The sequence below is a fragment of the Leptinotarsa decemlineata genome, unplaced genomic scaffold (assembly GCF_025532065.1).
Source record: "Leptinotarsa decemlineata unplaced genomic scaffold, Ldec_3_MD MMD2_tig00002159_RagTag_RagTag, whole genome shotgun sequence".
NCBI lineage: Eukaryota > Metazoa > Arthropoda > Insecta > Coleoptera > Chrysomelidae > Leptinotarsa > Leptinotarsa decemlineata.
The window spans coordinates 8,307,139-8,360,122 of NW_027412574.1; the positions used below are offsets into that span (position 1 = coordinate 8,307,139).

Here is a 52,984-nt window from a genome sequence, read left to right on the forward strand (position 1 = left end):
AAAATAAATTATTCCTACAATATAATCTAAACATTTTTATAGATTTCATTGGAAGCAACAGAAACCAACCGACATTATATTTTTAAGATACTTGAATCAAATACTGTTTGAATTTCATGAGTTGATAAAATACTCTTTTTCGAATTTTCACGGGTTGTTTTGTTTTCAGTCTCGAAAACCATTTTGTAGTTGATGAATAAAATATAATTTGAATAAATAAATAGGTTCATTGTATTCAGGGGGTCTCTGTCACAGTTATTACGAACAAGTTAAGATGGGTATAGGCCGAATAAAAGTCTCTAATACTTGTAGTTCTTTATCTACTTGACATTTGACTCGTTTCAGACATATTTACAGCAAATTAGATAGGTCTTGGGCAGGCTCCACGAAACCTTATTTTCACATCTGCAAATAAAAAGATATGATGAGAAAAATTGACTCACATCACCTCTACAATTATGGTAAAATTTCAACTACAACTTTCGTGAAACGATTGTACTCTTTTTCATAAATAAATCTGTTAAAAAGAGCGAATTTGAAACTAAAATGACCTAAAATTAAACCATGTCATATATTTATATGTCTTAATAACTGATTTGTTCTTATAGATAAAAATATGACAGACAACAGCTCTGCTGAATTTCCATTGTACTAGTCAAAAGAGGAACTTTCTGAAGTCTGGTAAATAGCACAAATACACAAAGTCTTCAACAGAAGCCTCGTGCAGTTGTACTCATGGTTTACGAGGTCATGAAAGTACCTAAAGCTGTCCCTATGACGCCGATAGTCATGTCTCAAATACAAGACAATTCTACGGAAACCGCATTTGTGAAGCTAGTTTCTGTTTATGCATGGTTTGTCAATAACGGATACCATCATTTTGAAAGGTACATTTTCTGCATTCAATGAAATATAAGTAATGTTTCAACCGTCAACTTCTTTTGGTTGTTTTCACCCAAATGAAAGCCATATTCTCTGTAAGATTATTCGAGTGGACACAAGTAGGTATGCTAAAAAAATATATGCTACTTTTTTAGGTTGATATTTATCTTAAAAATATTACAATAAACCTCTTCAACTTCGAAGCTCTGTATGTTCACCAAAGCCATCAGTGAATATATCAAAGTTACTATATTCCGTGAATATATTATGAACGAGACAACACATTTATGTAAAACTGAGGATTTCACAATTTGCCTTCATTTTGTTGCTGATAAAATGTGGAAATAAATAATTTTTCACATATTGTTCTTTCGAATACGCGTTGTATTGTTAACTTGACACTAAGTTAGCGATTTAACTTTTTATTATTTAGTTTTCCTGAACATTGACTAGACAATTAGTTTGCTCTGATTATTCGCTAATTAGTTGTGGGGAAAAATCTTTCCTTTATTTTGCTTTGAAAAATACATTGTGTCTTGCCAACTTGATGTCAAGCGATACAACTTTGTTTATTATTTAATTTCTTCCAGAACGTTAGTTTGCTCTAATTGTTCGCTAATTAGTTGAACCTTGAATTCTCACTATATTTCCCTCTCCGTACTTGAAAAAAATGTATAAAGAATTATTTTTGCTTCTGCTGCGTGTGCTTGAATTAGGTACCCATTCATTCAATTAAAAAGAGGAGCAAATCATTGTACAATAGTGTAATGAAGGAACCCAAAATAAACATGAATTCATTGATAATTAAAAGTTTTCCGAAGGAAAGTATTTCAATTTGTTTCTGTCAGCGCGCAGCGTAACGGTAAAGCTAGCAGAACCTACGGATTTAAAAAACCAAGTCACAAATCGGAGAAAAGTGGAAAATGGGGCGTAAAATAAATGTAAAATTCTCAGTACCTATATCCCATATTATAAAAATATTTCCATATTTGTTTGAAGGTGGTTGACAATGTTTCGTGGTGCATTTCATTAGCCCGGACTTCCGTTGTTTAATATGATATAAATTGATTTGAAATCCCTGCAAGAATCTGTAAAAATTGTTTAGATTATCTGAAAAATAACAATTATATTAATCAAAAAAACTGAAATTACAATGAAATAAAATACAGGCAATAATAAAAAAAATGGAACTATTAACACGAGATGAAAATTAAAAAAAAATATTAACAAGAAATGAAAATCAAAAATTTAAAGATTTCGAAACAAGTTACTTCACGACGTTTCGATGATTGTTAGTATCCACAATCCTCTTTGGGTGATAACTGAACTTATTCCTACGAGATATGACTATTTATAGGTTATTCGAGTGTTTTCACCAATTCCCTCTTCCCTATCTCCGCTTCATCGGTTTTAGCGGAAGCTGACCGTTTGGCGGGAGTTGATCGTGTTCCACTTGATTGGAGGTTTCCATATGTTGCGTATCTCTACGATAGCTTGGCTAAATGCGTTGTTGGACTACATATATGCGGCTTCTTTGAATTTTATCCTAAACCAGTTTTCCTCTATGTAGATGATTACAGCTTGAGCCCACTTGAAGATGATGAGTCCAAACATGCTCTGACATTCCTTATTTGCTGGTTTTTCCTCGCTGTGTGTGTTCCTTATGCTCGACAATGCGAACTTTCAATGGCTTCTTAGTTTCACCGATGTATTCTTCTCCGCACTCGCAAGGTATCCGGTAAATGCAATTCTTGGAATCGCAGTCCGCGTTTGGTGACCTGGTTTTCGTGAGGCTGCTATGGATAGTAGATCTCTTGCCGTCTTCTAGCTAAAGCCTGTTCCACCATGACTTTGGAGTAACCATTCCGTTCCTTTTTGAGACCCTCCTTTGTATTACACTGCCCGAAAGCATGGTCTAGTAGAGTCTTGATGATTCCCCTCAATTCCTCTCAATTGATGGTGGTTGGATTCCTGGTTCAGATACTGTCCTATGTGAGTGGGTTTTCGATATACACATGTTTCCCTTTTAGTGTCGGTGCTCTTCACCAATACATCTGAGGATGGCATTTCGTTGTGGACTTCCTTCTCCGTGAAATTGATGGAAGGACTTACGTTGTTGGTGTGCTTCAGGTAGGTGTCTAGTTCTGCATTTCCATTATGACGATGTCGTCCACGTACCTCAACCAGAAGCGGAGAGAGTAAAGAGGGGATAGGTGAAAGATGACCTTTGAATAGCTCAGAGGAATGAGTCCAGTTATCACCCGAAGACGATTGTGGATACTAACAATCGAATCGTCGTGGTGGTTTCGAATCTTTCAATTTTTAATTATCATTTCTTGTTAATATTTTTTTAATTTTCATCTCGAGTTAATAATTCATTTTTTTTTAATTTCTTGATTGTTGCCTGTATTTTATTTTATTGTAATTTCAGTTTTTTCCTTGGTATAATTGTTATTTTTCAGATAATTTTTTTTAATTTTTTACTGATTCTTGCAGGGATTTCAAATCAATTTATGATGAATGAATGAAATGCAATATTTCCATAGCTGAGGTAATGATCTAAATATTCAACTCAAAAGGGGAGTAAAAAGTTGGTCAGGGCCACAGAATAACTTTTGAACTTTATTACGTGACAGGGTAATGACGAAACCTAAAGTTATTATAAATTTAAAGTTTACATACTGAAAAATTTTGATTAGGACCGACAGTTCAATTAAGGTGAAGCTAGCAGAACAAACTGACCTAAAATATATATGTTCATAGGGATATGATGAAGACTAAAATTACCTAAGTTCCACATTTCCAATATGTGTCATTACCTAGATCAATGATAACATCTAACTTAAAATTTATGCACACACTTGTACTCTCATTATTTTATTTGTGTACGTAGTATTTTCTAAAATGAAATACAACTTTCACTGAATACTCTGTAATTCACATCAAAATAATATTATTGTTTCATGACTCTATTAACAAGAACTCAAAAATATCTGCTGCATTTACATGTTACATTTACATGTTATTTCTGAACTTGTAAGTTAACTAATTTTTTAAGCCATTTTTCTGCATTCTCTGTCAGAGGCAACGAATTTAGTTGTATAGTGTTTTGATGCGAGGTATACCAAGTAGACAATTATACCCTGAATGATGAAACCAGCAGATAGATATTTTTTCGAATTTAATGTTCAACAACACCCCATCTATACATCATATACTTCGAATTATGAACATCTAGGTACATCTAAGGAATCGGACGACATTATATGACATAACTTTTGAGCAAGATATGAAGTTTTCATTTCTACAAAAATTAATATTATCACCCCGGTTCAGGAATTGATACTCATAAAATGGAAGTATCTCAAGAAATAACATCAATGTTAATGACACTACTCAAGGAGGACTTTGTATATATTTTACTCATGGAATCCACTAATATAATAATATGCAATTGAAAAAATCAACAAAAAATAAATTATTTAATTGTGAGAGGATTTTTGTCCAAATCCATTACGAATGTATAGTGTCTTTCATTAAGCGTGTAAGATGTAGGTAATCGAAATTTTTTATTCGTTTGAAAGATTTGTCAATGCTATTTTGTGTGAAATATAACATCGTTCCAATGTCCGCCACGGCTCCTCTGGGTGGAGCGCATCGAAAACGTTAAATTTTCCATGACTCGGGCGCATAAATCAGGATGAATTTGACCGATGGCATAGGTTGTTTTGGTTTTGAGGACCGCTGTGGTTTGTGGCTTATTCGCATTTACCTGCGGCTCAAGAAAACCCCAATAGAAAAATTCTAACGGGGTCAAGTCGCACGATCTCGCTGGCCAGTTCATATCACCTCAACGTGAGAAGACCATGCCCTCGAATCGCTCGTTTAGAATATCCATAGTGGCATGAGATGTGTGGCACGAAGCGCCGTAGCACTGTTGAAACCACATGTCGTTGGTGCCCAGATCATCCAATTCAGGCAGAAAGAAGTTGGTTATCACCGACCTATAGTGCTCGCCGATGACAGTGATGGCCTGGCCAACGTCTTTCTCAAAGAAATATGGACCGATTAGGCCGCCAGCCAAAAATCCACACCAAACAGTGACTTTTTCGGGATGCATTGGACGCTCTTGGATCTCGTGTGGGTTGATATCGTCCCAAATTCGACAATTTAGTTTGTTCACGTGCCCATTCATCCAGAAATAAGCCTCTTCGCTGAAGATGCCAGTTGCCAACTGCTTCAGAGCACTTTCAGCGAACACACGTCGTTGTCTATAGTCGTTTACCTTCAGTTCCTGGGTCAGTTGAATTTTGTACGGTTGCAAAAGGTCGAGTTCGTGTGAGCAACGTGAAATCATTTACTGAACCAATGGAATCAAATTTATCAACCACATTGCCAATAGTCCTCTCGGTAGGACGATTATGAACACCATAAATAGGCGAAGCGCGTACGTTGCCCGAACAGAACACCCATTTTAATAAAACAATTTTATTATTTGCATATATATGGTGTTTCATAGGTTAGAAATGGTTTAAAATGCTACTATGCGTCCAACCCCGATACTCCCACCCTAAATCTTTCCAGGTAAGTTCAATGTCCCATTTTTAAATTCCCCATTTCCGACTTTTCATACGTGAATCGATACTGGTCCCGAAATAATTGTATATCTATAGTAGAATAACAAATTGACTCCAAAACAAGAACTGCTCCCAAACACCAGAAATGCAACACTCTTCTTTTGAGATGAGATAAAAAAAATTGATTCATTTCTGATGTTTGGGAACAATACTGGTTCTATATTCATTCTACGCCAGAGGTTTCAGATCTACGTTTCAACAAATTGGCTACTTTAAATTTTCCAATTTTTGATGCTAATCTCTAACTGGAAATGAATTAATACTCACTTCTACCGCATCTTACTGCACATTTATACCATTGAAAATTTGTGTACGTTACTCCGTTATTTCCACATACTGGATCGAATTGGTTAGTAGCTTGACAAGCATCTTCACACGGCGTCCTGGTTGTTGCCATTCCTGGTATGGCTACTGTCGAAGTTATTGGCCTAACTGTAGTGGGGGGCGAGTTTGAGAAAATGGAATCGTCCTCCAAATTTTCGAATATAACCGACCTGATTGCCGTCTTTGGTGTCATCGATTGAGAGGTAAAATGATCAACAATCCAACCCGTCCCTAAAAAAAAGAAGTAACGTAAAGGAATATTTCTTAGGAGCCAATAATTTTTTGGAGTTTTCACTTCTCCATCATTAAATGGAAAACTCCCGAAGAAAAGATGTTAATTACTTTCTTCCTTTCTCGGAAAGGAAGTGTTTCCCAGTGGTCTGGGAGCTCAACCATTGGCAATGTGAATATCAACCGTTTTATTTTTCTTGGGAAAATAAAACGCAATGTGTAGAGGAAGGAAACACGTGTAACCAACATCTGATCATATCCAAATACACACTCAAGGCTTGTTTGTTGATCTATCTTGGTTCTGTAATTTGAATAAACCGATTCCTCAACTACCGATTCTGAGATCTTAGTAATACCCAGGATGTGAGCGAGAAGAGCCTCTCCTACGGTTCGAATTTAAGAGGAGTAGATAGAAAATTGCAGACAAGCACCAAAGAAACAAACCAAGAAAAACTTACAGTTGAATTATGCCTGAAAACAATAACGAAAGTACAAGTTCTACCCAGAGAAATTTTCCGCACCTTATTGTCGGACATTTTCTTAGATAACAGTGATGAAAATGTCTTGACAAGTCAATGATGTAGTCATTGTTGATGTCCACGAAGTTAGTGGTTCATGTGTTCCCGAAAAAAATGACAAGTAGGTACGAGTTGCGGTTAAAAAAAACTAAGAATGGTGTCTTTACGAAGTAAATCTCCTAACTTTGCGTCTTAGATATACAATAAAACTCATGAAGAAGTTACATTTTTTTCTATGGACAAAATAGTTAATGTGTAATTTCACCACTAGTTGTACTTCTGTTTGACAATGTCAATTTTGTTCGGATTGTAACATGATGAATGTAACAAAGTCTTTTTCGTACAAGTTATTCACTAACTACAATGAATTTTTGTTAAACTGATGTTCATACTCGTATTTACTAATAGAAAATAAAAATATTTCAATGTATTTTTCGTGAATTTTTGAGGTATCCTACAACTTAAAAAGTTCTTTGCCCATATTGAGAAACTAATATTAAGTAGAGTAGAGCCTTGAAGATGATAGCACAGCAAGCTATTGAAAGCGCTCGCATATAATAAATATAAGTTATAAAGCTTCAAAACCTTTTTGTGACATATGTTAAATTTAAAATATTAATAATTATAATCTATTGATTTCGAATGGTCTAAAACCGTAGACATCTTCACTCACTTATTCCGAAAGGATATTTGAATTTTTTGTTGAATGGTGGATTATTTCGATTCAGCCATCTGTCTTCATCTCTCCATAATATGTTATTTTGGTTATCCCATTCACTCCACCATCTGATTGGTCCGTGTGGGTATTCTTCATCTTGAATGAACTCCTGAGTACTACCTTCATTGAAAAGAGTGAAACCTAAAATTGTAGGATGCTGAACAATAAATGAAGTGTTTTTTACAACTTTTCGTAAGCAATTTTTCGTATGAAATAACGTCTTATAGACATATCCAAAATGTTTTCAGAATCGATGATTGATTCCGAAGATATATAAACGGACCAATTTTTCAATATATATATATATATATATATATATATATATATATATATATATATATATATATATATATATATATATATATGTTCAGTCATCAAGACTTTGTGGGTTAGTTTAACAAAATGAAGTGTACACTTTTTCGAGTGATATGGATTCTTTAAAGTTGGTGTTGAAGGGGTTGAATTTTTGAATATGATATTCAAGGTTTTTTAAACGTCATTCAAGAAAATATATCCGCTTCATACATGATTATCAAAACGTGCTAGTTGTTCTATAATATAATCATTCTATAAATGGTTCAACATCGATCGACAATGTCACACTTGCTTCCTATAACCACACATTAAAAACGACTTACATGAAATAAAGTACACAATCATTATTTGGATACAGTACGACTGGAGCACTTTCACACACATCGTAGGCACTCTAGAAAATGAAAACAATCTTAACAAGTATTTATATATAATATCGTTTCTTCACGAGTGGAGCTTAATTTTAATGTAATTTACAGACATTAGGGGATATTGAGGATTATGGCTTAAAATATTTCCTATAGATTGATGAAATCACAAATTGAAGTTTAAAGTATAAAAGTAGGTTAGTGAAAAAAAATGAGCACAAGCTAATAAAACGAAATTAGACCTTGAAAAATGCTATTATTATTATTATTATACATAAAACTTTTAAGAATCATAAAAACAATAATTAATAAGGGCATATTTTTGGTATACTATAATAATTTTCAATTGAAGGTGATTCATTAGCAACGTTGCACTTGAAGTGACCAACGGATTATCCTCTGACCATCTCTGCAGAGGCGTACCAAAATAATATTCTTATTTATTTAAACACATAGGTAATTACGCAAAAATTGTTATAGTAGGTGGCGCTACATGGTGTCAATGATGGAACTGATTACATTTTCTTATTATGCCTAATACAGTACTTCAAAAAAACAGAAAAATTTACAAAATAATTTTTATGTTCCTTTTATATATAAAGAGAACTACAAAGCAAAGAAATGATTACCATGTTATGCTCATGAAGTTTCAGAATCCATTGACTCTCTTCTTCCTTAATCACATGGGCTACAGCATTAACCCAATCTTCTTTCCGTACCCGTTCCATTGCGAGTTCTAATAAACGTCGGACATCAGAAATTTTATATGTCACGTTTTCACGAGCTACGTTACCCTTAATTTGAGCCCAGATTAATTATATTGAGTTTAACTCGCAATGGTGAGGAGGAAGTCTCAAAACGGTGATGCCTTCAGTACGAGCTATTGTATTTACCACATGATGGCGATATCTGTCACAATGCTGTTTAATGACACCCATAAGCTCGGCCTTTACCATGTCTGCTTTTCTGGTGGTCATAGTTGGCAGCTGTTCTACTAATCGACTGTGATAAAAAGGGTTATCCATTACTATTACCGAATTTGACCATCCTTCAAAGCGTTGGGCGTCCATGTCTTCGTGATAATCTCCCGTTTTTTTGGCTAACAAAATTAGTGCACTTTCGTCTTAAAAGCCACTCTCGCTACCTATATGGGCGACAATAAGTCGTTGCCCTTTACCCGTTGGTCCGCGTAACCCTGTTGATAAACCGTCCACAAATGCTTGACGATAACTAGTTACAGTGGTATCTTGCCAGATCTTACATACTGTGTGACCAGTATTTACCCACGTTTCGTCCAGATAATAAATATTTTTGTGAGCAGAACGCATTTCTCTAATAGAGCGAAGATATCTCCGTCGCCATGAGACTATATCTTCTCTTTCTATTAAGACAGATTTACGAGATCATTTGGCATATTTAAATTTTAAATCTTCTTTTATTATTTTCCTTAACTTCTCTTTGCTCATTTTTGGAATGAGATCATTATCCGTTACCTTTGTCCTAATGGATTCGAGGGTAGGCGCTTTATTCTCAAAAAAGAAAGAATGAATGGTATAGCGTACAAAATTTTTCTGGTACTCGTCAATTTTTCAATCAATTTTTTTTTCTACCACGACAATGTACTTTTCGAGCTTGCACAATCCAAGTCACCTTTTTTTCACGTACAATGCGTTCAATTGTCGACACGGATATTTCCGTTAAAAATGAACACTGGGCTACAGCTTCCACTGTACGGAGTGTATTTTTTAAATTTTCGTACACTCTACAGACAATCTGTTTTTCTTCTAACGACATAAACTTCCGCGTTCTTTGACCATTACTTGGACCTGCTAACGGCATCCATCTTAATACTATAAAAATAATAAAATTCAATCATATTATTCAGCTATTTGTCAGTTGTTTACTTACCTCAAAAACTATTTTAAAGTTGATGTATTTTGAAAAACACTTTATTGTGAGATTTTCACTAGAAATGATTAACAAATCGGCAACACGTGTTTCGCTGCACAGTAGCTTTTTCAAGCGTGTTCACTAACAAACTGAATTCTACATACATTGTGATTCATATATACTTTTTGAAATATTACTATCTACCTAGAAACTAATAATATTCTAGGAATTAATTAATGACAGTTATACCTGAGTTTAACGAACATTTATACCTGAGTTTAATGACTAGGTCAACTAATTATCTTATAATAAAATGTGAATGTGATGTAAATCTATGATGATGTATTTTGAAAAACAAGTATCGGCCAACTCTTTCGTATATTTTAAAGTTAATAAATATAACAGTATATTTAATAAATATAATAAAATATATTTAATAAATACAAACCTTCACAAGAAACAGAACAAACTGTCAATAATGACGCTTGATATTGAAGAAACCGAATGACTAGTTATGGCTTTTTAAGGACGCAAACATATTAGACCTGCGAAGTGTTGATCAGTTTACCGATGTTTCAAAGTATTTAACATCATATCGATATGCAGAAACTATTTAATGGCATCATCTTACTTTTCAATTATTTACAATGGCGATGCATAGACAATAAAAATGACCCCGGTAAAAATTTAGTTCTAACATTTAACATTGTTGCCGTTAGCTCTCAGTTCAATTTGTATATGAGTTACCTTCAATTGAAAATTGTTATACTATAGAGATTAGTTTTTGAGAAATGAAGGTATTAGCTTTCAATTTCTCCATATTTTTTTGTATAGAGACAGAGAAGCCTGAAAAATTAACCAGGTATTTGGCAATGTTAATGAACGCAGTGCTCGACGTTGGTTTGCGAAATTTCGTTCCGGAAATTTGAGCCCCGAAGATGAGCGCCGAAGTGGTCTACCTACAGTAATTCAGGGCGAGGATTTGAGGACCCTGGTAGAGACCGACACATTACAAATGGTGCGTGGGATGACGGAAGAACTGGGAGTCAGCTCCAATGCAGTTTTTGACGTATTTGCAAGGTCAAGAAGCTCGAAAAGTGGGTACACCACAATTTGAACAATCGACAGAAATTGTTATGTTTCGAGGCCTGTTTTTTGCTTTGGCGCAACCAAAACGATCCTTTTTTGGATCGGATCGTCACGTGTAATGAAAAGTGGATCCTCTACGACAACAGGAGACGTTCAGGAAAGTGGTTGGACACCGATGATCTACCCAGGAACTTTGAAGACGAAAATCCACCAAAAATGAGCATGGCTACTGTATGGTGGTCAGCGGCTGTTGGTCAATAGAAGAGGTCCCATTCTGCTTCACGACAACGCCCGTCCGTACATTTCTCAATTCACCTACCGAAAATTAAATGGATTGAGCGTTGAAGTTTTGTCTCATCCACCATACTCCCTAGACCTCTCGCCAATAGACTTCCATCTTTTCAAGCACTTCGATAACTTTCTCACCGGTAGAACTTCAGCCAATCAGGGTCAGGCAAAAACGTCCTTCGTCGTGCTCGATTCCCGAGCACCCAATTTTTATGATGACAGAATTAATCGACTTGTGTTACATTACCAAAAGGGCACTGATTCAAGTGGTGTTCATTTCGATTAAGTTAAATAAGTATTCACTGACATGTTTGAAGATGGTTGACAATGTTTCGTGGTGGATTTCATCAGTTCGGACTTCCATTGTCTAAAATGATATTAATTAATAATAATAATAAATATACTTTATTGTCTGAAGATACAATAATCTTATCGACAAAGTGTAGACATTCATAAAACTTGATATATCATGGTTCACATGATATTGTCAATAAAATATAGGACTATCAATTAATTTAATTTTCAATTGGTTGTAACTAGTATTAAGATAAATAAATTAAATAACACATATAACATACTGAGCTGATGTTAGACGTCAGTGAACACTGTCTCAAAAAATTCCGTAATACTATATAAAGCCAGATCCAGAAGAGAAGTTTTCAATTTTTTTCTGAACACAGCATATGTTTCAGAATGTTTTATTTCTGTTGGCAGATGATTGAATATTTTGGCAGCGTTATATATGCATGAATTTTTATATGAAATTTGTTTTTGGGATTGGAAGTTTTATGTCATTTCTCTGGCGGGTGATTCCATCAGCGAACTTGTAAAGTGTTTTGTTTTTATATACTAGACAGGCAGTTTCGAGAATGAACAATGAGGGCAGAGTTAACAACTTACGAGTTTTGAATAGTTCTTTACAAGATACCCTGGGAGCCGCCTTACAAAGATAGCGAATTGCACGTTTTTGAAGAACAAAGATTGAGTTAAAATGTACTTGATTACAGACTCCCCAGAAAGCGATTCCATATCGAATGTGCGATTCGATCAAGGCATGATAAACCTGCAATGCTGTCGCTGTACCTAGTTCATTTACAACGATGCGTAGTGCATAACCACCCGAGGCGATCCTTGAACCTAGCTGTCTAACAGGATGCTGGAAGTTTAGTTCCCCATCCATGTGCACCCCTAGAAACTTATTACATGCATTATTTCTTATTGCACCATCACCCAGAGGGATATCCGGCAAAGCACAGTGGAATGATACGCAGTTAGTTTTTTTAATATTGAAGGAGAGTAAATTAGCATCGCACCACTCCTTGATCTTTGTAATCCCCAAAACTATTTTTGAGTGCCAGTTATCAGCATCTTTATCGTACCATAGAATGGTAGTGTCATCAGCAAAGATTGTGAAAGAACCGTCGGTTGTAATATTTATTACGTCGTTAAAATACAGTAAGAACAAAATTGGTCCCAGCACTGAGCCCTGAGGAACCCCACACTCGACGGAACCTCCATCTGAGAGTCTATGTGTTCTCACAATCTGAGTTCTCTGTTTAAGGTACGATTCTATCCAATCATAACTCTGTTTTCTGAAACCATACTGGTTTAGTTTACGCAGTAGAATTTTATGGTTTACACAGTCAAATGCTTTTGACAGGTCGCAAAACACCGCCGCACATGCGTCTCCACGGTTTAGTGTAGTGTACAGTTCATTAAGGAAGACAAACATGGCATCTCCAGTTCCTTTCCTAGCCTGAAAGCCAAATTGCTGCCTATTTAGAATTTTATTTCTTTCCACAAACTCCATTATTCTTACCTTTACTAGTTTCTCAATGATTTTACCAAGAATTGGTATAAGCGATATTGGCCTATAATTGCAAGGGTCATTAATATCACCACCTTTATAGATTGGAATTACTATAGTGGTTTTTAGGAAGTCCGGATATGTTCCCGTCACAAACGAGTTGTTAATAAGTTGGACTAGTAATTCTAAAACGAAAATAGGCATGTTTTCAATGATACTAACTGAGATACTGTCATACCCACAACACTTTTTGTTTTTTTATGCTACTAATAGTAGCCATAAGTTCTTGTAAATTGGTGTTGTATAATATCAAGTTTTCGGATATTTTGATACTATTCATATAGATCAAGGGATCAGGGGAATCTGGAATGCTTATGGATAGTTTTTTTGCTATAGTGCAGTAAAATTCATTGAGTAAATTTGGATCAAGGGTAACGGTATCAGTTCTTGGCTTGTTTCTTCCACTCAAATCATTTACAATCTGCCATGCCTCTTTGATAGCGTTCTTGCTATTAGACATTCTGTTATGATAATAGCTCCTCTTCGCTAATTTAATGACATTTTTATATACTCTATTATACCTGTTGTAGTATTCATGAAAGAATATGTTATTTATATACTTTCTTATATTATATAACGATCTAAGATTTTTTGAGGATGTTTTTATCCCTTGTGTTAACCACGGTTTTTTGTTTTTTCGTTTTATTTTGATTTTTTGCATTGGAAATGAATAATTAAAGGAATTAGTCAGGAGGTTGTAAAAAGACAAGAATGGGTCGATAGTTTCTAAACAAGCATTCCAATCGTTATGTAAACAATTTTCATAGAATTTGTCGTAGTTTCGTTTACTGAAAAGCCTTCCATATTTATATTTTTTTATATCAATAACACTGTCTAAATCTATTACACAATGGACAGCCTCATGATCAGAAATGTTCGCTGATTTTACGTTGCAGCATACATTGTTGTTCAGGTTACTACAGATATAATCGATAGTGCTTTGAGAATATGGAGATATCCTTGTAGGACTATTGGTGTGCACTGATATATCAAAAGATAGAAATAAATTCTTCATATGTTGGGTGAGGAGAGAGTTCTCGTCGTCATAGTCATTGTTGAAATCACCCGCCAAAATAACATTTGCTTTATTTGGTAGACTACTAAGTAGCTGTTCCAGCTTTTCCAAAAAACTATAGCCATTTGTACTAGGAGATCTGTATAAACATATTATATACATATTAAATGTCGCCGAAAAAACCTTTGATAATTCAAATTGTTTTTCATTTTCAAAGTCTTTAAATTTGTCATCCTTAACGAATTTATAATTGTTCAATGCTGTCTCACTTACTAGAATTAACGTTCCCCCACCTTTGAATTCTCTTCTACAGAAACTTGATATCACTGAATAATTTGGTATATATATAGGTTCTTCTTTTTTGAGCCAGTGTTCAGTAAATAAAACTATTTCTGGAAAATTTACACTTTCTAAAAATACATATAAATCATCAAGTTTAGTACGAATAGATTGTACATTAAGAGTTAAAACTGAAACTTTTTTTGTATTTTCATTAATATGCATAAAATTGTTACCTAAGTGTTTATTGATCGAGTCTGTTGATTGACTAAAAAATGCTCAGTTGAAATACTATTTGACTGTGATACAGACTCGTCAATAATCGTTACAGTTTTTAGGACTGTGTTACACTTAGGGCTTTGCTGAAGGTGTGTTATTACATTATCAAGAATAGATCGTTTACTTCCTATGTGGTTATTGTCCACAAACATTTTTATAGAAGTGCCAATATTGCGTTTCATAAATATGTTTATCTGTCTTCTCAGTTTGTTTATGATAATTTGATCAATTTGTTTATTTCGCTCAAAAATCATGACTAGATTGGTGAATTTACAAACAGGTAAAGTTAGCCTCAGCGATGAAATTAAGCTATTGTTGTTACTAATGTTATTTGTGTTACACATAACAATGACACAATCATCAGATCCATAGCTCATTGTGTCTTTAAAAATGTTTTTCGTCAGGTCGCTAATCTCAATTTGTGGCTTTACAATTTCATTTATGTTATATATTTCATTGTCACAGTTTTTTTTAGAGCGCAAGAGAAATTTTTTGAATACTCATCACCAATTATCAGTACTTTTTTTATTTGGTTTGGATAGGTATATGTATTTGCAGGATTAGTTACATCATTTTCAATACTACTGACTGATTCATTTTCTAGTTGTAGCGCTTCCTCCTTTCCTTTGCAGGATACAGTTTCTTTATTTATTCTCTCCTCATTAGTATTGTTCATGTGCATTAATATTGTCGGCTGTGGATTCCTTCTCTACGCCACTGAACATATTTTCATCTATGGTTGTCCCTATTGTTTTTTGTATTTGTATATTCGTTTGAGTAGCCATACTTTCCGTAGTTTTTGTCTCTTGGTTCACTTTTTGCTGTTCCAGTTCGTCTATGTGTTTTTGCATCTTTGTGATTATTTTTTTATGGTGGTTCAACTCTTCATTAAATTCTGATTCCAACTGTAATGCATCATTCATCAGGGTTACTTTATCATTTTTCAGTTTATCCATATGATTATCTTTCAACTGGCACTCTAAGGAAAGTTCACTAATGGTTTGTTCTAAGATGTTAATTTCATCAAACCTGTTTTCTTCTTCCCCGCAACATAGGATTAGGTTATCATTTAAAAATTTCACTTTATCCTTGAAACTTTTTTGTAGACAACTTCTATGATAAACACTGTAACATTTTGTACATACATAGTGAATAAGAGGTCTTGATTTACAACATTTGAACAACATTATATTGGAACACATTCACTCACACACACTGCACTGCAATCGTGTGATCTGACTTCCCTGAAATCCCTTTGAAATCCCTGAAAGAATCTGTAAAAAATTAAAAAAAACTGAAATTACAATGAAATAACATACACGCAACAACCAAAAAAAATTAAACTGTTAACACGAGCTGAAAAAATTTAAAAATTATTTGTTACCGTGTTAGGAATCACACGTTAAAAGGTAAGACCTCGTTAGTAATTAGCTCGCACAAGTTTCTCAACTTCTGAGAGTTGTCGTTCGTATGGGAGCGACAGCTGATTAACGGAAAAATGATTTTAAACAGATTTTTTGAAAGAAAAGATTCCAAACTAAGTTACTTCACAACGTTTCGATTTGTTACTATCCACAATCGTCTTCGGGTGATAACTGGACTTATTTCTTTGAGATCTGACTATTTATTGGTCATTCGACTGCTTTCACCTATCCCCTATTCCGTCTTCCGCTTCATTGGTTTTTAGCGGGAGCTGACCGTTTGGCGGGAGTTGGTCGTGTTCCTCTTGATTAGAGGTTTCCATATGTAACGTATCTCTACGCAAGCTTGGCTGAATGCGTTGTTGGACAACATCTATGCGGCTTCTTTGAATTTTCTCCTAAACCAGTGTTTCTCCTTGTGAATGATTTCAGCTTGAGCCCACTTGATGTTTTGTGGATCTGTCTGTTTAAAATTTGTTTTTCCGTTATTCAGCTGTCGCCCCCATATCTGTTCTGTTCTGTTTTTCCCCCATACGAACGACAACTCTCAGAAGTTGAGAAACTTGTGCGACCTAAGGACTAACGAGGTCTTATCTTTTAACGTGTGATTCCTAACATATGAACAACTTTCAGAAGTCGAGAAACTTGTGCGAGCTAAGGACTAAAGAGGTTTTACCTTTTAACGTGTGATTCCTAACACGGTTGCAGAATCATCCCAGCTCCAACCAGATAAATTCTCTCGAGAAAAATATCTGGTCGAGGCGGGAATCGAACCCACGGCCTTCCAATCGTGAGTCGGGCACACTACCACCGCGGCCAATTCCACAATATGAGTCGAAACATGCTCTGCTATTCCGGTTTTGCTGGTTTCTTCTCGCTGTGTGTGTTTTGTATGCTCGGCAATGCGAACTTTCAAATGCCTCTTAGTTTCACCGATGTATGATTCTCTGCACTCGCAGGATATTCGGTAAATGCAATTCTTGGAATCGCAGTCCGCGTTTGGTGGCCTGGTTTTAGTGAGATTGCTACGGATAGTGTTCCCAGATCTGTAGCAGGTTCTGATGTTATAATTGGACTCAATCCTCCTTATTCTTTCCGACAATCCTTGTACTTCCGTACAACATTTTTAATTTTTTCAACTCGTATTAATAGTTCTTTTTTTTTGGTTTTGTTTTTGGTTGTTGCTTCTATGTTATTTCATTGTAATTTCAGTTATTTGCTTAATAAAATCGTTTTTTCAGCTGATCTTTTTAATTTTTTTCAGATTCTTTCAGGAATTTCAAATCAATTTATATCATATTATACAATGGAAGTTCGAACTGATGAGATATTACAGTTTAAAGTAGACTCATAAAAACGGACAAAACTTTTAAAACAACCTAATGAATGTGAAATAAAAAATTCAATAAAAAATTACTATCTTCGTTAATCTACAAAAAAAAATTTTCTTGCGAATTCAAATGGAAGAAACACTATATTATTATGTGCATGAACAAACAAAACAAGATTGAAAACTATTTACTAAGGTATGTTCAAAAATGGTAAAAAAATCTTTCTTCTTATTTTTTACCGTTTTGTCTTTGAGAGTATCTTCATTTGTCACCCATAATATAGCCTAGTGAGTAATCAAATGTTCATAAAGGCTAAAAATGGTGGGTACTCATGAATCATTAAAACTTATTTTTCGTGGACCCGTAATTTCAGGAAAAGTACATTTCCGATCATTATAATGTAATTGTATTTAAAGTTTAAAACGGTAAAATTCAACAATGATATAGAGTGGGTATTCCGTAACCCAATAGAAGTGAAATACAGGGGCGGATTGTGTATTTGTGGGGCCCTAGGATAAACTACTCGGAGGCCAATTGTCATTTTGTCAAGAAACTGTTTTCTATTGTGATGTGGTAGGTATAGGAAAAAATGGACAAATAAAAAATATTTATTCATTTACAGTTCGTGTTTATGTTAGTACAAACAGCAATTTTACATTATTATAAATAAACATTTCCGCATTTTCGTACTGCAAATTCCGTTAATTGCTCATCACATTGTAAATCCTCCGTTGAATCATAATTTATGAAAATAATTGATAAATGATTTATTTGACCGTTTGACATTGTTCCCTTTCATTTGTTTTCTATGTACGACATTCTGGAGAAAGAGAACTGGTGACTGGCAATGTCAAAAAATATTTGAGATGGTATAGCAATTTGTGAAAACACCAAGTTTTTCTGCGTAAATTAGCAAGAGGTATATTTGCTTAGACTGTGGTAAGTGACATTTTAATGGATTTTTCATATACAGTTAGTGAGTATACTTGAAGTCTGGCTATAAATCAAATCATCTAAAAGAAAAATTCGTTCAGGCCAGTCCAAACTCCCTACACTGTAAGTTAATAGACTGACACCTATCAGAAAACTACTACTCCCCTGGCTAATACCACGAGGGGCGTTGGATTATACCCTACAGGTGTCAGTGCAGGATTCTTCACTGAACTTATTCCTGCAAATGCTGTTGGCGATACAACTGCCGCGATAGATTTTCAATTATTGGAACACACTTGCAGACCGGTTTCGGGCTGTTTGGCCACTCGTCAGTGCAAGGTTGTGTCTATCATCAACATAAAGTCGATGATTTCCGATAATTGAAAATCGAATTCCTTCAGAGTATCATTCCTCGAACATGGCTGAAGCGGACAACAAACAACAGGTTTGTCATCGTCCCATCTTCCTGTGAACGAGGTAACCAACCGCATATCCGAAATTTGCCCAATTCCTCGTATAAGGAATAAACACTTTTCACATATAGTCAGTGGGCATACTTGGTGTCAGTCTATTAACCTACAGTGTAGGAAGTTGAGACTGACCTGAACAAATTGTTCTTTAGATGATTACATTTCAATTGAATGCACTTATTCACCGAATGTTACATAATTGTGAGAAGACCATCTGATCTGACTTGAACTTTTCAACGTAACTTTTAGTTTTGTTCCACGATTTAACAAGTTCCACCTATGAGTCAAACATGAAAAGAAAATTGTATTTGATGCACAATTTTGGTTAGGAACCACTTCAACAGATACTTCAGCAATTATGTCAAGAGAATATGCAGTATATACTGTACTGTATTTTCTTGTTTCAGTGGTGCTTGTACACCTTTTTTTGTAAAAATTTTTGTAGAGTAATAAAATAGTATACCAGTATGACTTCTTGATTCAATGAACAAAACGCATCTTTCATACACATTTCCCTGGATCGTAATATAATAACAAGTTGGTCATTGTGTGATAAATCTGGGTGTGAGTCCATTACAATTAAATGACACTTTCGTCATATAATTTTTAGTTATGATTTATTCAGTCATCTCCCACCATTGCCCATGATCTCAATTATTAGGTTGTTCCAAAAGTTTTTTCCGTTTTAATGTCATGTTTTTGTAGCTCCATACCTGGGGGTCAGCTCTCTTACGGTTTTTGATGATTCAAAACGTACTGGAAATATCAAAGGGCTCGAAAAATGTGTGCCCCACGATTTCAAAGATTGAAATAAATTGTCACGATTCGAGGCCTGTTCTTTGTGGAAGCTTTATATTAATTTTCCGGATCTTATTCTAAAAGTCAGTCATTTTACGAGAGAGGATGTGATTAATAAAATCATTAATTAGCAACACTGGCTATAAGGCAATGTCAACATATTTCTCAAACACAAACGCAATATTTTCCGTCTCAATATTACCGTTCTCTTGCTGTACAGTTATATCGTTCTTAGGAGGATCAGAAGGTCGCTGCTAGTCAAGATCTTGCCCATTTTGATCACTGTTATTTTTCCTGATTTTGCGAGTTTCTACTTTCTGCAGATAAATCCTCTTCGGCTAAGAATCCTTCATTTTCGCTTGTAAATGGATTTGTAGCTGTTTCATTTCCATTTGCACATTATTTTGCACATTTATTTTGTTTTTCTCGGTCTAGCAGAAAGTGTAAAATATGAATATGATAGTTTCCTGAAAATAAACAAAGAACGTATTCATCGATTATCGATGAGGTAATCAATATACTATTTTGTCCCTCTTGTCTCATTTTAATATCAATACCTTGTAACAAGTTTAACAATTTACACATTTATACTAATATTATAAATGAGAAAGTTTATCAGGATGGATAAATGTATATGTATGTATGTAGGTTTGTGGTACTTTCACGCCTAAACGACTGAACGGATTTAGATGAAACTTTACATAAATAAAGCTCATATATCAGAATAACAAAGGTTTTGAGTAATTTTGGTCAGTGCTAATACTGATAAGATCATCATGAAAAATGGGAAATGAAACTTTCTATGTTTTTATACCACTTGTATTTGTAACTAACGTTACTGCAGATTCGTTATAAGAACATGTTATTATATTCGTCTGAGAATGTCTTTATAGGACGAAACTGCAGTAACTTTAGTTACAAATACAAGTGGTATAAAAACATAGAAAGTTTCATTTCCCATTTTTCATGATGATCTTATCAGTATTAGCACTCTCATAATAATTACATAACTGGTTTTTGTTTGTTTTTGCACTTTGACGGCAAGAACAATATTGCGTCGGGCGATAATCTGCGGGAAATCCCCCGTAATGAACGTAAATTCCCGCTAAAAATTACACCGACCATCAAGGGCGGAATCAACATTCAAGACTGAAATGAAAGGAAAAAGTGGAACCTCTGGCTTAGAATGAATCAAAAACAAGCACTGTTACCAAACGCCAGCACTGCAACTCTCTTTTCGAAGCATGTTTTAACTACCAAGCTGGAGTCTTCAGAAGATGAAGTACACTAGTTCCTGACTCAAAAACTGGCCATTATTTATATCTAATAGGGTATACTTCCACTTTCAGGCACCCATCAATAAATTCGGGTAGACACTCGCGGATTGAAAGATCCCACTTACTTCAACAGGGCGATTCATATAAGGATAAACAATGAACTGTTTCAAATGGGACCTTTGTCATTGTTCATATTTCTCATGCCACACATTGGTATTTGTAGACTTTCGAAAGCATCCGAAAATCTGGTGTCATGTACCTACCGATCTCAACAATTTCAGACAGTTCCATTCATTATATGGCCACTCTCCAAGGCGTTTTGAGCGACATTCGATTTTTCTGGTTTCCAAAATCGGATTTATGTCACGTGTTCTTTGAAACGTGTTTTAATAGTTCGCTTAGTCTGACCGATGTACATTTGTAACAGTCCTCGCATCCTATCTCTATTTCATACAAGCGTTTGTATAAAAACGCTTGTATGTATTCACTATGGTATAGTGAAACACGTGTTGCAGTTTTGTGAACTGTTTGGTGGAAAACTCACAATGAAGTGTTACTTGCATAAGCTATGGATTTTCATCAAGCATCGGCCAGATCCATCAAATATTTTAATATTTTATAGCAGATTCTTATATTGTTATTGATATTGTTTTACCCGCAAAAAATCCTGATACATTTTTATACAAAAAATGTGGGAATCTTCCAAAGAAAGGAGGCAGCAATCAATTTCAAAAAATCAACTAAGGTAGGTATGGCATTTAACGCCCAATGTGTAATAACGCCCGAATGCTAAAAATCGGAGATAATGCTGCACGAGTTATTTTACACTTTACACGCACATAGAATAAACCATTAGGAACGCGCGGGCGCGACGCGGCGCGGCTCACGCCACGACGCCACCAAATACTCAGTTGCGAACAACACCTCAAGGATGCAGATAGTGCTCGGTGTTATTATAAAAAATACCCCGACAAATTCGTAAGTTTTAGTTTATTTTCTATAATTTACATTTCCAATTTTGTGATTAGCATCCATTTTAGATACCTTTATTTCATATTCCATTGCCGATTTGATTGATTTGTTTGTAATTACATGTGAAAATATGAGATCTAGGTAGAAGGTACCTACTATTCGGGTAATATCGCCCCGTTAAGTGAGGTTTGGGCGTTAATAGCCTGTATGGGCGCTATTATCCTTAAGTGGGCGCATTTATACAAGGCGAAAATTTATGTGTATCATAATGATTTGCTTTTACAGATCGGGTAATTGAATCCATCTCATTCCACACGTAAGAGAAGAGGAGAGTCATGGTGAGAAGACACTATGGAAGCTGCCATTACAGCTGTGCAAAGAGGTCATTTGACTCAGCGATCAGCAGCAGCAAAGTATAATATTCCGCGAAGAACTTTAAGAGATCATTCAAAAACAGGTCAAGAAATCAAACGTATGGGGAGAAAGCCTATTTTAACGAATTAACAAGATTTAGCTTCGCGGATAAAAAGATTTGCAAGTATTGGGATTCCACTAACACCTAAATTCATTAGAAAACAAGCTTTCTAATTTTGCGGAAGATATGATACCAAAAATAATTTCAATTAGTCCAAAAGGATTGCCGGTGTAGATTGGTTGAGACACTTTTTAAAAATAAATCCATCCATTAGTAAACGAAAACCGCAAATAATGGACCCAGCTCGTGCACAAAAGTTGAATAAACTTTTATATGAACACGGGATTAAAAAAAAAACTTTTCCCAAAAAAAAATCGATTGAAGAGAGGCTTTGGGGAGGGGATTGGGGGTAGTTACTCTGAATAATCGATTTAATCCTTTCAAAGAAATTGTACCGCGATCTAATTTCAATATATGTGAAAATCCTGATGAAACATTCCCTATAGGGGTAGTTACCCTTAGTAATCGATTTTTTCGTTTCAGTGAAATGATACCGCATTCTCAATAATAATCGATGTACTCTTAGCAATGAAACAGTACCGCATTCTGATTTAGATGTTTTATCACAACAAAGAACCCCAATGATACATTTTCCCTGGTTTGTCCGGCCTCGAAAAGGATGTGGTAGGGACTTTGGTGCAATTCCATAATAGTTGATACTAATTTCTCAGAAATATTATTGCAATAAAACTGTTATCGATGACATGAGTAGATTCAACTCATTCGTGGCATAAAATTTTAATTTTATGATAAATTGAGTGCTTAGTGCTTAATCTTGTAATGTTATCAAGATTGGTGCTGAAGAGGTAATAAGTCAAATATCTTATTCCGAAACATCGGATGTCCGCCTTTGAGATTGAGAGGTTGCCATGTAAATGAAAATTTACCCCTTTCGTATACTATATAATAATGATAATAATAATAAACGTCTTTATTACTACAACCACAAAAAAATCACAGTATTAAGTTCTAACTACAAATAAAAAGTTATAGTAAAAGGCGAAGTTCAATTTTTGCAGCTATGCAAATAACTGCTGAACTGTTCTTCCACTTAACCTTAGCACTTATTGTGTAGCAATTCTGTTAATGATATCTAATTCAATTCCATTTTGAAAATTTGGAGTACAAACCTAATAGGAAAAAGTGTTTTTTGTATAATTCAATGCTCATGTAAAAGTAGTTGTTTCGATAGTATTTTTTCTCTTTTTAATTCAATTTTTATATGGACGTTGTTGTTTCGAGAAGGTTGTTTCTTCCAGTTTGTGTCTGAAAGTCAAAGCTTTATTCGTATGGCATACGAGGTGTTGCCTATGACTGGACTTTATCGTTTCTGAAGAATAGACAGCAGTTTGTTAGCTTGAAATATCATAGTGAGTCTACTAATACTACCTTTGATTCTGAGCGCTTGGACGTCACGATGGGTGTACCACAAGGATCTGTGATAGGTCCGATATTATTCCTTCTTTATAAATGAAATAGATAACTTCATCACAGATTCATTCATAACGATGTACGCTGATGACACATCCTTGATGGTGTCCAGTTATGTGGATCATCTTCTGTTTGAGAAGTGTGAAAGTACTCTGAAGTCAGTTGTGAATTGGTGCGGAAACAATTCATTGTACCTCAATGCTGAAAAAACTCAGTTGGTGAGATTCCACAATCGTCAAAGACAGTGCAAAAAAGTACAAATTCAAATAAATCATCAATCACTCAACAGTTCAGATGATACAGCATTTCTGGGGATAACCATGGATGCATGTCTGACTTGGAAAAAACACTGCACCCTCGTAATGAACAAATTGATTTCATTGCGTTACCTTTTCAGAAACCTCAGAAGCATTTAGACAGAACAACCATTATCTTTATATCACGCGCAAGTTGCGTCAAGGTTGCGATATGGCCTATGTATATGGGGTAACTGTACACTGGCTTCAGTGTACAGTTACCCCATATACATAGGCCATATTGTACAGAAAAGAAATATTCGTATAGTAGCAGGAGTTTCTAGTACATTTTCTTCTAGGGATATATTTCGAAAATTTAGAATTTTAATCCTATCTTGTATGTACATTTTTGAACTGTCAATCTATTTTTTAAAAACACGAACAGATTTCCTTCAAATGGAAGTATTCATAATGTGAACACTCCATGTTCTATTTCGTCAATATAAAACAACACTAAATTGTCCATCAGTGGTAGGTCTTACTATTTTCAATAAGCTACCTAGGTGTCTAAAAGATATAACAAACCTCAATAAATTCAGTAACTTGTTGAAGAATTATTTGAATGTTTTTATAATTTGCAAGAATTTTACGATTCGCAATACAGGCTGATTCACGGTGGATGTCACATTAGACGTTTCTGGTGAACCAGACAACGGATCACTTTGAAAATTGAATGGAGGGCATATTCGGACATTCTCTAGCCAACTAAAATATTTTCGATAATGCGGTGTTGCCGCTTCTATTAGAAAGCAGTTGCAACTTTGATTTTTCAAATGGAACACTCTGTATATAATATTATTTTTGGAATCTCCAACAATTGCCCGACAACTTTTCTTGATATTTTCCTATACCTATCTGTTACCGTTTTCGAAATAAAAATTAATTTCAATTTTTTTCTTCGAAAATCATGACTTCTAAAAATGCCGATATCTTTTAGTTAAGAAGTACTATGATATCGAAATTTGGTTTGGAGTTAGGTGATACTTGGACACTTCCCACACGTCAGCCTAATCTCCGTTACTTCAATACAGGGTGGTAAAAAAATACAGTGTTTTCGTTTGCTTGAAAAAGTTGCTGAAATTTGATTATTTTAAATGGAACACCCTATATATTATTGAAAATTCGGAAAGCTGCTGAAATTTGCTTTCTTTCTATGTATATCATACCTATACCTAACTAGTCAAGTTTCGGACTTATGAACATTTATTTGTGAAAATGTCCCTTCAGAATGGTATTTCCATTCGGTATTTGGTAAGCAGGCCATGATTACTATTTGACAGTAGCGTTGTGACATTCTCCTAATAATATCGACATTTTCGTCACTTCAGAAGTTGCAAATACCTTCAAAACGATGGAACAAAACTATTCAAACGAAGTTCTTATAAATTTGTTTATTATTTTTGGACAGTGTGACAAAATTATCAGCAGAACATGTAGAAAGTTCAATGAAATGTTTCCGAATCTACCGCCAATGAACCTCAAGAAATTTATACGAATTCATAACAATTTCAATGCATTTGGATCAACTTTAAAAGCACCAAGAAACTTGCCTCGACCCGTAACTTTCGAAGACAACCAGATTAATGTCTTAGCATATTTTCACGCATTTCCCGAGTCATCGATAAGAAGTACTGAAGAAGATTTGGGTATGAAATATTCATCGGTTCAAAGAGTCTTGCGAAGACATAAAATGCATGATTATAAATTCACCAAAATTCAAGCAATGAAGCCTCAAGATCCTGAACAGAGAGTAGAATTTTGTGAAATGTTGTTGACACGCATTCAAGAAGATCCACTTTTTTTAAATAAAATTATTTGGACTGATGAATCGAAATTTTCGAGAGAAGGGATTTTCAATAGTCATTATTGGTCCAGTGAAAATCCTCACGTCACAAAAGAAGCCGGATTTCAAGAAAAATTTTGTTTTAATGTTTTCTGCATGTTGCATGGACAACAAATTGAGGTACGTGATATACGAGGAGTCATTAACATCCAGAAGCTACCTGAATATTTTGGAGAATACTGTAGACAGTTTCGTGGATAATCTGCCACTCGAAGATTATTGAAACTGTTGGTACCAACTAGACGGAGCTCCTGCACATTGCACAAGAGAAGTGAGCGCAGAACTGGATAGACTATTTGACGATCGGTGGATGAGGCGCTTGGGACCATGGAATTGGCCAGCGAGATCACCCGATCTTAATCCATTAGATTTTTATTTGTGGGGAATGTTTAAAGAAAAAGTTTACAAAATACCCGTGCGTTCGAGAGATAAATTGTTAGAAAGGATTGCCCAAATATTTGAAGATTTGGATCCCAATGAAATCAGATCTGCCACCACGAAAGCAGTCAACACCCGCATTTCAAAGTGCTTGGAAGTGAACGGCCAGCGATTCGAACATATTTTGAAATATTCCACATGATTGTTTTACTTTTTTATAATTATTTATATCAATATTTCCAATTTCAAGTTTCTTGGTGCTTTTTTAAAGTTTATCCAAACATATTGAAATTGTTCTGAATTCGTATAAATTTCTTGAGGTTCATTGGCGGTAGATTCGGATACATTTCATTGAACTTTCTACATGTTCTGCTGATAATTTTGTCACACTGTCCAAAAATAATAAACAAATTCATAAGAACTTCGTTTGAATAGTTTTGTTCCATCGTTTTGAAGGTATTTGCAACTTCTGAAGTGACGAAAATGTCGATATTATTAGGAGAATGTCACAACGCTACTGTCAAATAGTAATCATGGCCTGCTTACCAAATACCGAATGGAAATACCATTCTGAAGGGACATTTTCACAAATAAATGTTCATAAGTCCGAAACTTGACTAGTTAGGTATAGGTATGATACACATAGAAAGAAAGCAAATTTCAGCAGCTTTCTGAATTTTCAATAATATACAGGGTGTTCCATTTAAAATAATCAAATTTCAGCAACTTTTTCAAGCAAACGAAAACACTGTATTTTTTTACCACCCTGTATTGAAGTAACGGAGATTAGGCTGACGTGTGGGAAGTGTCCAAGTATCACCTAACTCCAAACCAAATTTCGATATCATAGTACTTCTCAACTAAAAGATATCGGCATTTTTAGAAGTCATGATTTTCGAAGAAAAAAATTGAAATTAATTTTTATTTCGAAAACGGTAACAGATAGGTATAGGGAAATATCAAGAAAAGTTGTCGGACAATTGTTGGAGATTCCAAAAATAATATTATATACAGAGTGTTCCATTTGAAAAATCAAAGTTGCTACTGCTTTCTAATAGAAGCGGCAACACCGCATTGTCGAAAATATTTTAGTTGGCTAGAGAATGTCCGAATATGCCCTCCATTAAATTTTCAAAGTGATCCGTTGTCTGGTTCACCAGAAACGTCTAATGTGCCATCCACCGTGAATCAGCCTGTATATAAGTGTACCTGTGCTGTATTTTATTTTAATTTTGTTGTTGTTTTAATAACAACGGTGTTGCTCACACTGTGAATTATCTGTCATGGCTTTATGTGTACTTTGACGATTCCAATACATGTTATCTGTGTCTAATGGAAAATAAATATTATTATTATTATCTTTGTAAAGATTTCTTTTTGAATTTTTTTTTATCCTCTCTTTTGAAGATTACCACATTCTTTGTATGCAGATGGAGAAGTAGAAAGTAAAATATACCTCTTTCAATTTAAATGGAATTGTGTTATATATTATATAAGAACATGGGCTTTCACGACCAGAGTCACGATTTGATGAAATAAAATACGAGCTGGTAGAGCGAATTTAACTTCAAAAAATAAGTTTGATTTTGTTAATTCCAAAAATGAATATCTCCTGAGATAACCTGCCCGTTTCTAATGCTGTTTTACCTGTTTAATAATTATATTATTATTGTTATTGTTATTATAGATATTAATTTTGGGAAATAAAAAGAATGTATCGATCTTTTTGCATATTTTGAATCTGATCAACTTTTTCCAAAAACAATTTTCGATATTGTGAAAAATAAAGGTATCTAATTTATTCTTCAGTAAAATTATCGTGTAGGTATTGACAAACCTCACATATATCTGAAAAAAAATTCATAACCAACAGTTGAACTTTCACTCCCAGCAAAACTTTTCATGAAGAATTTTTTTCCTGAAAAAGTTTTCCATATGGTTCCAATTTAACGAGACATACTGTATTAAGGAAGGGACATCTTTATTGGTTAATATTTCAAGGGGTTTTCCATTTGAAGGGTTTCAAATGTCACAAGAACACTAATTTTGTAGAAACTTGGAATTCACACATATTATTGTTTGAGATAAAGTCTCGGGAAGTACAGCATGATTATGTGTCAACTACTTGGTGATACAAAATAAGATATAAATAAGTTTATCAATTAAAATATTGCTGAGAGCATTCCTAGTACGCCAACTACGTTTCTTCTAATCGAATAAGATATAGAAGAAAAAATATTCATTTCGGTGTTTCCAGTATATATTCTGAGGACAAAGCAAATTTATATTCATAGTATATGCGATTTGCAGTCTTACTCTAGGAAGTCATGATTATCAGTGGCGTTCCAGTTATTTTATTGATTACCTACTTTTCTCAATAAATAAATACAACGTGCATCAAGTTTGTTGACTAGATTTTGAAAATACAATAAATGGAGTATTTTCAAATAATTCTAATTACGTGATTGGAGGAATTTTGATTTTGCTAACTATCAGTATTATCTACTTATTGAAATTTTATTTATCATTCTGGAAAAAAGAGTTATATTAATAGTATACATTCAATGAACGTACTAAAATACACGAACATGCTTTTTTTACGGAGACAAAGAGAGAGAATTCTTCAAAAGGCGGAATTCAAGCCCTAATCAAAAAATGACAACACAACAAGACTGTGAAAATTAATTCAAGAATATGTGATTCATTTCATTAATTAAGTTACTGCCCTGTCTTCGAATGGGTAGGTATGCTATCGTGTAGAAATAGAAATAGCAACAATTCCACCATACATTGTTTTGTTATACAGTGTATTCCTTTAATGTCCCCACTCCTTTTATTTTTTGAACGGGTCAACTAAAAAAATTGAAATTCAGGATAATGAAATTGATACAAGAATACTTTATTTTGAAGTGAAATTGACAGATGAAACTTCCAAGATGGAGACTGGGCGCCATCTGGGAAAAAAATTAAATGGTAAGGGTGGGTCTTGTGACATATCTTTTTGAAGCTACTGACAAATGCTTCATAACCCTAGAATATGAAATCAATATCTTCACCTACTACAAAATGGCGGAACATTTAATAATTTCCTGAAGACAAACACATTAATATCAATATTTCTAGAAATATTCCTTTTTATCTGCCATATGGCAATTCCAACAACCCGATAAGGTTTGTTAAGTTACTTTTTGTTTATAAAAAATTGGAGTGACATCAACCCTCACGTTTTCCGGGAAACTCATACCCAATATCCAGAAAAAATTAACGTTTGGGCAGGAATATTGAAAAACCATATTGTGGGACCTTCATTTATTGATCAAAATTTAACAGGGGAACTGTAGTTGAATATGCTGGAAACTACTGTTGACCCTCTCATCACTGAAATCGTCGAAGCGAATTCTAATGAATGCGATATGGATATTGTATTCCAACAAGATGGAGTACCACCACATTATCCCAGACAAGTAAGAAACTATTTGGATATTACTTTTCCCGGTCGTTGGATAGGCCGTCGAGGTCCTACAGAATGGCCAGCCCGCTTACCAGATTTTACACCTTTGGACTTTTTTTATGGGGCTATTTGAAGTAAAAGGTGTATGAAACTGAACCTCCTTCAATATTGGATAAACGGTAGAGAATAACAAATATTTGTAGAGATATTGACGTTACTGTGTTCAAAAATGTTCGGTGTGAAATGACGGATAGGCTGTTCATATGTCAAAAAGTTCAAGGCAGCCATTTCGACCTCAAGCTTATTACCTCATATTATGTAGTTAAATATCAATGTATTCAGGTAATTATTAAAAGTTCCGCCATTTTGTAGTGGTTGAAGATTTCGACATTATATTCTAGGGTTATAAAACATTTGTCAGGAGCTTTAAAAGGATGTGTCACAAGATCCCCCTTTCTATTTTTCACTTCAAAATAAAGTTTTCATGCATTAATCTCATTATCCCAAATTTCAATTTTTTGAGTTGACTTTTTCAAAATATAAAAGGGGGCACATTAAAGAAATGCACTGTGTATCAAAGTGATCAGACAGCGTGTTCGGTGAAAGGTCCCAATTAGCATTATTTTTCCTGACATCTTCAACATATTCATACAGAAAAATTATTGAATTATACACACTGGTGAAAACGGCATGAAAACTCGTTCGGTGTAGTTTTTTAGTTTTTCACAGTCAGACAAACAGACGCGGCGAGTAGATTTTCTTTCATTAATTGGCTTCATGTTATAATCAGTTTTTTTTGTAAATTATTGAACAATGGTAAATTGTTCTAAAATGTAAAAGGTTGCACAATTTGTTTTTGATCAAGTATCCCACAATAGAGTGTACAAATAATCCATAGATCCTTTTTTGGAATTTCACTTCGAATGACTAGATGCCATAAGAAAAATGCTACTACAATTCAAAGAACACTAGCTGGCAATTGGCAAGAAGAACCTTAATCTATAGATGCAATAATGTAGACCTCTGGTTCTCCAGCAAATTATTTTCGATAGAAAGTCTGCTGATTTGAGAAAAAACATAACTTGACTAACTCGCAATGTGATCACAATGGTATTAATATTCTCTAAACGGTAGAATCAGAGAATACGTTACCTACGTACTCTTATCCCAACGGGACCGTTATTACAATCCAAATATGTACATGCTTTTCCAATGAGGGCTGAATAAAAAATGTTTCAATGAATTTTGCATCTTCAGTACACAATATAAATGTATAAAACAAAGTCGCTTCCCGCTGTCTGTTCCTATGTATGCTTGGATCTTTAATACTACGCAACAGATTTTGATGTGGGTTTTTTATTAGATAGAGTGATTTAAGAGGAAGGTTATATGTATATAACATACATAATATAGTAGAGAAACACTGATAATTTTTGAGGTTTCTAATGTAATGTCGTAAATAAAAACATTTTTTGCGCTTATTTTGCAAACGCTGTTATATGTATCTTATGAATAATCCACAATAACCATTTTTCATCCTCGAGAAATAATGGCCTATTTACGAAGCAAATTTAAACAATACAGCATTAATCTTTATCCAATTGAGTACCTTAAACACATTGTGCATTTAAATAGATCAATATGAACTTTTACAGCATGTAATTTAAACGAATGATTTCGAAAATATTAGGGATTCAAACTGCAGGGACATAGCGGTTGCGGCTGTACCGGCTGGAACCACGCGTGCCTATAAATAGCGCATCGAAGGCTGCACTTCATCTGTGTGGAGAAAACCGCGACACCAGAGAGTGCCAAAAAACAGAGAGACGCCAGCGAAATGCGCCAACTGCCTGGAAGCACAATCAGCTAACTACAAGGGGTGCAAAATGTTTCCCAAACCAAAGACAGCACAATCAGTATGGAACAGGCCCAGACAATCGGGGAGTCAAAGGCCTAAACCGGAAGCAAAGTGGACACCACCGAAGGCGCAGACAGCCGGAGGCAAAAAAGTCAGCAACGACCTATTGAACGTATTAGGCAAACTCACGACCGAGCACTACTGCATTATTGACAGCACCCGGAAACCGTTAATGCTAGCACGGTTTCAAGAAAATCTAAAAATCGGATCGTGGAACATCAACGGCGCCACAAAAAGGAAGAACGAGTTAATGGATATAAGCATCGACGTCATGGCAATCCAGGAGATATGGCTCAGAAACAACACCGATTTCCGTATCCCAGGATATAATACATATGGGACAGACAGGCCAGGGGGTGCGGCACTTCTAGTAAGGACAGACCTAACGCACCACGAAGACAGAAAGCCGGAATCACAACTCTGAGAGGCAGTAGCGGTCAGAGTGAAATTGAAGTGCCACGAACAGCTGAGGATCTCATCGGTGTACCTGTCTTCGCGGGGAATAGTACAGAGAGCCGATATAGCAGAAATGTTCCCACACTACCATCCAACAGTAATCATAGGCGACTTCAATGCGAAGTCACGCGGCTGGAACTGCAGGACCGGAAACCAAAGAGAAAGAGAACTCGCCAGGCTGTTAGAAGACTTTGAGAATACCGCGGTAGTTGCTCCAGAAGCCCCAACGCACTACCCATGAGAAGACCATATCCCAGACATTCTCGGCGTCGCCATAGTGCAAAACATTGGAGATGGAATTAATAGACGAAGTTCATCAGACCACAATCATATCCTACTCACAGTAGGAATAGGTGAAAGAGAACCTTACGAACCAAAAAAGAGAATAATCGACTGGATCAGATTCCAGCGCACCATTTACGACGCGATAGGAGACATCCCTCGCATTGAAACAAGAACTGATCTGGAGGACTGTACTGGAGGACGCCACAACACAGCTGCAACAGGCGATCATTCAATCTATGGAGAGAAGCGCGCTGGAAGTCCCAGCCGCGCGCTTCAATCTACAGGATCACATTACACCAGAAGTACTGGAACTCATCAGAATCGCCTGAAGACGCCTAAAGAAAAGATACCAACGGATACGCGCCTCAATGGACAAAAGGAGTATGCACAGAGCCGGCAGAATCCTGCGACAAGATCTGCGTGCAATTCGAGACCGACAATGGACAACCCGTCTGGAAGAACTCAATACCAAAGACCAATCTGCATGAAGAATGCAGAAAGTTGTAAAAAGGGACACGGCGAGCAAGGACTTGTCTACAAAGAGCAAGAGAAAGCGGAAGCATTTGCTAAGAATTTCGAAAAACAGTGTAGAGAAAATGATGTCCCGTTCACGGACGAAGTAGAAGAAATCTAAAACCGGGTCGAAGAGACGGTACGAAGGATATGACGGCAACGAAGGGACAACGCGCAAACCCTGGCACTGACATTTCTCGAGGAAGTGAAAGACAACGTAAGGTACCTAGCCACTCGGAAAGCCCCAGGCTCCGACCAAATTTCAAACTGGGCACTGAAAGCGCTACCAAGAAAGGGTATAGCGGCAATTATGAATATCATTAACGGTATACTGAGACTACAACATTTCCCGTACCCGTTCAAGGAGGCAACGGTCATTCACATCCCGAAGCCAAAGAAGAACCACATATTTCTGGATAACATCAGGTCAATAAACTCAACCTCTTCCATAAGCAAAGTGGCAGAACGAGTCATCTTGAAAAGATTAGAGGACCAAACCAGCGAACTGGGAATCTTACCAGATGAACAGTTCAGTTTCAGATTCGAACACTCGACACAGCTACAAGTTCTGAGAGTAGTAGACTATGCGACAGAAAGTTTCAACCTCGGCAAAGGATACTATACTGGAGCGATATTCCTAGATGTCTCCGGAGTACTAGCCAAAATGAGCAACAAAACAAATGCAGAGTAGCTGCAGAGTAGGGCAAGAACTCTCCAGGATGCGATAACCTGCTCATAAATCCATTATCGCAGACCAAAATTAACGAATTGGATTGAATTGTTACCTCGTGCACCCTATTCGCCAGATTTAGCCCTCTCGGATCATTTTCTGTTCCCAAATATGAAAAAATGGTTCAGTGGTCAAAGATTTTCCAATGATGAAGAAGTGATGTCGACAATTAATGACTATTTTGAGGAGCAAGACAGTTCTTAACCTCAAAACTTTATTGAATTTATCGAACGTCGCCGTTAGACTTGCAAGGAGTTTATGTTGAAAAATAAATAAATTTTTTCCACAATTTTTGTGTTTTCTTCGTTGGGCCTGGTACTTCTGGGGCCTCCCTCGGACTTTTAAATCACCTTGAAATGTCTTGAAGTATAAGGTGGGTAGCTACAGTTAGATGTTATACTGTCAGTTTCATTTGAAAAATGAATAAAAAATGTTGTATTTAGCCGATGTATTAATTCATTAACAAATTCAGTTTTCTTTTTTAAAGAATCAGAAAGAATCGGAGTCTCAACGATTCACAAAAATATTACTTGGTAAGATTATCTATTGTTTCGTCTTTTAAGTATTATGGAAGAAGAGTTGTTTCTGTTTTAAATTAAAAACATGATTGTCGATTATCGAATTTCTATTGCTTCAAAATTTCTATTCTTGGACGCGATACAGAACAATGTCCTCACCGGGTGCTTTCCATACTATCTACACCACTGTATACTGAATAAACATAATTTCCATAACAATACACAACCAGAGACAACTATCAATTTTATATATTTCTAAGAAACTAAAATGGAGTCAAAACACTTTGGGCAGTTACCCACAATTCTTTTGTTGTTCATTCGGTGGATGAGCTTCTTCAAGTTTGTTCAATTCATTCAAACTGGTTTTGCTCGAGTCAATAGTACCTGTACATTTGCCTTTGAGTGTATTCTTCATTTTGAATATTATTTGCTGCCTATCAACCATTCATAGTTCAACTTGCAACATATTTGAATGACGCAATTCAAAAGTTTATTCAAAACAATTTCACAAATATTTTTTAAATCGTAGGTAGTCTTTATCGTTCGTAATTAAAATTGATGTAGTTCAAATTATTATATTTCTTCTCGATTTCCTGAGACAGAACAATTGTTGGGAGATGTATCATTTATTTGTGGAAATTATAAAATGCATGTAGACAATTTCAGGGTTCCAATCTAGTAAACATCAACAATTAATTTTTTTTTCATAATCTTGGCTTAACTTTCATTTATGGTTGGTGTAGGCTGAAACTAAACGACGAAATGAATTTTCTAGAGAAACTTTCGGGATATCTAGATAGAAAAAATCTATTCAGAACATAAATTGATGGATGTAGCCGTTACTACGTGGTAGAAAATCATAATGAAGAAAAGAGAATTTAAACTTCCTATGGTTTTTTAACACTTTTATTCGTAACTAACGTTACTGCAGCATTTAATTGCTGCAGTAACGTTAGTTACAAATAAAAGTGGTAAAAACAGAAAGTTTCAATTCACTTTTCTGCACCAGATGCAGGTGTTTTCAGTCTCAGACCCAGGACAGAGATATCAACCTGCCTAGGAACCTATGCGACTGTAGTTCAAGCGAAAATTTACGCTATTGAATTGTGTGCAGAGAGATTGGAAGAATCCAACCTCATATACAAGTCAATAAAAATATTCTCGGACAGTCAAATGGCCTTGGAAGCTCTTGGCTCCTACCGAGCAACGTCTAAATTGGTAGCAAATTGCCAAAAACGACTCTCATCGATAGGAAGACTTAACAGATTGTCTCTGGTCTGGAATCCTGGCCTTACTGGCCTGGAAGGCAATGAGGCTGCTGACTCTCTTGCAAAAGAGGGTGGTGCAAGCAGCTTCATCGGACCAGAACCTGTCATTGGCATCGCTTTAGGCTTTACCAAACAAAGATTAAACACCTGGATGACAAGAAGATTTATGGACTTCTGGCAGAATATTTCAGGATTAGCTCAATTCAAGGCGTTTATTCACCCTTCGAAGCTTGATACCAAACAGTTGTTGGACTACAGTAGGGATGAACTACGATGTTTAGGCCTTCTTACAGGCCTTCTTACAGGTCACTGTCATTTGAATCATCATATGCAGATACTCGGACAGTCGGAACACATTGTGTGTCGCCTCTGTTTGGAAAATGATGAAACAGCAGAGCACATACTTCGTGCCTTCCCCGCTGGGGACCAAATCAGATTTTTAGAGCTCGGCAGAGCCGTATTCTTACCATCTGACCTGAAAGACCACTCACCATACAAACTAATCGGCTTCTTTACGAAGCCGATCACTCACTCACTTTGGACCTAACCTAACCTAACCACCACACTTGTTGGTTACAACATCCAGAAATGAAGGACTTACGTGGTGAGGAGTTTTCGATTTTTCTCACGCTGGATTTGATTGCCGTTCCAGAAGTTATTAATTTTTTTGGAGCCCAACCTTAAATCTTATTTCACTTCGAATGAATTTTATATGCAACGAATGTTTCAAATATCATTCTTATATAGCAATGATGAAAATTATATGAATTTTTACATTGATTATATTATAAGATTCTACTGCAGATGCAGCGGCGTCGAATTATTCATTCGTTACATTATCAACTTAATATAATTTTTATAAAAAAAACTAACTGCTATCATATGTATGTTTTATGTATGTATGTATGTTTTAGCCTGAAGTAACTATATATTAAATAACTTTCTGACCCATGCATATTTTTTCATTTCTTGAATTCAGCAAAATCATATAAAGTGGCGCCCCAAAAATGTTATTCCATAAAATAAAAAGAAAACACGACCACTGTTCTCCCAATATATTGTTCTGTTTTCTCTCGTGGAATGACCAATAATTGACTAAGCTGGACAATAATCAAACTTAACTTAACTCTACTTTAAATACAACAAACACTTCAATTGAAACTTCAACTATTATTCGAATGTCTATCGCCTCACTAGATCGCTCCACGCACTGTAACTTCCACTTGACTGTCTCGATGGGTGAGTGGATGGCGTTTATATTTGGCAATCGAAGGCGCTGGAACATTCCTCGGAATTCCATCGAAGCCGGTAGCATTATTCTCGCTACATCTAGAACGGCAGTAACCAAAGAACATTCGCGCGCTCTTAAATACGTCACAATTGGTTTATGGATACCAGTGGTGGCCAGTGTTAGTTTCTTTTGGGCATGATTTACAATAATATTGACTGCCATTAGCAACTTGTTACCCTTTTTTGAAATTCTTCCTGAGCCGTGGAATAGCAATCATCAAAAATAAAATATTCAATAACAATGGTGATAATATGTAACAAACTATACCAAAACAGCATTATTGCAGAGTTTGAAAATTATAACGCACCATTTTTAGATACCTTCTTGTGACACCTTTTCAATTCGCTTAGATCATTCTAATGAGTTTCACCAAAATAGGACAAGTTATATCCAAAACAAGCACTTTTCCAATCATCGTTAATGCAATACCCTTCCCGACGCGCGTTTCGCCAACCAAATTGCCGTCTTCAGGAGATGAAGAAAACTAATTCCTAACTTTAGAACCCTCAGTTTATATTTAACAGGATAAACTTTCACTTTCAGTTTTCATTTATTATCAGTGAATGAAAACTGTTTGAAATTGTTGAGATCGGTATACACGACACTAGATTTTTGGATGCTTTCGAAATTCTGGAGATAGTAAAATGTGGCATGAGAAAGTGACAAAGGTTCCATTCCTAACAACCTATTGTATTCTTTTTTATGTCTGTATCGCACTCTGTTGAAATTTGCGGGAACTTTAATAGAAAACTTCCGGCAAATTTCTACCTGAAATCATCTATGTGTATCAGAAAGTGAAACTGTTTCCTGTAAGATGTAAATTGAGAGTTTCAGTTAGAAATTTATTTTGTTCATCTCCTGAAGAGGCCAACTTGGTTGGTGAAACGCGCGTCAAGAAGAGTATTGCATTTCTGGTGATTGGGAAAAGTGCTCGTTTTGGATTTATTCTACTGAAGTGGATCTAGTTCAACCTTTCATTAGGACAAGTCAGTCAGTGTCACTGTTTTTCGAGTTTGAAAGCCGTGGATCTTTGGAATTCCTTCCTGACGTTTCGCTGGCGCAAGTGACTTACTTCTTCAGAGGTTTAACCATCATGGCTTGCTGTCCGATGAATAACTTTCAGGCTTCGTAAAGCGTATTTATGCCTTGTCATTCATTTATTGATTTTCTAATGGAAAATAAATCTTATTTTAGTTTCATCATCAGGAAGGCAACGATAATAAAACATGTTTTAAATGGACCAATGTTGTGTGTTGAGTGAATCTGTTGTTGATGTGCATCAGACATCGTTGAATAAATCGTATCAAATTTGTTTTTTCATTCTTTGACTGCTAGGTTCAATAGTATCCGTTTATTACATCCCATAACATCTGAATATATGAAAAAATTGATAATTGATAATTTTGTTAATTGGGAAAAAGAGATCTTCCTAATACTTGAATAGAATATAATACAATACTTTATTTTTCCTGAGACTTTTTACAAGCAAGGAAATCGTCATATACACAGTTAAGATTGGAGTTGAAAAATATCAAGTGATAAAATATGGAACATACATAAAAAATGTTATAAAAAACAATTTAAAAAAACATAGTAAAAACAGTAGAATAGTAACAAGCGAACAATCGTGATGTCAAGCAGCCAGATCAGTTTCAGAATATTCATCAAGTGAATAAAAGGCATTTTTGTAGAGAATATTTTTAAAGCTGATTTTGAAATTAATGGGATTTGTAACTTTCTTAATGAATGTTGGAAGTTTATTAAATATTTTTATAGACATACTATGAGGTCCGTTTGATACAGATGTTAATTTGTGTACAGGAACTATCAGATTATAATTTTGCCTGAGAGTATAACCAGCAGCTATGCGGATAGTATCCCTTTGCTGAAACTCATGGTAATGATTCTTGATGTGACACAATTTAAAATATACATGGATATCACAGTTAAAATTTGTAACTCAGTAAATAACTGCTTACAAGAATCACCATATTTTTTTAAACACATGGTTCTTAGTATCTTTTTTTGAGCAATCAACAGATCATTCAATTTGCTGCTGTTCCCGTAGCAGACTAGTAGCTTAATAAAATATTTATGGGGACAGAATTTCTGAGATTCCAAAAAACGAAACAATGCTTGGATAATTTAATAGAAATAGAGTCAATATGATCATTCCAGGATAATTGGGAATCAATGTTCAATCCTAAGAATTTGACTGATTTTTTCTGCACAATAGATTTAGTATTGGCTCTAACTAATATACTGCAGTCCATTTCTCTAAGCGAGAAAACAATGGTATTGGATTTATTGCTATTTAGTACGAGGCCGTTTCTGGCGCAGTAATTAAGCATATTAGCAACTGCAATATCAGCCTGGTCAGATAACCCTTCACAAGAAGAAGAACTCAATAAGAAGGACGTATCATCAGCAAACTGTACAGTACAACGTTGTTGATTAATATTAGAGATGTCATTGACGAATAAGAGAAAGAGAGTAGGACCCAGGACACTACCTCGGGGAACATCTGTTGATATGTTACGATTTTCAGAATGATATATTCCAGATTTGAGCCTAACCTTAACAGATTGTGATCTGCCAGTCAGATAAGTTTTAATCCATTTTAGACTTTGGCCGCGAATTCCAGTATCATAAAGTTTATCGAGGAGAAGTCGATGGTTGATGGTATCAAATGCGCGTGACAAATCAAATAGAATACTGATCGATTTTTCGCCATTTTCAAATTTAGATAAAACATGATTGACCAGAGAAAGAGTAGCATTTTGGGTGGATAAACCAGATTGGCTCTTTGCGATTAGGTTATACTTTTTACAGAAGGATACAAGATACAAGATATGTTTTTTCGAATTTTTTTTAAAATGAAGACAGCAATGCAATACCTCTGTAGTTGGAGATTAAGTGCTCATCATTTTTATTGTGAACGGGAACTATAATAGCATGTTTAAGACAAGAGGGAAATGAACCCTCAAGGAAAGAGAGATTAAGTAGGTATGTAAGTGGTTCAATGATTAGTTCAGCAACATATAACAATACTCTACCTGGTAATTCATCAAATCATGATATCAAGAAGTTCAGTTTAGTTTTAAGGATGAAGAAAAAAAGAGTTTGTTTTTATATCGTGATTGCAAAAGAAAGTCGAGTTTATCAATTTTTTGTTCAATACTACGAATGTTAAGATGAAATATCACAAGATTTGCTGTGTTAGAACAGTGATCATGAGACACTTCACGAGATATAACGCTTTCAGAGTCGTCACGAAAAAAACACAAATTTCTTAATCAACACATTTTCAAGCCATAAATCACTCTTCAGGATTAGCTGTTTCAGGGACTTCGAGACACCAAGTTTGAAAGAATTGTTTTTCCCTTGATATTCAACCTGAAGCACTTGATATCTTTATTAGGGAACGACTCACTGAGGAATGACCGCATTACATCAATATCAATATACCTTTGATTTTTCCAACGTACAACCATTCCAAATCATTGTCACTGGGGACGCCCTGTATTTTATGGTTCGTTCTTCAGCTTGATCCAGTGAGTAATATTATATCATTGTTCACTGGTCTTTTAACAGCTGATGGGGGATTCCGGACATTGTCATTTACATTTCTGGTGCCATTTGTTTTATTGGTAGAGAGACAATTCGCATCAGATTTCGGAGCGTTAATTTTTTGTTCAGTAGAAATACTCGGCTTGGAAAATTTTTTACCAGACCGAGACGGAGTGACGGTTTGTTGGTTAGAATTAGGTATCTGTTGTTTTAGGTGAAAAATATTATTTCTTCTTGATCTTGTAACCTTTTTGTCATTTGATCACAGACATCACATCACAGACATCAGTAAATTATTATCATTATTATTTGTTTATGATGAATAGAAATTCATTTGACCATATTGTTTTAACGACTTGATATCTCTACCAAAATTTATCATCGAAATATAATCAGCTGTCGCCCTCATACGAACGACAACTCTCAGATGTTGAAATGATTTAATTTTTTTCTTCGGTTTTCTCTTCTTCGGATAACTAATCATGTTTTTCCAACGTCAACCCAAACTTCTTGATTAATCTGTAATACCTCGAAATGTGGGAAATCCTTATCTGGGAATTCCAATGAATTTCTCAATGAAGCGCGCCTATGTCTTATCCAAGAAACGTGTCGTCTCTTATAAATAAATGATACCGGTCCAGCAAGGAAACATTCATTTCTGCAACTTTATCGAAGGTGGTTTGTGATAAGAAAACAAGCAAAATGGTGAAGAATGTGTCTCTTCTTTTGTTCGGTAAGGTTTTTCATTATAAGAAAATTGAAATATTATTGACAGAATGTTGGAAATGAAGCGAGAGATTGAATTTAAATGATTATTAAGTTGCGTTTTGCGTAATTTTTCTATTGTACAATTTTATATGGATTACAAAATAATTTTTACTAGGTAGTCCTCCCGTTTTTTTATTGTTGTCAACGAAGCTCAAGCTTCTGTACATCCATTGCTATCGGGAAGAAAAATAATGACAGATTGATTAGTCCAACTTAACCAAAAATTGAAATAACAAACTACAAAAAATAAATATCAGATGCCAAGTAAGAAAAACCAACTATGTAACCCTAGCACAAAAAGATAAATTCCATTAATTTCTGTTATTCCTTTTTGTTTTTTCACTGTTCTGTTTCACTAGAATATCTGGGTACCTATTCCAATTCAATTAATTTCATACTTGAAGAGCTGATCATCTTATTTGTTCTCAATTGGCAAATTAACTAATAGTTGTGAATAGATAAATTATAATGCACATGTTCGAAATTTTTAATTCATGGTTGTTACCTATAATTTAATTCTCACTTTACATAGTTACATACAGGAAGTCATACGTGAAACTATGCGTAAAAAAATCATAAATTTTTACGTTTCTAATATTGAACGGGACAACTCGGTTAAGATGTTTTCACTTATTGTTTTTTAAATGATTGTGAAAGAACATGTCTGCGAGGTTTAAGCATTTTCAATGAACAATAAGCATTCTGAAGACAAGAGTCAATATGTTTTCTAAATTGAAGTTCTATATCTAAGTGTAAACCTAAATTATTTGCATCACTTGTAAACAGTAACTATTCATTTGGAATTTTGATTCTCATAATATGATTTCAATATAATGTTTGTTTTCCCAAATATCATTACTTTAGACTTGAGTGCATTGATTTTCATCTCATGCACATATGATACCTTAACTAATCAGTTTATATCTTCAGATATAACTTTTTGAGCCTCAAACCAATCTTTTGAAGCAAATGAGTGATACAGCTTTGTATCATCAGCATAAAAGTGGACTTTTAAAGTTGTAATATTCGAAATGAAATAACTTGTATATATACTAAATAGTACGGGGCAAAGTATAGACCCTTGTGGAACCCCATAACTGTTCTTTATTCTCACTGTCTTGACATATTGACTTATGTTCTGTAAATAATCACACATAAGACTAATAGATAGCAAACTTATAAAATATAAAATAGAGAGTAATATTCCGTGTTTTATCGTATCAAGTGCCTTTGAATAATCTAGGAGAATGAGCACAGTTGTTTTTCTGCATCTGTCTCTCTTATAACATCATCAACAATGTTAAGTAAGGCTGTAGCATAACTGTGTCCCGGTCTGAACACTTATTGTTTAGAAGGCAATATAGTATATTTTTCAAGATGATGTCTTATTTGAATGTTCATGATTTTCCCAATTACCTTCGACAGACGTGGTATTATACTAACCGGACGGAGGTCATAGTAACTCAATACTTCACATGTTCAAATCGTTTACCATTCACGTCCTTCTAATAATGGAGTATTTTCACTATTATATTTATTATATGATGAAATGCTCCAGAGGTTACTTTGTTGCAAGCACCATTTCCTCTATACACGAGTTCTGTAATGAACTGCGGTTGTGTATCGCACATTTCAGATATCACATACCCACTCATATCAAGTGCTCTAGTGCTCTAGAGACCACATCTACCGGTTTGGATAATTCACAAACCCAAATAAGTATTCAACTGATGTTACGTTTCAGCAAAATGAAAATGGGAGATTCGTTTATACATATTGAGATAGGATAGTGTGGCTAGATGACAATTAACCAATCCGATATGGATAGACGAATATGGTCTCTTGGAATAGCCCAGTATATCACCTAGTATGACGCCCTTATATTTTTGGAGATTAGATTAATGTACTATAGGATTGACTGAAACCCCAAACCAATAAAATTAAAGTTAAACCAGGATCCAAATGATAGTTTTCTTGCGAAGCCAAGCTTTGATTTCGACCGCAAAATGATAAATCGGATTCCAAAGAATACTTGACTATGCTGCGCACAACTGTTGGGAGCCTCGTTTATCTTTGATATTCTTGGCTTCAGTTTTCTGACGATTTCATTTTTGAAGGAAGACTAAGAAGAGTAGATACCTAGTCATCGTCACCATATTCAAATAAAATAATGATCTAGTTTACTTATACAGAAACCTCAGATTGGATTCTTTGTTGAAGATACCTCACTTTTATAGATTTTTTAAATATAACTATGATAACTATTAGTGCAAATGTTAGGATTAAAAGTGAAAAAATATATTTCATAACTCCATTTCATTCAAAACAGGAATGACGAATTTTTGTAATCATACAAAATATTCAGATATTATATCCGCCAATACTTAATAATGATCAGAAAGTATAATGGGGCGTTTGAATCATACAAACAAAAAAAAGGTAACGTTAAATTATTACAATTATCATCATCATCAACATCTCAATCACTATATTATTCATATCAAGGTATGTTAGCTTTCATTTAAAGCGTTTTTAAGATCTGTTCGACTAGATTTCCTTGAAGACGTTTAACGCATCAACTTGTTTACATTTAAAAATTGTATTGATGTTATGTAAAATATTTAACGAAATTAATTTACAATTCTATGACGAGTTGCTTTTATTTATATATAGAAACGTCATCCTGTTCGCAATCTTGCCATATGTTTGAACACACACACAGTAATTTTCTGGGTGGTAACATTCGAGACTTTCATAAACGGGGTATATCTTAATGGCATTCATGAAGAAAAGTATATATTTATCCTGACGATCTGAAATCTAGTATTGTAATCCCACTTTTCAAAAAGGGTAATAGTAACCAGTGGCGGGGCAATACCTTAATTTAAAGTGGTCAAGGTACATTTCGCGAGGCCCTCTGATGGCGCAAGAAGAAGGGTTTGTGAAATATTAGCCTTTTAAATTTTTAAATTTGCTAGGACTATACACATACGTCTTTCAGGCGGAAGTGTATGCTATCTTGCAGTGTGCAAGGCTTATTAAATTGAGACCTCAAAGAAATGAGCGGATCAATATTTTAACAGACAGCAAGAGCGCACTAGGGGCTCTGACAAACCCGAAGGTGACATCAAAACTGGTATGGGAATGCCATGAAAAACTGAATGAACTTGCAAATGGCAACCAATTAACTTTGTACTGGGTGCCAGGGCGTTCAGGAATCACAGGTAATGATAAAGCTGATGAGTGCGCTATAGACACGGATCATCAACTTCATATATAGGTCCTGAACCAGCTCTGGGGGTACCAAAATCATTGGTACGAAACCAGATTAGGACATGGACCAATAAGAAGCACACAGAGTACTGGAAAAAGTACCTGGCAACAAACACAGTAGAACCTTCATTAGGGAACCGTCCGAAAAAAGAACCGAAGAACTACTTCAATATAGTAGGGATCGGCTCAGAATAATTACAGGGTTACTAACCGGTCATTGTCCGCTTGAAGGACACCTGAATAAAATGGGGCTGTACAACGGTGACCTTAGCTGCAGATTATGCAACGAAGTGATAGAAATAGCTCTACACATATTATGCGAATGTAAGGCTTGGACTAAATGGACAAGTCAGACAGCTTCCAAGGGACTAAAAAAAAACATTGAATTGAAATTTATTATTATTACTCATTATTATTTATAATTAAGTACTCATGTTCTTTTTTGGAACATCATGTCTAGCTCGCCGTATTCAAACCCAAACCAGAGTCACTGAACATTGTGGCTGTTATTTACTCACTTTACTTCAATTTTTATAGAAACAAACATTTTCTTTGTGCCTAACCAGATTTCCATTTCCTTCCTTTATCTCTCTGTATGAATATAATACATTGCCTTATTTATTACCTACTTTAGTATTTCACTAACGTAATATATGTTTGATACAATATAATATGCATAATGAAAAAAATGAGGTTTATTCTAGTGCAACAAATCGACGATATGAAACAAATAATAGACATAATTTTGAATCATGTAATGTTGTGTTAGTATAACAAGTACTTCTTACCTCAATCTTGATTATCCAAATTTCGACCTAATTAACACGTTTCAAAATTATGTAACACTATCATTTATTCTCACATTATTATAGGAACATGAAGCAAGTTGATTGCTTTTCTATAGAGGGAAAGTCCCGAAATCTCTGACCGAGGATTCCCCGCGATAGCTGCTTAGCGCCAATAAGTAATGTCGCCAGGCTGAATAAAAACGAATGATGATTTTTTTTAATTAATAATTTTTTTCAAATTATTTTCGGCTTTGAGGCGCGAGACCTTTTGCACCGCGAGGCCGTGGCCTACACACGATGAAGAGACATGGTTATTGTCCACCACCAATTTTATCAGAAAGTACAATCGGGAAAACAATTTTGACTTAAATTAATTCGGCAAGTGTTGACAACTACACATATACCAGAAGGAAGCGGGGTCCCCAATTCTTTCTTTTGGGCAGGTAGAAAATAATTGAAAGATAATCAGTAATATATAAATGCAAATAATGGATACATACATTCTTCGGGCGTGTCTACACGCCTGAAGAAGCCATTGTATAGCGAAACATGTGTTGCGTTTTTGTAAACCTGTTTAGTGAAAATCTCACAATAAAGTGTTTTTGAATACTTTCATTATATTATTCTTTCGACTATTTCAATGGCAAAGTAGATAATGTTGAAGAAATAATTCAATAAATTTCAGCTGTGTTGGTTTTGGGAGTAACGTCCGTTCCAACCCGTCAACGCCGTCAATTTGTTTGGGAAAACTATGACGACTTGGGTAACTTGGTCAACGTCGTAACATCACCGTCAGTGTCATCAACAACCACTGGAACAACAACAACCAGAGCACCAGCATCCTTCAGGCGTTGCTTAACAGCCTGCAGAAATCTCACTACTCAAGAATATAATCCAGTTTGCGGTACAAATGGTGAAACTTATCATAATCGGGGAGCACTTAATTGTGGCGCACGATGTGGAGCAAGTGAGTATTTACAAATATATAATAAACCTTTTCATCATAAGACGAGCGCAAGCGTAGCTGTCATATTGAAATGGCGGTAATTCAAAACATTCGTACTGTTTTAATCAACAACGGCTGGGCAAGGAATATTATCTCTACTAACAAATAAATTATTGGAAAAGCCATTGATGGTGCTTCACTTGTTAATAATTCAGTTGAGGCTCATAATTGTGAACAATTAAAAAGGTGGTTAAAACGTCATGGACGTCCGCAAAAAGGAAAAAAAGTGAGCTGACTGAGAGATTAGGTATCAGCATTTGTTTACTATCTAAAAACATATAAAAAATAGTATTTAAAGTTTTATTCTTATTAATAATGTCAATTTATTTGATGTAATTGAAAATATATTTCAGTTGACAAGAGTATTACTTATGGAACTAATAAATAAATCAATTAATATTTTGAGGCTGTACATATGACATTAATTAGACGAATATGTAAATACTGAATTGAATATATTCAACGAAAGTCATTTTTTTGTGGAGGAGAATCACTTTTTTATCGACCTTTTTTGGGTATTTGTCACCTTCCACAATCTTAACGTTTCGGAGGCCGAAACTCCTTTGACATCTGTCGAAGTGGAGAAATAAATAATCAAAAAGGAATAACTGCCACTATATTAGAATTTTTTATCCATTTCTGAAGACGGAGGCAGATTTTGGCCTCCGAAACGTTAAGATTGTGGAAGGTAACAAATACCCAAAAAAGGTCGATAAATGAATTGAATATGTTTAGTAATTTTTATTAGAGGGAAATATTTAATACAACATAAAATATATGAAATTTACAGTCAAAAATGCAATAAGCAATAATGTACGTATGTTTAAATTCCTGATAGCTTGAAGGATCAGGGTTTTGTTCAGTTGGACCACTTTCTCCAATTAAATGTAGTGAGCAAATATAAGTATCCTTGGTAACATCATCAATAGATTTAAAGCCTCGGTCACTCCTGCTGCATTTTTTTCACCCATAATTCACATTTTGCACATCCTTTAATATGTAATTTGCTTGATGATTCGCTTATTTTTTTGCGATATTCAAGACAAGGTTTTGGAAAATTTATAAAATAGTATGTGTTTGTTTTGAATGATCAATATCGTTTATCACTTCTACATACTCCATAACAACACCAGGTTTGTTCTGGTTCTACGAAATTCAGGTTCTGGAACGTCAGGATCATGCGCAGTTGATATAGAGCGTTCTGGTTTATTGAGGATAATTTCAGACTGATGAATCCTCTGTTCTGGTTTCGACTGCGAAATGATCCTAAATAAACTGTTTTGAACCGTCCCGAATCGTTCTTGCTCTCGAGGCTGAACTGTTAAGAACTGTTCCCGTTGCTCATGCGCATTCGTGTGGAAATTTGTTTGGGCTATTTGCTAGGATGTTTTTTTATTTATTTGATTTGAATAATTGATGATTGAGGGTAGATAACATTTGAACTGACTATAGGGATACGCTACATAACAAAATGGACATGATTAATAGTATTTTCTTGTCTTCATCTCTTCATATATACGATAGGTGGCACAGTGGTCTCCTCAAAAGCGTTCTGGTTTAAACAAGTGTTCGAGACTATTTTGGGCTGTTTGAGATTTTTTGCTTGTACGCACCATGTCATGCGCAGTTTCCAAACAGTTTCGGATGTAAGAACCAGAACAAACCTATCGTTTTGTTGTTCCTTTTCGTAGAGATCACATAATTATAATGGAGTATAAAAATTTGTTCTGATTATTTTGACGTACTACTTTATTTTTTTTTCCTTTTTTACAATTAATAAACTTCAATTTATATTATAATTTTTAAAATATGTTGCGGGCTCTTTAACATAGTTGTTTACAAAAAACAGTACGAAAAAGATGGCTGATACTGATGCATGCGCACAAAAAATTTGTGATGAAATGGCTTATTCACAATGAAACAAACAGATATAAGTAATACGTCTCAAAAAATATTAGTAATATGTCCCAATTTCATAATTATTGGTGATTTCTTTTTTTTCCTAGTCAGTATTATATAAGGCTTGTGTTAACAAACACAGTGAATTTAAAATCGTTGCTGTTTGAGCAAAAGGGGATAAGTCACATTTCTCAAATAAGCAGTCAATATACAGTGAGTGAAAGTCAAATGGAATAAATTCATTATTTCGGTTAGTGAACATATTTGAAAAAAATCCCGAAACACGTCAAATGTAAATTATAATTTGACATTCTTCAACGTAAAATGCCACCCCCTACCTTCAACTCCCTTCGAATGACAGGTAGAACCTCCAATTTTTTTAAATGGGAAGTATAGAGGTTTGTGATATATCGTTCGAAAAGTCTCTTCATTCTCTATTCAAAAATGTTATCGCTTTCAAGTGTATTGCAACAATTAAGATAAAAAAATTAAAATCATGCGGTTACCGAAATTCGATAAAATACACTCAGAAACTAAAATGTAATGCAAAACGTAATAAAATGTAGAATACGAAAAAGAACTATGGATGTTAACGACGTAGATGTTCAAAATGTTCACCGCAAACGTCTTGGCAACATCCTAATCTTAAGTAAAACTGTCTTCTAACTTATTTAACATATCAGGCGTGACCGACTTAATGGCAAGCGTGATTCGTTTTTTAAGTCATTCAAATCTGAAGGTTTAGTTTTGTATGCATTGCTTTTTACATATCCCCATGAAAAAAAATCTAATGATGAAAGATCAGGTGATCGCGCTGGCCATTCAATCGATCCTCGTCTCCCTATCCACCGATTGGAAAATGTTGTATCGAGGTATTGCAAAACATTAACTTGGTAATGTGGTGGTGTTCCATCCTGCTGAAACCATATCGTATTCACTGGAACTTGAGGGTTGCCTGGATCAGGATATAAAATGGCTAAACTTGGAATGACATCATTTTGAAGTAGTGCCAAATAATTATCGCCATTCAAGTTGCCCTCAATGAAAAAGGGACCAATGATATGGTTTCCTACAATCCCTGCCCAAACATTAACATTTTGAGGGTGTTGCGTGTTTTCTTCTCTCATCCAGTGAGGATTTTCCGTTGATCAGTAGCGGCAATTTTGCCGATTAGCATGACCGTTAAAAAACAAAGTACACTCACCAGAAAACATAACGTCTTCTAATTGGATGATTTGGTTATCCAACATATCCATCATTTGCTCACAAAACTAAGTTCTATCAAAATCGTCTTCCATGAGCTAATGAGAAGGTATCATTTTATAGAGATGCATTTTATTTTCTTTTAATATGTTTACTATCGATGTATGGCTAACATTGAATGTAGTGGATGCCTATCTACTCGATATAGGTGTGTTTTCCTCATTTTTCCGTTGAAGTATGTCAAATTATAATTTACATTTGACGTGTTTCGGGATTTTGTTAAAATATGTACCGTAACCGAAATAATGAATTTATTCCATTTGGCTTTTACACACTGTATCATTGAACACGTTCATGAAAAATGCATTTTCCCTCTCGTGAAACCTTCAGACAGTAATTTTTTCATATACATGGCTATTCATGTTCTATTATGATTATAAAGGCTGCATAGTATCAAACCAACTCGAAAACAGTGTAAATATTTTTCCATACGAAGATAAATCTTGCTGAGGTCGATGGCACTATACGATCGATGCTTGTGTATCTTTTAAGTAATTTCAGTACGTATACTTTGAGAGGTAGATTTTTATTTTCTGGCACATCGAAGTAGCTGCCATTGAGCATTCAGTGTATTCATGGAGTTCTAGCATTTATAGGTTAGAACACAGACCATACTGACTCGCTGAAGTCAAATTGAAGATTCTCACGGACACAAAGATTATTTATACAACGTTTCGACAAATTTTCATTTGCCATCTCCTGGTGATGTGTAGAGTTTAGAACTAGACTGATTCACTACCCTCCATGCCCTCTCCCGGGTTGAGTGCCCTGAAGTAAGAACTTCGCCCCACAACTAATTTGCGAGGACAACTTAATACTCCACTCCATCCACCCCCGCTCTCCGAGCTGTCCTCAACTTACTGATGGGAACTTCAGCAAGATCGACACCTGACCCTTTTTGGTCGAAAGTCAGCTTTTAGGTGCTTGTACTTTCTGATCGGTTAATTGTTTTATCGTGACTATTCCTAATTGAATTTTTGCATGGGTGCCCCCAAAAACTAACCGGTGGCTATTGTTGTTATCGTCAAGCGTTCCTCAGTGAATCTAAGGAAGAGTGAATTGCGGTCGCGGTTGAGTTGTTCTGCGTTGAACTTACCTGAAAGAGAGTTTATCTGATTAGTTTTATGCTTGCCTGAGTCGCCTTACGGCGACTCGTGGGGGTGGTCGTTAATTCTGCTTGGTCGGCCTTGGGTGTTTGTCCCTTTCTCGGAATCTGGGGTCATCCATATTCAACGCATTGTGTACATGGCGTAGCGCGGGGTTGTTGTGCGATCTGATTCTATCATACACGCTTTCTGCGTGTTCTCTCATATACACGTCCACATATTGCGTGTCCAGGTCTAGGGCTCTGTATATATTATATATATATATATATATATATATATATATATATATATATATTTGGGATATAATACTGTGCGTTTACAGCGGCCCTAACGCTCAACTGATTCACTAGTAACCTTTTTCTTAATTTATAGGGGTGTGGGTGGTTCCATTTATTTGGGTTACTTCCACTATCTGTGTTGGTTCGATTGCCTGTGTCGTCCCGATTACCTGTGTTGGACCGATTACTTGTGTTAGCCCGATTTTTTATATTCAGTTCGTTGACGGACTGGGTATATAAATGTCAAATTTTGCATAATACTAGATCTTTATTGATAGAGTGCGATCAGAGTTTGAAGCGAATACTCCCTTTATTACTTCTATTACCTTGAACTTTTTTTGCTGAAGTGAATATGATGAAATAAATACTTTAATTTTTTGTTCCAGATGTGCAATTCTTCCGAATGGGAACTTGTCAACCACTTTGAAGAAGATCCCCAGTGAACAACGATTTGACTGATTATTTATTTATTAATTTTTCAACGACGTCAGTGTGTGATAAAGACAATATTTATTCTACTAGAAATATTAAGTTTTGATTGAAATAAAATTCTATTGAAGAAGAAAAAATCGTCCTAATTCATTATGACTTTATATCCCTTATTCTAGAGCCCATCTATAAAAGTATTACAGTAAATGAAAGCTGTTTTAAAAAATAATCAATTTAATCAAGTTCTGCGCACATATATAGATAAACGCAGGTGATTATTTATTTCCGCGAATAGATAAGGATTGTTAATTCAACTTTTTTTTGAACTGTGGAAGGTATATATTGGCATTTATTACCTTGCCAGTTAGGACATATCTGAATATGGACATTCAGAAAAACGTATAATACTTCTTTATTTATTCCCGCAATTAGATACAACCTTCTATTCTCTCATTCAAATGTACTTTCCATAATTCAAAAGAAGCTTGAATTGTCAAGTTGTACCTATTTGCGGGAATAAATATGTACGATTTTCTATACGCAGATTTTGATGTTCATGTCACTTTGGATTACCATTGTTACGTTATGGGTGCCATACAAGGACTTCAGCGAAACTAAAAAGCCTGATGTAATCATACTCGACTATTCTTGTTTTTTTTTCGGTGCCATAGACAGTTCTGATAATGTTAACGAATCACTTACCTCCATTAACGATAAATTTTAAGATCCATATTAGAAAATAAAATTTTGATAATTCATCTAAGTATCATCCTGTACATCAAATTCAAATCGGAAACTTTTCCCATGTTAAATTCATCAGGTAGCGGCCATCGAGAACCTATTCTGGGGGTAGGTATGCGTTTAACGCGTGGGGCAGAAGTTAATTGTTCGGACCTTCGAGTTAACTACCCGATTAGAATTCCCAAATTCGAATTTTCATGGACAATTCATACAATAGAGTGAATGGGGTTTGATGACATAATTGAGATTGAATTTAATTTGAAATATCAGCCTAAATCTAAATAAATCTGATAATTTACTCGAGCGTCATTGAAACATATTAGGTTGCAAAGCTTAGATGATAAAAAGAAAAAAGTTATATAATATATACCTTTTCATCGGTGGGGGAAGCTGCTATAGATTATTAAATATGTAAAAAAAAACTGTTGCATGGACATACTCGAGAGCGTCAGATATTGATACCATCAATGTCTTACGTATTTTTAATAATGTTGGTATGTTAATCTGATATTTTGCATGATGTGGGTGGTTGTACGTAAGGGTTAAAAATGAAAAAAAAATTAATCGAGCGCGTCAGATTTTCTAAGGGGGTGTTACGTGCACGCACCAAAAAAAGCTCTCATTCAATAATCTGACGATTTCGATCTGACGCAAACTCGCGGCCATTATTATAATGTGCAAAAAATATCGCCATTTTGAAATACTCGAGCGCCTCAGATTAAGATATATATGGTTCATCCTTATGTTTTAGACATGCTGTCTCATAATCTGACGATTATCTAGAGGGATTTGCCTAATCTGACAAAAAAATATTAATTTATTCATTGACCTTAATTAATTGAAAAGCTCAGGAAATAGCATGCAAATAAATAAGTGTATGTGTTTTAAGTAGAATTCTTGTATTTATAAAAAAATAATTTTAAAAAATTCTCAAAAAAATTTAATTTTTTATAATCAGTTGATTAATTAATGAAGAGAAGAGAAATAAAACTTTCTATGTTTTTTACCACTTTTGTTTGTAACTAACGGTACTACAGTTACTTATACAATATGTAAGTTTGAAAATGTCCTTATAGGACGAAACTGCAGTAATGTTAGTTACAAATAA

The 52,984-nt window shown here is 34.9% G+C and overlaps 2 protein-coding genes across 3 annotated transcripts; one reads left to right on the forward strand and one right to left on the reverse strand.

The window, feature by feature from the left end:
* Nucleotides 1-303: 303 nt before the first annotated feature.
* Nucleotides 304-45,194, reverse strand: LOC111509729 (uncharacterized). Of its 2 annotated transcripts, XM_074177205.1 has the most exons (6): nucleotides 45,155-45,194; nucleotides 19,856-20,120; nucleotides 7,949-8,019; nucleotides 7,266-7,451; nucleotides 5,787-6,074; nucleotides 304-405 (listed from the first exon to the last, which is right to left on the reverse strand). In XM_074177205.1, the coding sequence occupies exons 3-6, from the start codon at nucleotides 8,007-8,009 to the stop codon at nucleotides 362-364; spliced, it is 579 nt and encodes a 192-aa protein (XP_074033306.1). In that variant the 5' UTR covers nucleotides 8,010-8,019; nucleotides 19,856-20,120; nucleotides 45,155-45,194; the 3' UTR covers nucleotides 304-361. The 2 variants fall into 2 exon arrangements, with proteins under 2 accessions (XP_074033306.1, XP_074033307.1); XM_074177206.1 differs by lacking the exons at nucleotides 19,856-20,120; nucleotides 45,155-45,194 and having other exon boundaries at nucleotides 7,949-8,203.
* Nucleotides 40,902-51,275, forward strand: LOC141483036 (uncharacterized). The gene is made up of 3 exons (XM_074177208.1): nucleotides 40,902-41,058; nucleotides 45,840-46,121; nucleotides 51,093-51,275. Exons 1-3 carry the CDS (start codon nucleotides 41,028-41,030, stop codon nucleotides 51,131-51,133), a joined length of 354 nt encoding a protein of 117 aa, XP_074033309.1. The 5' UTR covers nucleotides 40,902-41,027; the 3' UTR covers nucleotides 51,134-51,275.
* Nucleotides 51,276-52,984: the final 1,709 nt, after the last annotated feature.

Coding starts and splice junctions, on each gene's coding strand:
- LOC141483036 (XM_074177208.1), top strand. CDS start 41,028: ATGGTGAAGAATGTGTCTCTTCTTTTGTTCG. Junction 41,059..45,839: donor TGTGTCTCTTCTTTTGTTCG/GTAAGGTTTTTC, acceptor AATAAATTTCAG/CTGTGTTGGTTTTGGGAGTA. Junction 46,122..51,092: donor TGGCGCACGATGTGGAGCAA/GTGAGTATTTAC, acceptor TTTTTGTTCCAG/ATGTGCAATTCTTCCGAATG.
- LOC111509729 (XM_074177205.1), bottom strand. CDS start 8,009: ATGTGTGTGAAAGTGCTCCAGTCGTACTGTATCCAAATAATGATTGTG. Junction 7,452..7,948: donor GATTGTGTACTTTATTTCAT/GTAAGTCGTTTT, acceptor CTACAATTTTAG/GTTTCACTCTTTTCAATGAA. Junction 406..5,786: donor TGCAGTAAGATGCGGTAGAA/GTGAGTATTAAT, acceptor TTTTATTTGCAG/ATGTGAAAATAAGGTTTCGT.